This window comes from Aegilops tauschii, chromosome 3 (assembly GCF_002575655.3).
Source record: "Aegilops tauschii subsp. strangulata cultivar AL8/78 chromosome 3, Aet v6.0, whole genome shotgun sequence".
Lineage (NCBI taxonomy): Eukaryota > Viridiplantae > Streptophyta > Magnoliopsida > Poales > Poaceae > Aegilops > Aegilops tauschii.
The window spans coordinates 317,142,174-317,214,262 of record NC_053037.3 but is presented as its reverse complement, the minus strand read 5'-3'; the positions used below and the strand labels follow the sequence as shown (position 1 = coordinate 317,214,262).

General features: G+C 43.0%; 1 protein-coding gene across 2 annotated transcripts; it reads right to left on the bottom strand.

The window, feature by feature from the left end:
- Positions 1-37,490: 37,490 nt before the first annotated feature.
- Positions 37,491-45,853, bottom strand: LOC109745566 (SCY1-like protein 2 A). 2 transcript variants are annotated; one of them, XR_002228584.4, is made up of 15 exons: positions 45,141-45,834; positions 44,205-44,309; positions 43,503-43,613; positions 42,818-43,000; positions 42,570-42,696; positions 42,361-42,422; positions 42,085-42,171; positions 41,440-41,526; positions 40,884-40,997; positions 40,563-40,691; positions 40,271-40,333; positions 39,429-39,590; positions 39,204-39,322; positions 37,861-39,119; positions 37,491-37,765 (listed from the first exon to the last, which is right to left on the bottom strand). XR_002228584.4 is itself a non-coding variant. In XM_020304690.4 (14 exons), exons 1-14 carry the CDS (start codon positions 45,630-45,632, stop codon positions 38,057-38,059), a joined length of 2,904 nt encoding a protein of 967 aa, XP_020160279.1. In that variant the 5' UTR covers positions 45,633-45,853; the 3' UTR covers positions 37,491-38,056. The 2 variants fall into 2 exon arrangements, 1 of the variants encoding a protein (XP_020160279.1); XM_020304690.4 differs by having other exon boundaries at positions 37,491-39,119; positions 45,141-45,853.
- Between the last annotated feature and the right edge of the window lie 26,236 nt (positions 45,854-72,089).

The following is a 72,089-nucleotide window of genomic DNA, read 5'->3' as shown; positions in this document are numbered from 1 at the left end:
CTAGATTCTAATCTAAACTATATCTATAATTCTATATACATTCGTATGTAGTTCATATTGAAATCTCAAAAAAAAACTTGTACTTAGGAACATAGGTAGTTGTATTTTACATCATTTGTGCAATCTCAGTTTAGCTTCTAACATTTACTGGTTGCTTGTAGGTACATATATGAGCGGTACTGATCCACGCTTCGATCTCTTTTGCGTATGGGCAATGAGATATTCATGAACAAGCGTCAAGTGAGGAAACTAAGAAAGATTGTTAGGCGAAAGAAACGGGTGATTGGAATTAAGCTCTTTATTTACACTTCAAGACAACAGTGGACTTTAGGATGGTTAGTAATGTGTTGCCTTTTCCCCCTGCCCACAACAAGTTTCTCTATTAAACCTCAGTATCTGATATTTTTCTCTTTTCAGTGGTTTCCGAAGCTATTTACTGATGATTACCTTGCAAACTACATGACCGGAGTGGAGGCAACTAAGGCTAAAGTATATAATTAATGCTACCATGATAATGCTCTAAAAGTCTTCCTAAAGGCGGTGAAGGATGGGCGGGCGATCGTCACAAGGGGTTGGACAAAAGTGGTTCGTGCCTATGGCATGCAGGAAGGCATATTATGGGCATTCCGCTTCTTCAACACCGTCGGCAGTCAAAATAATTTACACTTGTCTCTTCACCTTTACCGCCTTTAAATATTGTGGTTCATCATAGTTAATTGCTGCCTAATCCTGTAATTACTGAACATATTGTACTGGCAATTTTATTTATGGATTCGTTGTTGAACCATTGTGCTGAGAATTTGAATTGCGCGTTTCATATTTCAAAATTTCCAATTCGAATAATAAATTACAGGCAAAAATAAAAATATACAGGAGCTAATAAAATAATGTGCACACGGTTAGAAAGAAAACAGCGTGTGATGTAAAAAGAGAACAGACAGTCATGGAACTTTGCAAACGGTTCTGGCAGTAAAAGCGCTTGTGATGGATAGCCCAATGCCACACAGTTTTCTACATCAAATCATGTGTGATGTAGTTCATAAAACCAAACAGTTAACCAAGGCAGAGCGTGTGTGATAGTTACACCTTTCACACATGAGCGTATACATAAAATTGTGTGGGATGTACATACCGAAAACGTTTTCCCTGGATTGACTGTGTGGGATGTACATAAGAACGGAAACATATTCCTTGGATTGATTGTGTGTGATATACATACGAACGGAAATGTTTTTCTCGGATTCACCGTGTGGGATGTACATACGAACGGAAATGATTGGGTTTCGATGCCTCGCCTGATCGCACACGGCCCCAGCCTGTGTCCCAGGAGGGCCTATCCCCGACGATTTCTGAGTCGTGTGGGAAGGACCCCCCTATCGCCCACACTCACTTGGCGACGGTTCCAAATGACGTCGCCGAAAGGGGTTAAAAACCGTCTGTATAGCACCGACGCGTATCAGTGCAAGGAGTTTGTAAGGGCAAGGAGATCGCCTATTTCGTGAAGATCTACCCGAGTGAGGCAAGTCCTTCGTGAGCGATGGCCATGGTGGGATAGACAAGGCTTCTTCTTCGTGGTGGATCCCTCCATGGACTCGCGCAACCATTACCCTTCGTGGGTTGAAGTCTCCATCAACATGGACGTACGATAGCACCACCTATCCGAACCACGCCAAAAATCTCCGTGTCTACATTGCGTTTGCCTTCTCCAAACCCTTCCCTTTACCTTCATATGCAATGTTTTACTTTCCGCTGCTATACTCTTAGAATTGCATGTGTAGGTTGATTTCTTGACTTGTGCTAAGTTGCTAAAATCTGCTAAGACTTAAAATTGGGAAATGGCTAGATTTTTATTTTGCCAAGTAGTCTAATCACCCCCCCTCTAGACCTACTTTCGATCCTACAAGTGGTATCAGAGCTTTGGTCTCCATTTGCCTTGATTTCCATAGCTTTGGTGATTATACCCTTGGTTTCACAACCTAGGAGAGTATGGCGTCTAGCGAGGGACGTAGAGGTCCTTACTTTGATGATACTAATTTTGCTAGTTGGAAGCATAAGATGAAAATGCATATTCTTGGACATAACCCCGCCGTTTGGGCTATTGTGTGTATTGGTTTGCAAAGTGAATTCTTCGAAGATGGAAGAGAACCAAATCATGAAGCAACCGCGGAAGAATTGAAGATGTTGCAATACAATGCTCAATCTTGCGATATCCTCTTCAACGGATTGTGCCCCGAAGAATTCAACAAAATCAGCCGTCTTTAGAATGCAAAGGAAATTTTGAATACTTTGATTGATATGCACGAAGGTACCGACTCCATCAAGGAATCCAAATTGGACATGCTTCAAAGTCAACTTGACAAGTTCAAAATGAAGGATGGTGAAGGAGTCGCTGAAATGTACTCTAGGCTTGTTGTCATCACAAATGAGATTGTCGGCTTAGGAAGTGAAGAGATGACCGACAGATTCATCACCAAGAAGATCCTAAGAGCCTTGGATGGAAAATATGATACCGTGTGCACTTTGATCCAAATGATGCCCAATTACAAAGATCTCAAGCCAACGAAAGTCATTGGTAGAATTGTTGCTCATGAGATGCCACTTAAGGATAAAGAAGAGCTTCACAACAAGTCTGGTGGTGCTTACAAAGCTTCATGTGATGCTCCTACAACATCAAGTGAGAAACAAGCCTTCAATGAAGAATTGAGTCTAATGGTGAAGAGCTTCAACAAGTTCTACAAGAGTAGAAGCAAAGAGAGAAGTTCCAAGTCAAGGTCCTACAATGACAAAAGATCTTCTAGTCGTGATCGCAATTGCTACAATTGTGGAATACCCGGACACTACTCTAGTGAGTGTACAGCTCCCTACAAAAGAAGAGAAGACTCACCTAAAAGGAGAAGGAAAATAGAGGAATCACCACCAAGAGAGAGAAGGAGTAGAGATGATCATTATGAACGAAGACCCTCTCGCAGAAGCAAGGATTTGGAAAGGAAGGACAAGTCATCAAAGAGCTACACAAGACGAAGACATCAAGCTCATGTTGGTGAATTGGTATTCGGTTCCTACTCCGACAACTACTCCGGGAGAACCTATCACTCCGACTCTGAATATACTCAAGATGAAGGTGTTGCCGGTATTGCACTTGTGTCATCCAACTCCTACGACATATTTGATTCACCAAATGAAGGGATTGGAAGATGCTTCATGGCTAAAGGCCCCAAGGTATCACACCCCGAGTATGTTGATTTCAATAGTGATGACGATGATTTGCTAGGTGATGATGATTTACTTGTTGACAACTCTAGTGATGAAAACTATGATGAAACTGCCATTAATCTTGCTAATCAAGATGGAACGAATGACAATGATAAGAAGGAGATTGAGCGTCTAACTAAAGAACTAAACACTCTGAAGTTAGCTCATGAAACTACCTTAGAGGATCATCGAGAGCTTTTAAAGACTCATGAGAAGCTACGCTTTGAAAAGCTCAATCTAGAGCAAGAGCATGGGTTCTTAAAAGCAATCAAAGATGATCTTCGTAAGAAAAGTTCTTCTTACATTGCCAAGCGTTTACTCTTGTCTACTTACATGCCACAAGTGAAATCTAGCAACAAGAGCAAGAAAGATTCTTCTTCTAGTAGTAACAATAATCATGTTAAATCCATGTATTGTTGCTTCTAGTAGTTCTCTTGATTCCACTAATGATTCTCTTAGCCAAGTTACACTTGAGCAAGAAAATAGCCTATTGAAGGAAATAAAAGAAGGGTGTTTACAAGAGCCTTGCTGGAAGTAAGCAATTTGAGGAAATTGTACGCAAGCAAGCAAGGCATCGGAAGAATCAAGGTGTTGGTTTTGAACGCTAGTTCAATGCCAATGGAGTTGAGTGTGAAGAAGATCAATACCCCAAGACGAAGTTTGTTCCTCAACAAGAGAAGTATGATCCCACTTCTTTCAAGGGAACAGAAGCTCGAGATGATCTTCCACCACAAGACCACAAGCTAAAAGGCAAGGACAAGCTTCAAGAAGAGATTGATGCATTTGAAGAAGCTCCAAAGGCCTTGGTCAAGTGGGTTCCCAAGACTACATCAAGTTCTACTTCATCAAGTACGACTACAACTCCAAGGATTCCCATCAAGATGATGTGGATCCCAAAGAAGAAGAACTAGAGAGTTCTTGAGGGTGACTTCGCCAACATACTTCACTCATATTCATTTTGGCAAAGACAAGTGCAATCAACTTTCACATCTTGCACTAGTTCAAGGGACAAGGTAACCTAATGCTTTCATGGACAACATCATATGTGTATTTCACTCTATGTCTATGGATATCCTTGTGTGTTCCTTGTGGGACTAACCCATGTAGGAATTGAAAGTGCAACTCACTCCAATGGATTTCTCCAAATGATCTACAACAACATTGAGCATCTACATCTTCAACGCCTACATGAAGTCAACATCGACAAAACCCAAGGTTAGTTCATCCCTCTTAGGGGGATATCACATCTGGGGGGAGCTTTGCTCTAAGAATTGAGCTAAAGCAACTCTAATGGTGTGAACACAACAATGCTTTATGTAAAAGTGGTAACCCCACTTGTGCTTAAACGATGAGTATGACCTACGATCAAATGTTCTCATTTGACTCCTCAGTCAATATACTCATATATAGATGACCTAGTCATCACCAATTGCTTGATATATGCTAGAGTGTTTGTGCATGCTTTGCCACATATTTCATGTGCTATCTTATTGTGTGAGCATGTTGGTTGCATATTTTTCCCCATTCGAGGACATCCATTTGTTGTTTTGATTGTTTGGCTTTTCTTTTTGCCAAATGGATAGACAAAAATGCCTAAGAACTCCCTCTAGATATCTACGCTTTTCTCGTCTCAAACTCTATTCATGCTACATCACAAAGTTTGATCAAGTCAAATTCGGACCCTCCGAGTGAGGAGCACTCGGAGCCACCGATCCGTCAAGGGCTTAAACTTCCAAAACCTCTTAATGACATTTCACTCTGACTGATTCACTCCCTTCGGTCCCACCGAACTCATTAAGTTGATCTAGGTTTTCACCTCGGTGCAACCGATTAGAACTGTTCGGTCTCACCGAGTTGCAGTAACCGCTTGCGATTCTGCATCTCGGTGCCACCGAGTCGTTCCACTCGGTCACACCGACAGTGACTGGGTATATATATACGCGGGTTGAAATTTGGAAATTACTTCAAACCTCCAACCGCGCCTGCCCAGCTCTACCGCCCCTCCTGGTCTCTGAATCATCTCCGTCGTCGTCAGCGCCCTCCTGCCGCTGGTCTCCACCGTCGTTGTCGTTGTAGCGAGTTCGTTGCCAAGTTAGGGTACAGACTCGATCTCCTTGCGCAATCTTTAACTCCGATTCTTGCACTAAGGATAATGCCATGTTTCTAGCCACGATTGAGATCATCCTATCCAACCAAAACTTCCTCTAGATTAGTTTTGATGCAAAAACTTAGGGTTAGGTTTCCGCCGAACTCATCTCGGACCGACCGATTTGAAGTACTCGGTCTCACCGATTTGGCCCAGGCCATTGCACATGCACTACTCGGTCTGACCGAAGTGTGCCAATTGGTGTGACCGAGTTCACTTTCTATGTGAAACCCTAGCATCTCGGAGTCACCGAACTGTGTCTCGGTCTGACCGAAATCACATGTTTAGACTCCAAAGCTGCTTTGGTGTCACCGAGTTTATCATATCGGTAGCTCCGAAATGCTTTCTGTAGAAAACTAAAATCAAGTTTTTGAGTCAATAGTTTGCCAAAATAGTTGTGCTTTGTGATGCTCATCTACTCTACCTATACCTATCTATTCACAGGTTCAAATTCAGCCATGTCAGACAATAGTGACAGCCAAGAACGGGTCAGAGGAGCAAGCAAATCTTAGTGAGGGCACTAGTCCCTCAATTAGCAGCTATGATGAGGGTAGCAGAAGCACCCCAAGCAATCAGCCTAAGGCTGCAACTAGGCAAAGGAGGAAGAGAAACTCTGAATCTGAAGATGAAGACTTTGTTGTTGATGAGGAGGTCACCTCAAAGAAGAAAGTGATCAAGAAGGAGCATGTTGTTGCTGCTGCCATCAAGCCTAGCATGCACAAGAAGGCTCCTGCTCAGAGGAAGCCCATGTCAAAAGCCAGAGCCTCCACTCTTGAATCCATGGAATCAATTGAGGAAGAGGCTGCTGGAGGCAAGAAAAGAAAGGAAAGAGTCAAGAAGACTATGGCCAGAGTGACTGGAAGACCTTCAATGATGAAAGGATCTAATGAGGATGACGAGGAAGAGGAAGAGCCAGCACCAAAATCTCAGAAACTGATGGGAGATGCTATCAACTCTGGGGCTGCTCCATATAAGCCCAAGACAGCTCCCAAGCCATCTGCTCAAGCTCAAGCTTCAAAGCCAACTGCACCCAAGAGATCCACAAGAAACATCTCAGTTGTAGAGAAGAACAAGGGCCCAGTGCCTGAAGTTCAAGAGGATGAGGAGCAGCAAGTGCTCAGGAAGCTTAAACCAAAAATTCCAGATCATGATGACAATCATCCAATTGTAGAAAACATGAAACTGAGAAAGGATCCAGGTCTCGGACTGTGGAGACAGACAGACCCATATGCTGTGAGGAGAAGGACTGCTATGGATTACAGATTTCACACCAAGGAGCCGCAAGATTTCTATGAGATAGTTCTCTTAGATAAGAAGCCCATAGCTAGTGACATGAGATGGGTTGACTGGAAATTCATTGATGACAATGAAGACTACTTCCCTGGAGTTCATGAGAGCTTCAGAATGAACGGAGTTGACACCTTTGTTGGTCAGAAGCTGACTAAATGGAATGATGAGATGGTGATGCAATTTTATTCCACTACACATTTCTACCTAGATGGCAAGATAGTCTGGATGACAGAAGGCACAAGATACCAATCATCCATTGCTGAATGGGCCAAGTTGATAAATGCCCCTGAAGAAGGTGAAGATGACACAGATGTTTATGCCAAGCCCAGGAAAGATCATAACTCCATGGCTCATATGTACAAGGAAATTCCTCATGCTGCCTTGGAGACTCACAAGTTTGGCTCCATCTACTATCTGCTGTCAGGGCTACCCACAATAAACACTATAATGAGGCACACTCTGTTGCCCAAATCAAGAGATGACAGGATGATCATAGGTCACTCAATCAACTTGCTACATATGTTTGATGTGCCAGAGAAGTTCAAGGTGATGACCTTGATTGTTGAGACTACCAAGAGAACTGCTGCTGACCAGAAGAGGTCATGTGGATATGCCCCCCACATTCAGATGCTCATCAACTCCAAGATGGGAACAGGCACATATCTACTGGACAGAGAGCACCTTCCCCTGAGGCCAGACTTTGAGGACAATGTTGTTGTCATGGATGCATCACATCCTACATCTGTAAAGGCTCAGGAGAAGAGAGAGAAAGCAAAGGCAGCAAAGACTTCCAAGATGCAAGATGTCTTAGCTGTCAATCTCAAGATCAAGCAAGATCAACTCAGCTATCTACTTGATGTAACAGTGAGAATAGAGAAAGGACTAGCCACCCTGACTCGAAATCAAGAGAGCCTTGAGAGGATCTTTGATACAAAGCTTCATGATTTAGATGTGAAGGTCACTAAGATTCAGACCTCAGTTGAGAAGATACAGGAAGACCTGAGTGACAACCCAACTACAGATGCATTTCAGAGAGTGCCAAGAGCACATAGGTCTACAGCTGTGCCAGTTGACAGAGACTCCAGAGCTACTGCTTCAGCACCTGCTGCAACTGCCACTGTTGTACCTCCAGTTGCAACTCCTCCAGCTCCTTAGACTTCAGCAGAAGCTTTTGCAGACAGACTCCTCTCCACGCCATCTACGCACACCGAAGCCACCTGTCACGCCCAATATGCGATCCTATCCGAGAGGAACTCGAAGGTCCCACCAAGGATAGAGCCACATATTGAAGACGCTTTTGCAAGGTGGATATCATTACATCGTACCATTACATAATAGATGGTGCTACATACAAAGGCATACAAATGCCACATGAATACATCAAACATCATATAGAAGAGGGGCATCCGACTACGGATGAAACACAAACAGAAACTCAAACGACATCCACCCTGCTAGCCCAGGCTGCCGACTAGGAACCTATCCCCTGATCGAAGAAGAAGAAGAAGAAGAAGAAGTAGAAGAACTCCAAAGCAAGCAAACATCGCTCTCACATCAGATCATCGCATTACCTGCACCTGCAACTGTTGTTGTAGTAATCTGTGAGCCACGAGGACTCAGCAATCCCATTACCATCGGTATCAAGACTAGCAAAGCTTAATGGGTATGGAAAGGATAAGTGGTGAGGCTGCAGCAAGCGACTAAGCTTTGTATGGTGGCTAACTTATGAGTACAAGAGTAAGATGAGAAACTACGCAAACGGTCGCAAACTAGTAATGATCAAGAAGTGATCCTGAACTACTTATGTTCAAACATAACCCCACTGTGTTCTCTTCTCGACCTTACTCGAAAAGAGATGATCACGGTTACGCACGCGGTTGGTGTATTTTAATTTGGATCTGGTGTCAAGTTCTCTACAACCGGATTTTAAAAATTCCCATCTGCCACATAACCGTGGGCACGGCTTTCGAAAGATCAAACCCTGCAGTGGTGTCCCAACTTAGCCCACGACAAGCTATCACGATCAACTGAGGAAAAACCTCCTCCCGGAACAACCCGATCAAGCTCGGAATCCCAAACAAGTCCAGCAAGACCTCCCGACGTGCCGACACCCTGATAGTAGCCGCGCGTATCTCGTCTCAGGCCACGACGGATGAGCGACGCGTACATGTGCCAAAATACCCCAAGTTGCCAAGGGGCGGCCCCACACAATGCTCTAGTTTGGGACCAACACCATTAGCACTGGCCCCCTGTATTATGTTAAATTACTCCTCGGGTAGCGCTAACTCCCTATGCATCAAGTTTGTTATCATGTTTAGTTATTAAGTTGGGCAAATGGTAAAACCAATGTTGAGTCTTGAACATAACACCGGTATGACGGAAACTAGGGCGGAAAGAGTGGAACAGAACACCAGGCAAAAGGTCGAGCCTTCCATGCTTTACCAAGTATATAGATGCATTAATTAAAATAAGAGATATTGTGATAACCCAAGATATCCATAATATCCTCCAAACATGGAACAACGTGCAACTACACCTGCAACTAGGGTTGAGCAAAGCGGTAACATAGCCAAACAACGGTTTGCTGGGAAGGTGGAAAAGGTTAGAGGTTATTTCATTGCATATTGGGAGGCTTGATAAACAAGTGGTGGGTAGAGTGACATAGCGATATCATCGAGACAACTAGCAAAGCAAAGATAGTAGTGGTATCCAGGGTAACGGTCATCTTGCCTAGAATCCCGCTAGGAAGAAGACTGAATCCATGAAGAAGACAAACGGGCGTAGTCGAACGAATCCTCGCAATCGAAACGTTACCGGAACTATCAAGAAGAAGCAACACCAGAAAGAAGCAAGCAACATGGTAAACCAATAGGCATAATCATGGCATGAAGCACAATCAAGTATGATGCATGTCCGGTTTAATGAGTCATGGCATGGCAAAATGCAACAAACAATACTACAAATTAAGTGGAGCTCAATATGCAATGGGTTGCATATTGACGGAACTTCACAACAATTATTTAGTTCTCTCTCATTTATGAACAAGACAAGATTAAATGTTGGTTAACATGGCAAGAGATGAATCATATGTAAACTACCTATCTAGGCAAGTTAAATGAGGCCAGAAACAACAAACAACAATTTCGGAAAATCCCCATATGCATATTTCGAATTTGGTACTGTTCTGCCTAAAGCCATATTTTATTGTTGTTAAATGGGAAAATAAAGGGCACCAAGTTAATATATGCATTTTTCTACCCCATTTACATATAAAGTTTATTTAATTCGGAGCTACGGTTAATTAGTTACGAAATAAACCATTTTAGCATGGAATTTATGCAAATTAATGCAAACAACAATTTTAAACGGTTTGAACATGGTTGAAAGTTGGATATTGTGGAAGTACGTGAAAAATCTGAGCAAGATGGATTTATGACATGTTTCATTTGGATGCATGGATATTTAGTTATTAACAATTCAAAATGATGGCATTTTTGTAATTATGCAATGCATTGGAAATTAACCAAATCTATAGGCGGAAAATCATGCACGGGGCCGAAGCATCACGCTAGAGCGGCCCAGATGAGGAATAGGCCCAAGTGGCTGTGTGCAAAAGAAAAGAGAAAAAGGGGCAAAAACTGGGTGCCTGGGACTCGAACCCAGCACCTCCTGGTGTTGCTTCGCTAGGATGACCAAAGAATGCAGTTGTGGGGATTTGATCCCTGGTCGCCTGCGTAACAAAGGGGACGGCTATCCAGTTGGCTGCTACATGTGTTGTGGGCGCAAGGAGGTGTCTTACTTGATACCCAAACAGCAGAGGTGGTGAGCTTCAGCCATGGCTACGCCAAGAAAGCTAACGGCAACTGCGAGCAAACGCGGCGGCGATCTCTGCTGCTAAGCGGGCCCGGGGTGGGTGTCCAACGTGGATTACCACATGAGGGGGATCGAAGGAGGTCGGGCGCTGGCTACGGGCTGGCCAGGTAAGTGGGCTTCGGCTGGGCTGCTGCGACTGCTACTGTTCTCCCTCTTTGTTTCTTTTCTTTAAACCATCTCCCAACAGAGAATAGGAAGAAAATTCCATGAAGATGGGAGAGGGGTATGAGAGATATAAGAATATCCACAAGAAGCTGGAATTATGCACTATTTGAAATAATTGGTTTGGGCAGCTTTAGAGGTAGAAAAAACAGTCCAAATGGGATGAAATTTGACAGAGAGGATGTAGACATGGTGCGAGATTTGTGGGGAAAGAATGAACATTAATGGGGACAGGGAAGAACTCACTTGCAAAAAAACATGAAAGAAGAAGGAAGGGAGATGTGATGATGCATGGCCATGGTTTGGGAGAGAGATGGCAAGGGGTGATGCACACACATCAACTAGAGGAACACACAACATATATAAGGGACAATGCACAAGATGATCATGGCAACAACATAGGATGGAAAATGCAATATAATGGCAAGAGGCACATTGCAAACACATGGCACAACAAGTGAAATGAGCATGGTGCAAGAAGCAAAGATATGACAAGGCACTCAACATGATCATGGCATAAACATATAGGAATGAAATATGCAAAACAATTATGATAATGCAACAAACATAATAAACACACGACAACAACCAAAATAAATGGAAGGCAACTAGAGCATCGGTCTCGGGGCGTCACACCACTAGCCACAAGACCACTTCCGGAGCTCCCGAAGATCGTGCTTAGAATGCCGCATAGCACTATGCATGTTCAAGCTTTTTGGCATTTGTTGCCAAATGGGGAGAAAGTTTATAGATCACAGGCTTCGAGAGAGTGTGTGTGTTTTGCTTTTGTTTGTCTCTCTTGCTACATGCTTTTGTTCGTTTGGTTGCTACAATATTTTTGCTTGTGTGTGAGATACTCTTATGATCATGTGGTTGATCATTATGCTTTAATGTGTGCTTGAATGATGATATCTTAATACTTGTGTATGATCAATCATGTTTGCCTTGGTGATGAGTGCATATTCTTTATATTCTATCATTTTGAGCGCTCCACCAAGATGTATGTGACATGGAAGAGTAACCCATGATCCTAATCGATTGTGCATTTGCATTCAAAAGAAAATTTTAAATAATGCACAAATTTAGGGGGAGCTCTTGCTTATCACATACTTCTCAAAGCGACGATGTATTTTCATTTATATTATCATTTGTCGAAGCTTTGATCTATATGTTTTCATCAATTACCAAAAAGGGGGAGATTGAAAGTGCAACTAATCCCCGGGTGGTTTTGGTAATTCATAATAACATATAGCTCATTGAACTAATATCCATTCAAGTTGAATATTTCAGAAAGTTCAGTGATTGGCATGGCATGGACTAGAGATGTGGACCCCTCAAAATGCTAAGGACAAATATTGGCAAAAGCTCAAGACTCTTCATTTCTATTTTAGTGATCCAAGATCACATTGAGTCCATAGGAAAAGCCAATACTATTAAAAGGGGATGAGGTGTTGCCTAATGGTCTACTTGCTCAAAATGCTTAGTGATATGCTCCAAAACCCTCAACCACTTTCTCGTATCCAAATATGTCCTAAACCTAAAGTCAAACTCGGCCCCACTAATTTGATCTATCCGGTGCCACCGAGTTCCTTTGGCATAGCCATAACCAGAAACCCTAATCTGTTCGGTCTCACCGATATGGATTTCGGTCTCACCGAGATGGGATTGCAAACTCTCTGTTTCCCTTCGTAACATTTCGGTCTCACCAAAATGAGCAATCGGTCCCACCGAGTTCGCAATGCAAACTCTCTATTTCCCTTTCGTAACATTTCGGTCTTACCAAAGGAGCGATCGGTCCCACCGAGTTTGCCTGACCAACTCTCTGTTTGCTCATTGCTGAAATCGGTCACACCGAGAAGAGGTTTTGCCCTAACCCTAGCGCATTGGTCCCACCCAGTTGGTCATGTCGGTCCCACCGAGTATCCTAACGTTCACATTTTGAACTGAATCGGTCTCACCCAGTTCACATGTTCGGTCTAACTGAGTTGGGTCAAATGTGTGTAACGGTTAGATTTTGTGTGGAGGCTATATATACCCCTCCACCCCCTTCTCTATTCAAGAGAGAGCCATCAGAACGTGCCTACACTTCCACTACTCATTTTCTGAGAGAGAACCACCTACTCATGTGTTGGGACCAAGACATTCCAATCCAACCACAAGAATCTTGATCTCTAGCCTTCCCCAAGTTGCTTTCCACTCAAATCATCTTTCCACCATAGCCAAATCTGCGAGAGAGAGTTGAGTGTTCGGGAGACTATCATTTGAAGCACAAGAGCAAGGAGTTCATCATCAACACACCATCTATTACCTTTTGGAGAGTGGTGTCTCCTAGATTGGTTAGGTGTCACTTGGGAGCCTCCGACAAGATTGTGGAGTTGAACCAAGGAGTTTGTAAGGGCAAGGAGATCGCCTACTTCATGAAGATGTACCCGAGTGAGGTAAGTCCTTCGTGGGCGATGGCCATGATGGGATAGACAAGGTTGCTTCTTCGTGGGTGGAGCCCTTCGTGGACTCACGCAACCGTTACCCTTCGTGGGTTGAAGTCTCCATCAACGTGGACGTATGATAGCACCACCTACCGGAACCACGCCAAAAATCTCCGTGTCTACATTGTGTTTGCCTTCTCCAAACCCTTCCCTTTACCTTCATATGCAATGTTTTACTTTTCGCTGCTATACTCTTAGACTTGCATGTGTAGGTTGATTGCTTGACTTGTGCTAAGTTGCTAAAATCTGCCAAGACTTAAAATTGGGAAAAGGCTAGATTTTTATTTGGTCAAGTAGTCTAATCATCCCCCCTCTAGACCTACTTTCGATCATACACAAATTCATAGAGGCATTGGCTAGGGTGCATATTGTGAGGATTATCATTATCATTGAATTTCATTAGAGAATTTACCTCTACCACCTTAGGTGGTGGTGGTGTATCAAGCCCATGTGGTTCTTCAATAGGAGGTAAATTTTTGACATCCTCAGCTTTAATACCTTTTTCTCATAGATTTCTTTGCCTCTTGCATATCTTCAGGAGTGAGATATAAGATACCCCTCTTCTTCAGAGTGGGTTTAGGCGGTGGTTCAGGAAGAGTCCAATCATAATAATTTTTCAATATGTTATTCAATAATTCTTCAGCTTGCCCACTAGTTCGTTCCCTGAAAACACAACTAGCACAACTATCTAGAAAATCCCTAGAAGCATCGATTAGTCCATTATAGAAGATATCGAGTATTTCATTTTTCTTAAGAGGATGATCCGGCAAGGCATTAAGCAATTGGAGAAGCCTCCCCCAAGCTTGTGGGAGACTCTCTTCTTCAATTTGCACAAAGTTAAATATTTCCTATAAGGCAACTTGTTTCTTATGAGCAGGGAAATATTTTTCAGAGAAGTAATAAATCATGTCCTGAGGACTACGCACACAACCAGGCTTTAGCATCACCCTTTAATGAGAACGAAAATAATTTGAGAATATAATAATAGCAAATTTTCTCATCATGAGCAAAAAGGGTAGCTATATCATTCAACTTAGTAAGATGTGCCACAACAGTTTCAGTTTCATAACCATGGAAAGGATCAGATTCAACCAAAGTAATCAACTCTGGGTCGACATAAAATTCAAAATCCTTATCGTCAACAAAGATAGGTGAAGTAGCAAACTGAGGATCACATTTGATTTTAGCATTCAAAGTCTTTTCTTTATACTTGCATAATAATTTTTCTAGATCATCTCTATCCTTATAAGCAAGAATATGCCTAGTTTCCTCCTCATCCATAACATAACCTTCCGGTACCTTTGGCAATTCATATCTAGGAGGGCTACTTCTAATAGGTGTTTCAAGATTTTCAGTTCCAAGCTCTTCATCAATTTCAACATTCTCAAAATCTTTAGTTCTAGCAAGTTGTTCATCAAGAAATTCACCTAGTGGCACATTATCATCAAGCAAGGTACTAGCATCATCATAAATATCATTCATAGCAGAAGTGGCATCATCAATAACTTGCGACATATCAAGATTAATAGCATGTGGTGGTATTGCAAGTTTACTTATAACAGAGGGTGAATCAAGTGCAGAGCTAGATGGCAGTTCCTTACCTCCCCTCGTCTTAGAGGGAAAAATCTTAGTCTTAGCATCCTTCAGATTCTTCATAGTGACAATTTGATAATAATCCCAAGTGACTCAACAAATATAGCTATGCTCTCCGGCAACGGCGCCAGAAAAAGGTCTTGATAACCCACAAGAATAGGGGATCGCAACAGTTGTCGAGGGTAGAGTATTCAACCCAAATTTATAGATTCGACACAAGGGGAGCCAAAGAATATTTGCAAGTATTAGCAACTGAGTTGTCAATTCAATCACACCTGGAGATTAATTATCTGCAGCAAAGTGATCAATAGCACAGTAATATGATAGCCTTGATAATAGTGGTAGCAGCAACAGTAACGGTAATAGTGATAGCAATAGTTTTGTAGCAGTGATAATAGTAACAGCAACAGTAGTAACTTAGCAAGATCAATACGTAGGAAAATCATAGGCATTGGATCGGCGATTTGTTGGATGATATTCATCATGTAATAGTTACAACCTAGGGAGATATGGCACTAGCTCCAGTTCATAAATATAATTTAGGCATGTATTCCGTAAATAGTCATATGTGCTTATGGAAAAAACTTGCATGATATCTTTTGTCCTACCCTCCCGTGGCAGCGGGGTCCATAAGGAAACTAAGGGATATTAAGGCCTCCTTTTAATAGAGAACCGGAACAAAGCATTAACACATGGTGAATACATGAACTCCTCAAACTACGGTCATCACCGGGAAGTGTCCCGACTATTGTCACTCCGGGGTTACCGGAGCATAACACGTAGTAGGTGACTATAACTTGCAAGATCGGATCTAGATCATAGATATAATGGTGATAGCATAAACTGTTCAGATCTGAAATCATGGCACCCGTGCCCAAAGTGACAAGCATTAAGCATGGCAAACTCATAGCAACATCAATCTTAGAACATAGTGGATACTAGGGATCAAGCCCTAACAAAACTAACTCGATTACATGATGAATCTCATCCAACTCCTCACCGACCAGCAAGCTTACGAAGGAATTACTCACTCCCGGTGGGGAGCATCATGGAATTGGCAATGGAGAAGGGTTGGTGATGACGAAGATCGAAGATCCCCCTCTCCGGAGCCCAAAACAGACTCCAGATCTGGCCTCCCGATGAAGAACAGGAGGTGGCGGCGGCTCCATCTCGTGAAACGGGATAATTCTTCCTCCCTGATTTTTTTCTGGAAACATGTGATTTTATAGCGTCGGTTTTATGGTCTGCGAGGCCTCCAGGTGGGGACAACCCACCTGGGCGCGCCTGGAGGGTGGGCATGCCCTGGTGGGTTTTGCCCACCTAGGTGCCCCCTCCGGTGGTTCTTGGCTCCAGAAATTCTCTTTTAAAAGTTTTGTTTCAATCCGAAAACTTTTATTTCTGCACAAAAACAACACCATGGTAGTTCTGCTGAAAACGGTGTCAGTCCGGGTTAGTTTCATTCAAATCATGCAAATTAGAGTCCAAAAAGAGAAAAAGCATTAGGAAAAGTAGATACGACGGAGACGTATCATGGCCCTTTTCGATACACAAGTTTTGGAGCCTCCTCTAGTTCCTCTAGTTCCTGTTCTAATTGATCCTAGTTGATCAATTAGAGTTTGACCTAGATCCTCTAATCCACATAATTAGAAATCCAGTATGGTTCTAATCTCCATCCTCTAATTCTCCGGCAACAATTAGCTCTGTACGGCAAAGCGCTGCCAGATCGTGAAGACCGTACGCTTGCAACCAATTAGAGAGGCCATGCTTTCAGTCTTCTGTTCGAGGGTGGTACGCGGGATCTTCATCAACGATTTGAGGGACTCCAAGTTCGATCTACACTGACTCGTCTACTTCCGTTGCACTCCGGAGTCGGTAATGATCATTGATCCAAACCCTATATGCATCTTCATAATGTTCTTGGGTGTTCGTAGGGAGAATCTTTTTTGTTTTCTACTATGTTTCCCAACAGGTTCCGCTGTGGGTCATTGGACGAAAGGGGTTTTGTTCATGTCTATGTTTTACTGGACCTACAGTGGGTCACAAGCTTAAGGGAATCACGATCTCTTGAGTGTTAGTGGAGCAAGAGTTATGAGAAAATATTTATGAAATAGCTTCATTAATATTCTAAATAGTTTCGAGAGGAACCGGAAGCGTTTTGAAGTTATCGAAAGGGTTTCGAGGTTTACCGGGTAATACCGAGAATTGATATATAGGTGGAAATTGTTTCTGAGGACTTAAATATAAATTATAGAGGGCTCTAATGTGATTAGGAGCCCCTGGAATTTATTCAGAGTCAACAGGGTAAATAAAATAAGAAAAGGCCTATTTGGGGAGAGTTAATGGGCCCTAAGGCCCATTAGTGGAGGCGCCCAAGGGGGAGGCCGAATTGGGGATGGAGTTGGACTCCACCAGCCTCTAGGCTAGCGCAAGGGGAGGGAAACTCCTCCCCAAGTCGGCCACCCCTCCCTCTTCCTTCAACCCATATATGCTAGAGGATTTTGGCCTTTGGAGACACAAGTTTTGGAGCCTCCTTTAGTTTTCTAGTTCTAGTTCTAGTTGATCCAATTAGAGCTAGATCTAATCCTCTCTAGTCCTTATAATTAGAAGCTCGGTGTGGTTCTAATCTTCTCCATCTAATTCTCCGGTGGTGATTAGCTCTGGACGGTGAAGCGCTGCTGGATCATGAAGACCATACGCTTGCAAACTGTGGAGATGTCTTACTTTTGGTCGTCCGTTCGAGGGATCGCTCATGAACGGTTTGAGGGACACTAAAGTACTATCTACACCAACTTGTCTTCTTCCACTGCAACTCGGTATTGGTAACGATCCAGTCTAAACCGTTATTGCATCTTCATAGTGTTCCTGGTTGATCATAGGACGAAATTTATGTTTTCTACTACATTTCCCAACATACTTTTCCCCTCTCGGTGAAGAATATCCCTACAAGGCTCCCTGCAGTCCTATTAGCAGGCTGCTGAACATAAAAAAGACATGCCGTGGGAGTGAAGATCCGACGCGGCTGGCCGTAGCCTAGTTTTACCGTAGCCCGGTAAAGTTTAGTGAAAAAATGCCCGAAATATAAACGTTTTCGTCCGATTTGAATGAAAATCATCTTGTTTGCATGTAATTCGTCTATTTTATTGAAAGCCGATTTGAAATGTTTGCGGGTAGCATTGGATGACTGGCTCCCGCATCCATGTCCGAGGACGGATGCGGTGTCCGGTTTGTGGGTCATCGTTGGAGATGCCCTCACGCCGCGTATTAGTTGTTAGTTAAGTCCCACTTTCTCGGGCTTTTAGGGCATCTCTGACGCTGACCTTCGTATTGGACATGGTATCATCCACAGGATCGGTGGGGACCAGTCCTCGGACAGTGATGCGGGAGTTGTCCCTCCAACCATGCCCGCATACATTTAGAACTGGATTTCAACAAACCGGATGAAAATACGACGGAATTCAGCAAAGTTCGGATATAATTTACATTAAAAGGAATTCAAATTCAATGAGGTAGCCGAATGTTCAACAAGTTCTTTGATTTCATTAATTCCGAATCAACCATACTAGAATAATCAGAGCCGAAGCATGTCATCCCACAAAGGTTGCCCCTTGAGCTTCATCCAACAATGTATGTGCATGAATGGCCTGCCCTCGGTTCTGTAGTACAGCACAGCAGAGCGTGCAAGCTATACAATGTGCAGAGCAATATTAAGCAAATGAATGAATTAACCAACACATAGAGCAACATGAAGTAAAACTTATCATCTCCATGGTTTACGAGTCCGATGGCGACATTGTCTCCACTCGTGCAACCGCACCGCAAAACATCATGGAAGAGTTGCAAACGGTGTATCATCGATGCGACATCAACTTCACATTGCATTCATGGATGACGTCCATGTCGTCAGGCGCAAAGTTCTTTCGCGCATGAAATGAAGCAAGCACACGCTGCCGAAATATCGAGCCCCTTGAGTTACTGCCTACAAAGTCCTCAGATACGACCAACCACGCATCACATAATAACTCATTCTCGATCACTGAGTCTCCGTCATCGTGCTTACTCTAGAAAATAACAAGAAGTTCAACAGAAAGGCTCAATGGCATTTGACCGAACACCTGTCGGGTGTGTTGCCCACCATGGATGTCGTCGGCATGGGGTGGAGGTACCGAGCTGCAGAGGGATCCTAGGTTTATGGCGGCGTAATTTATGGAGGGCAGGTGCGTTAGTGGTGGCTGCGGACGTCCTACGATGCATGGGCAGTGGCCGGAGAGGTACAACTGCGGCAGCGGGCGAGGAGGGTGCGGATGCAAAGTAAGGGGGAGCAGGGACATAGTGGAAGAAAAGTAACCCGGAGGGGATTTGAGGGTGTCGAAGTCCTACGTGGCGGCGGTCAGACTCCCGCACAGAGCACCCCCATCCCCTCCCCCACCGTCGTCGTTTGTCTCTGGTTTGCAGGAAAATAAATGTCCAGACTGGTCCATGGACCGATGGGAACTGCATAGGATGGCAAAATGCGTCCGGACAATGCAGGCGGTTTGAGGGTCAGCGTTGGAGATGCCCTAATATGTATAAAAAACATTGGTCCGGGCAGGCATATGCATCAATCATTGCTAGGAGGCGTCTCGTCCGTTCGATACAAGTTACTCCTGGAGAAAGCAACAATCAATAGGACTTTTCTAATCCTCCCATTCTTTTAGGAAAAACGTGAAATTGTTTCTCCTTAAATGGTAGCAGGGCAGGTATGAAAAAAGATCTTAGACTTTCTAGGGTTGGGCTAGGAGGGTCTAATGCCTTTCTTTTTTTGCCCATCGGGGTTATTTCCCAAGGGTTGTCATGGTAAGAGGGAGAAGGGGGATAAGCGTATGCACATTTCACACTATAGATATGGATATGGATATGATCGTGATCGTGTGGCATGCAGGCGTCTCCATTTTAATGTTCTCCAACTACGGTGGACATGGTTCCACATGCATCCATCGAAAATGCTACGATGGACATAGTTTCAGATGTATTCAAATGAACAGTAAAATCTAAAAAATAGCAAAAGTAATAAGTAACTTGTTTTATTATAGTAACAGAAAAGATATTTGCCTAACGTCAGATTTTAAGCCTCTCCCAGCAAACGCGCTCTCTTCCCTCAGATTCGTTCCACGAATCTTGGCGCAGGGGCATGAGGCACGTGAAATTATTAACTCGTTCGCTATGAATACAAAGGCCAGCAAACGCTATACTAATAAAAACATTACTGCATACTGCATTGGCTAGGGACGCAAGCCTTTACTTGGGAGACCTAAGACTAAGTTCAAACCTCAGTCCCTCCTTTTTTACTAGATGGCAAATTATGGTTTTTTTCCTTAGGTATATGGCAGTTTTTCAAAAAGAATTAACATGGCAATTAGCCAATTATATAGTTTTGAACTTTGCACATGGAAAATTTAAAGATTTATTTCTACCGTTCACAAGTCAAATTTGTTTTTGTACATGGCAGTTTATTATTAATAACATGACATTTTTTATTTTAAAGATTTTTTTAAATTTTCACAAGTCAAATATATTTTTATACACGGCGCCTTATAGGAGCTCCCTGAAGCCCGATCTCTGTGCTTCAGGGAGCCTTATATTTGACTTGTGAAAATTTTAAAAAATCTTTAAAATAAAAAATGTCATGTTATAGGAGCTCCCTGAAGCGAGACATAGGGGTTTGATCTTAGTCTTAGGTCCATTTTTAAAAACCCCTATGTCTCGATTTAGGGAGCTCCTATAGGGCGCCTTATGCGCCGGTTAGCAGAACTGGCGCCCACTACAGCTCGCCAGTAGGCCGGCCCATGAACATCATGGGCAGTGCAAGAAAAATTGTATTTATTCACGAAAAACACAGCGCAAATGATGCTCCCGTGTCGATTCAGACAAGCACCATTAAGCTCCAGTGCATGATTGGCTAACCACTAAACCTACTAAGCTGTTACAGAAAGAGTTCAACGCGAAATTTCTAAGAACTATACTTTTTCCGCGCTATTTAGTAAAACAAGATTTTTTTTTTTAAAGAAACGTGAACAAATTTTGAATGTCCACGGATAAAAAAAACCTCACGAATTAAAAAAAATCATGTATTCAAAAAAAATTCACGAATTCAAAAACTTCATAAAATTGAAAAAAGTTCATCGATTTTCAAAGAAGTTCGCAAATTATTAAAAAGTTCACCTATTTTGAAAAAAAGTTCATAGACTTTCAAAAAAGTTCACAAATTTTGGAAAAATGTTCACGGATTTTGAAAAAAAGTTCATCGAATTTGGAAAAAGTTCATCGAAATTGAAAAAAATTCATCAAATTTGAGAAAAAATCATTGATTTTGAAAAAAAAATTCATCAAATTTTAGAAAAAGTTCATAAAAAAAAAAAAGGTTCATTGGTTTTGCAAAAAGGTTCACGAAAAACTTGAAAAGTTCATTGAACCAAGAGGAAGGAAAAAAAAAGATAATGTAAAGTTGATGGATAAAAAAGGTGAGAAAGATGAACGTAGGCACATGAGGTTGGTTGGCGGGGTGGTCGGTGCGTTGAACCTCAAAGGAGGAGGTCGCAGGTTCGACTCAATGTGTGTGTAAAAAACTTGATAATGTATTTAAAAATGTTAATTAAGCATTTAAAAATGTTAAACAAGTATTCGAAAAATTTAAATGTGTATCGACAAAATTTGACAATGTATTCAAACAAATATTAAACAAGGATTTGAAAATTCTAATTAAGCATTTGAAAAATGTTAATTCTGTACAGAAAAAATATTGACCAATGTTCGAAAATATTAATCTTGTATTTAAAAAAATAAAGCAATTGAAAAATGTCAAATGTATATATTAAAAATGTTGACCATGTGATCAAAAAATGTTATTCATGTATTTCATAAATACTAATCGAGCATTTGAAAAGGTTGTTAAATGTGAATATAAAAAATGTTGACCACGTATTAAAAAAATTAAAGTTGTATTTCAAAAATGTTAAACATATATTAGGTTTATACCAAAAATGTACAATGTGTATGAAAAAAGATAGACATATAAAATATTTTATTTTTCAAAAAATGTTAATAATGTATTTCAAAATGTTAAACGTGTATATAAAAAATATTTCTGATGTATACAAAGATGTTGAATGCGTACATAGTCAACATGTGTTGACAAAAAATAAACCTATGAAAATTGACAAAGAAAAACAAAGCAAAATGAAGAAACCTAATACAATTAAAAAAACATGTAAAACGACAAAGAAAAAACAAAAACGAAGAATAATGAAGAAAGAGAAAGAAAATTAGTCATATATTTGAAAAGGTAGTCATATACGGAATATGTATAATGTGTATAAAAATTAGTCGTTAAACACAAATATTTGTAAAACAAATGTTAATCATCTATTTCAAAAATGTTAAACCTGTACAAAACAAATCCTGATATATACGAAAAATGTAGAACGTGTCTTAAAAACATTGAACATAAAACATAAATTCTAGAAAAAGTTGATGGCGTATAAAAATAGCTTAATCATATAATTCAAAAATGATAAACATGTACTAAAAAATGTTCCTGATATATACCGAAAATGTGCAATGTGTATGAAAAATGTAGTCATAAAACATAAATGTAAAAAAATGTTAATCATGTATCTAAATAATGTTAAACATGTATAAAAATATTAAATATGTATAAAAATGTTTCTAATGTATATGTAAAATGTATAAATGTGTATGAAAAATTTATACGCATGCTGAAGAAAAAAGAAGAAAAGCAGTGGAAACTGAAGAAACAACAGAAAGAAACAAAAGAAATTCATCGAGTAAGAAGGAAAACGGAAATCTGAAGAAAACCTAGAAAATTCATGAGGAGCGAAGAAAAATTGAAAATAATAATAAGAAAACCATATAAAACTAGTGCAATAAAGGAAAGGGAAGCAAAGAAACAAGAAAAAACAAGAAAGAAACAAAAAAACTGAAGAAAAGAAGATAGGAACAAAAACCAGTGAAAACCAAGAAATGAACAAAGACACCCGATGAAAAAACAAAAAACCGAAGGAAAATCATGATGAACAAGAAAATCAGTAGGAACCATGAAAAATGAAGAAAACAATGAAAAAACAAAGAAAATGGAAAACCGAAGAAAACCATAAAGGAAAGCAAAAGATAACGAAAAAGGGAAGAAAACCGGAATGAACCAATGTATCGAGCTAACAAAAGGGAGAGATCGATCGACCTGAGCGAGCGACGAAGGAGAAGAAATAGGTTGACCCAATACCTACGCAAGAGAGAAAACCTTTTAGAGAAGCTATTGTCTCGCTATAAGCTATTGTCTCGCTATAAGCGAGGCATAGCTCTCGTGCAGAAATCGTTCTCTGGATGGATACGCCTGAACCAATTCATTCGTTGCACCCTTCCCCTAGCTGACATTTCCTAGCTATTTGATAGTAGACATAGTAATTACCCTACTCAAATGCGAATTTCGTAATAAATTGACATCCATGGTTTTGGAGGTGAAAATGCAAAATAGGACCTCTAGAATGCTTGAGAAATAGTCTTTCTCGAGCATTGATTTTTGCCTTTTTTCGTCCAGAATACCATGTTTCTCATTTCTTCATAAAAATTAGCATGTACATAGAACATTCGGTTATGTTGTTTTTGCTATCGACTTTACTATTTAAGCACAAATGCCCGTGCTTTGCAATGGAAGACATTGTTATCTGTCTCACACGTCCACTTATTTTCACTTTTTCGTTTGTCCCCGTCCTGTTGTCCTTCTTCTCTCCTTCGGAGAGCTCCTCTAGTACGCTGGACAGGGAGTTTCTTCGCATTCATAAATGCAGTCTTTCGTCCACCTCTATTTAATTACGCATCACTTACTAAGTCCCAATAGCGTGCAACCTCCTTTAATTATGCAGCAAGCCATTAAATTGTGCATCACTTAATTAGCCCACATAGGACATCATATTCCTTCCTTCCTTTAGCGAGACTCATTCTCTTCTTCTCACATCTTCATCCTCATCCTCCGCTTATCGATTCCCAAGCCGACTTATTGAGTTGATCAATAACAGGTAACTTCAAGACATATATAAATTGGTCGTTGTGGTTTTAAGGGCGCAGGTGGTACTATTTAATGATAGTAGGAAGAGACGACTTATTGAGTTGGTAGTTTTTTTAGGCCCAGCGGAGGCCCAATGCATGTTGTGTTATGTAATTGCAATCGGCCTACTCATAGTGTAGGTTGCAAAAGAAAAGGCTAATTTTTTCCCCTCTGCATCCCAATCGAAGAAAAAAAAGATGTGGAGCAGGCCCCTTGGCCCATGTAGGGGACTACTCCCTGTGGCCTAATCGAAGGAAAAAAATTGCAGAGCAGGCCCCTCAATGCATGGTTTGGAGGCCCAACCCGAAAATTTATTTATGCGTGGACGGACAATTTTTTTTAGTACCACCTGGCATAGGTACGAAAAAAAATCATATATGGTGAACAAACAAAAAATTCAGAGAAACGCACGTCCCTTCATTTGTAGGCATACTAGATCGGCATCGCGCCTTGGCGCGAGGGTGCCGGTCCCAACGATGTGGCGAAGCAAGTAATGGTCAAAGTTAGTAGAAAGCCAGGGTTTATCAGGATATAACAGAATAAAGGAAAGAAGAAATATTCACATGTAATAGGAGCAAGACATCATAGATGGATACCAAAACTGTAGTACAACACATCTCCATAGCCAACAGAATGACAACACAACACATTTGAGGATGCAATGTTCATATACATGGTAAATTAAAGGATACAATTGTTCATACACGGTAGATATCAAGTACAAAAGGATGGATAGATGTGACAAAAGGGACGCATTCACAAAAGAAGAGGGAGATCACATGGTAGTTTACACGGTGCATCACAGGAGCTAGTGGCATCGAATGAAAGTCTAGTCCCATGGTTCATGAATCCAAACAAACATAGGGACTTGTATAATCTAAGAGTTCCTGGAATCACAGTAATTGGTTGTCAACAAACAAAAGTAACCACCAGTTTCCGAAACACCACTATGTATTAGTAAACATATGGTTGTCGCATAAACGTGTCTTCATCCAAGGAAATCAAAAACAATATTTATGGTTGCTTGTTACGACCACGTCACTAATACAACACATACATCAAGTACTCCAACCCTAATGGGGAAATGACACACTATCTTCCCATGAAAGGTTATGTGTAGGTCAAAAAGAAAACAAAAGAATTCATGGTTTCTTCAGTGACAAATTCATTTGAAGCAAGTGGAAAACTGGTAAAGCTTTGGAGCCTTGCACAAGGTTGAAACTTTAAAGCCTCACATTCCCAAACAATCTTAAGGAGGGCCAACATAATTGAAACCAAGAAGAACTAAACAATATATCAGCTAGAGAGCAATACCTGCACTGGCCAATGATGACATAGTGGCATGTTTGGGAATAATTATGAAAGGTTCATATTCATCTTCACACGGTGCGTGTTTCAACAATAATTATGCCCCTGATAGAAACAATTTTAGCGAGTGAGCACTTCCTGTCAATGTATCTCCCTGAAATGAAATAAGTTAATAATCAGATTTCATCCTCCCTAGAATGGAGCAAATTAATAATTTGATTACATTCTTATAAGCAACATATTGCCTAAATACTCCATAGAGGTTACTGACAAGTAAACAACATAAGACACATGCATCAACAGATAAATATCACATGTCTTTCAAGAAAAAATATCACATGCCAGCAAAATAAAGGTTTTGGTAAGTATTTTCCTTCATGTACTCACTCTACAGGACAAACAAATTGGTACCAGGAATCAAAAGGACCAACTTTTTTTACTGAATAGTAAGGATTAGCTAAATTGATGAACCAATTATCACAGTAACTTCAACTCCATCATGGATACTATCTATTTTCAAAAAACAACAAGGATCGACTAAATAGATAAAGCAATTATCTTATACACAAACAGAAAGACTACATCTACATATCTAAACAGAAAGACTTCATAATTGGCTTCTATCTTACCAATGTAATCGACACCTATAATTGACTCACAAATATTAAAGCCTAACCTGAACCAAAATGGAGGTCATAATCTATTACCTTGACATAAGAAGTACCAACATAAAAAAATATAGGCAAAACCATTTGGAACCTCGATAACAAGAGTGGTGGTTACATAAGAAGTGGTTTCACCATTTGAGAGAGTGTGGCCATGAGTTTACTGCTTAGGTTTCACCAAAGCATTCAAAACTAACATGTTGATTAGACAACGTGAAGAGCTACAAATATTTACTGGTGCAAGTTTGAAGAAAATGATTCAATAAATAGGCGCTTGTAGTGAAACAACTGGGAAAAATGTTTCAATAAATAGGCGCTTGTAGTGACTCATGATATAACCACTAAATCTTCTCTAGCCTTCAATTGAATGTACTATTTTAGAATTAAAAAATTGCACACAAGAGCATGTAAGAGGCTCAAGTACCTCTATCAAGACCAAAAGCAACACATAAAAGGCGTATCAACAAAGAGTTCACATGTTTCCCAGTTCATGGATACATTCCTGCAACATATAGCAACATAAATGATCCAGCAATAGGTACCTCTGTCAAGCAAATGCTTCACATTATACCTAATCGTATTTAAGTGCCAGGAGGTTAGCAGGGAATTTCTAAATAACTGGATATGAAAGAGAAGTAAAACAAAGCAACACATATGGCCTTTTGAAGGGGGCAAGTAGATCAATGCTACCTCTGCATATAAAATTAGGCATGTTTATGGGAGACGCAGCGTGCCGGCTGGATCCCCTCTGCTATGGCAAAAGCGGCAACCTGCACGACGGGAGATGGAAGGAGCATCTGTGTGTGTGTGTGTGTGTGTGTGTGTGAGAGAGAGAGAGAGAGAGAGGCTAAGACGAATCGGCACCACGAAGGGGAGCCGCACTGGCTGAAGGAGGCTCACCTCATCACGATGCCCTCATCAGCCCCTATATGGCGGCGGCCTCCGGTGCGGTCTGCCGGCAGATAAGGAAAATCCAGCAACCAACAAAGCACCGACGACCTGCTTGAATATATGCAATCCTCAATTGACATGAGCTATATATAAGTGAGCAATTCAAAAATCCATTATAGCAAGTTTTAGCCTCCTGGCTTGTTTAAGTAGTGAACCACTAATTAATTTTATTATCCTGGTTTGTGTAATTAGCTCCATTGTAGAAAGATTCATCCTGGGTTGTTTAATTAGGGAGCCACAAATTCATTCTAGCATCCAGGTTTGTTCAATTAGTGAGCCACTAATTATTCAATCAACCGAGCAGTAGATACACACAATCAGTGATATATATGCAACACTAATGCAACCATTACTTGTGTTGCTCTCATCATGACACACATCATCTGCTTGTCATGGCAACACACTTACACTGATGTACATGGCATCAGGTTTCAGCATCCATGATGCAAAAATAGCAAGTAAAGCTACATGTATGCTACCTTACTTGATTTAAACCCAAATGATACAAGCTAGGACGGCGCATTAAGGATGCGATATATGATTAATAAGAGGAAGGGTTGGTTATATATATTTTAAAGCGGAGAGAGAGGGGGAGATCCTTTATTGCAATTGTTCTTCTAATTATTGGACTGTCTGAGTAAACATAGCTGATAAAATATTAGAATAAAATTAGCATTTATACTCAGATTCTATCATGTTATTCCTCAGACATCTTGTAACACCCCGGATGTAGCTTTCCATATTTGTAACTCCAACTCTTGCCATTTTCGGCTATGTGTTATGATATTCCCTCCGTGGTCGGGTTTTGTCTTTCGTTTTGCATTTTGTTCATGTCATGCATATCATATCATGTCATCATGTGCATCTCATTTTGCATACGTGTTCGAGCATTTTTCCCGTTGTCTGTTTTGCAATCCGGCGCTTCCACCTCCTCCGGCGCACCCCTCTTGTTTTCTTTCGTGAGCGGGTGTCAAACGTTCTCGGAATGGACCGAGGCTTGTCAAGTGGCCTTGGTATACCACCGGGAGACCACCGGTCAAGTTTCGTTCCATTTGGAGGTCGTTTGGTACTCCAACGGTTAACCGGGCATCCGCAAAGTCCTTTTGTGTGTTGCAGCAAAACCCCTCTCTAATAAGCCCAAAACCCACCAAACTCTCTTCCATGCTCTAGGTCGTTCGATCATGATCGTGTGGGCGAAAACCGCACTCCGTTTGGAGTCTCCTAGCTCCCTCTACCTATATATTTGCACCCCTCCCGAAATAATCCGCAGTCCAAACCCTAACCCTATCCCTCCGCGCCGTCGGACACGTCCGTACCCCGTCGGACGAAGCCGCAGCCGCCCCGAGCCAACGGGCGCGCGGCACCTGACCCCGCCGCCGCTCCCACGCCGCCGGCCCGCGCGGCCCGCGCCTGGCCCGCGGGGCCCGACCGCCCGTCGCCCGCTGCCCCGCCGCCTCGCGCAGCGCGCCGCCGCTGCCGCCTCGCCTCCTCCCGCGCCGGTCGCCGCCCTCGCCGCCCCCTCGTCGTCTCCGGCGAGCGTCGGCGCCGCCCGCGGCTGCCCGAGCGCGCCCGGCGCCCGACGCCGCCGCCCGACCTCCTCGCCGTCTCCTTCTTCCTCCCCTCCGACCGGCTCCTTCCTCGCCGTCCTCTCCCTCGCCGTCGCCTCCCTGCAGCTCCGGCGAGCTTCGCTCGAGCTCGCGCCCCGGCCAGATCTGGATCGGCCGAACCCTAGGTTGACTTCTCTCCCTCCCCCGAAATCCGCCAAGTCTTTTATTCTTACATTACGTGCACCTGTTCATCGCATCATAACTCTCTGCATATAGCTCCGTTCCGTGCGTGTAATATATCGAAATGTTCGCCTCGTGATGCTCTACATTTTGTTCCATTGCACCATGTTCATTTGGGGTCATCTTGATGCCCCAATCTCTGATGCAAGAGTGCTAATTGCTGTTATCTGCTGTTACTTAGCAGAACTTGGAGATTTGTTATTTTTGTATCATATAATCTGTGCATCTTATGGGCATGAGCTCTACATGTGTTTTGTTTTATGCCATGCCATCTTTACAGAGGTGTTTGCCATGTATTTTTGTGATCTCTGTGGTGACTAGCACAAGCATGCAAACTAGGCCCCGTAATGTTTCTGATTTCAGGGACTTAGTATTTTCTCCAAGTCTTTGTCTGCTGTTATTTTGTTGCCATGTAAACTTGATGCTATAGAGAGATCCATGCATATTTTGGAGATGTTTAGTAAGGATGTTTTGTAGATATTATTGTAATTGATCCATTCCTTCCCTTGTTTGCAATTATGGAGTGCCATAGCATGACTCAATCTTGCTCTACTTTTGCTATAAAATATTTCTGGCAGATTGTTTACGTGTTATTCAATTTTGCCAAGCTTGTTGTAGTTGATCCATACATGCTATGCTTTTTTTCTTGGCATGGATATTTTCATAAACATGCCATATTGCTGTAGGTATGCTTGTCTTGTCATGCATTGCTTTGTGGTGAGTGCATCAAGCTCACCAAGATGCCTTCATATTATTGTTTCTGCCATGCTCTGTTTTCTGCTAAGTCTGAAACCTGTTAACGAAACTTGCTACGTTTACATGGTTGCCATCATATCTTATGGTCCTTTTTGGCTCATGGTCAGTAAGGGACTTTTGTCATATGCATTTATTAGAATATATGCATGCCTTGTTTTTCCATGTTAAGTTCCTGTAGCATGTTGATTTCGTGCTCTGAACATTGCTACCTGATGCTGTTTCAGTCATGTCCAGTAATTTCACCAAGTCTGTGAACCTGATTTCTTTTGCACTTTTGCCATGCTTGTTTGAGCTTGCTATGTTGTGATTTAGCCATAGCTCAGTGTTCATCTTTTGTCAAGCATCTCCTGTAGATTACTTTCATATGCTTTGTTGCTATGTTGGAGTGCTGTAGCATTGTTACTTGTTGCATTCTAAGTGCTATCATGCTGTTAATCGCAGATTCGTGTCATTCTTGTTTTGCTTGCCATTTGCAAACCGTGCATCCGTTTCCGGTGATTTTTATATCGATTTCGACCGAAATCATCTCATCTTTCCAGTGGCATGCTTGGTTTTCCAAGTTACTGCCTTGTTCATCATTTTTCTTCCGGAGCACGCATATGCATCGCATATCATATCTTGTATATCATTCATGTATTGCATCATGTTGTTTGTGCATTTTCCCATGATTGATTGTGGTTCCGTTGCTTGTGTTCTTGTCTTGGGTAGAGCCGGGAGACGAGTTCGTGAACGAGAAACCTGTTGAGTACGCTTACGAGGATCAAGCTTTCGACAACTCTGAGAACCTTGCAGGCAAGATGACCATACCCTCGAAATCACTTCTATCTTTGCTTTGCTAGTTGTTCGCTCTATTGCCATGCTGCGCTACCTACCACTTGCTATATCATGCCTCCCATATCGCCATGTCAGCCTCTAACCATCCTTTCCTAGCAAACCGTTGTTTGGCTAAGTTACCGCTTTTGCTCAGCCCTTCTTATAGCGTTGCTAGTTGCAGGTGAAGTTGAAGTTGGTTCCATGTTGGAACATGGATATGTTGGGATATCACAATATCTCTTATTTAATTAATGCATCTATATATTTTGGTAAAGGGTGGAAGGCTCGGCCTTATGCCTGGTGTTTTGTTCCACTCTTGCCGCCCTAGTTTCTGTCATACCGGTATTATGTTCCTTGAGTTTGCGTTCCTTACGCGGTTGGGTGATTTATGGGAACCCCTTGACAGTTCGCCTTGAATAAAACTCCTCCAGCAAGGCCCAACCTTGGTTTTACCATTTGCGACCTAAGCCTTTTCCCCCGGGTTTTCGCGAGCCCGAGGGTCATCTTTATTTTAACCCACCCCCCCACCCCCGGGCCAGTGCTCCTTCGAGTGTTGGTCTGAATCGAGCAGCCTGCGGGGCCACCTCGGGGAAACTCGAGGTCTGGTTTTACTCGTAGCATGACTTATCCGATGTGCCCTGAGAACGAGATATGTGCAGCTACTATCGGGATTTGTCGGCACATTCGGGCGGCTTTGCTGGTCTTGTTTTACCATTGTCGAAATGTCTTGTAAACCGGGATTCCGAGACTGATCGGGTCTTTCCGGAAGAAGGTTTATCCTTCGTTGACCGTGAGAGCTTATAATGGGCTAAGTTGGGACACCCCTGCAGGGTAATATCTTTCGAAAGCCGTGCCCGCGGTTATGAGGCAGATGGGAATTTGTTAATGTTCGGTTGTAAAGAACTTGTCACTTGATCCAAGTAAAACACATCAACCGTGTGTGTAACCGTGATGGTCTCTTCTCGGCGGAGTCCGGGAAGTGAACACGGTTTGAGTTATGAATGACGTAAGTAGGAGTTCAGGATCACTTCTTGGTCATTACTAGATGACGACCGTTCCGTTGCTTCTCTTCTCGCTCTCATTTGCGTATGTTAGCAACTATATATGCCTAGTGCCTGCTGCAGCTCCACCTCATAACCCCATCCTTTCCTATAAGCTTAAATAGTCTTGATCTCGCGGGTGTGAGATTGCTGAGTCCTCGTGACTCACAGATTCTACCAAAATAGTTGTAGGTGCCGACGATGCCATTGCAGATGATGGGATCGACCTCAAGTGGGAGTTTGATGAGGAACGTGGTCGTTACTATGTGTCTTTTCCTGATGATCAGTAGTGGAGCCCAGTTGGGACGATCGGGGATCTAGCATTTGGGGTTATCTTATTTTCATTTGGATTTGACCGTAGTCGGTCTATGTGTGTATTTTGGATGATGTATGAATTATATTTATGTATTGTGTGAAGTGGCGATTGTAAGCCAACTCTCGTTATCCCATTCTTGTTCATTACATGGGATTGTGTGAAGATGACCCTTCTTACGACAAAACCACAATGCGGTTATGCCTCTAAGTCGTGCCTCGACACGTGGGAGATATAGCCGCATCGTGGGCGTTACACATCTTGTGGGTTGTTAAAAGGATCACATATATGAAGTAACAGAGGCCTTTGTTATTTGGTAATCTCTCATGTGGCCATTAATCAATCATATACATATTAGTCGCGACAAAAGAGCTATGCACATTATCTACCCTACTTCTCTACCTAGACCAGTTGGTGTTATGTGTGGCTGTAGATAATAAAGTACATCATCACACCTTTGATCCATAGGTTAAGGTAGCCTTCCACCTCAATCATCACATCAAATCTCTTTCTATGAGCTGAGAGGAGAAAACCATCAAACATGGGATAATAAAAATGGATTCACCATGAAAGAGTAAGGAGAGACTTGGTACCTCTGGTTCATTGCAGATCAAGATGAGGCAAGGATGCATTGGGGATGGAGATGGAACTGTTGCTGTTCAGCAACCATCCACAAGAAGAGGTGATTCCGCAGTAAGGATCGGGTACCCATATCGCGTCCGCTGGTTCCTCATGATGGATCCCCTCACAGAAGACAGGACGATGGCGCGTCAGCCTCGTCGCCCGCAGCACCCATCTTCTTCTGTCTAGATGGGCGGCGTGAGGTCGAGGATGACCACTGCTTCTAACCCTGGCTGCAATTCACCGCAGTTAATCTACACAATAAGATCTTGTTCACCAGATCTGAAAACGAATGACAAAAAGGTTCAGTATCAAGACCTGAGCATACACCCATTGAAAAAGAAGGCATGGAAATTGTTTGTCAACATCCAACCAGTATATATATAGAACCAGAAACACAAAATAGCTGCAAGACCAAATAAAAAGGGCATCAACAACACACTTATGTAAAATAGTGCAAAGTAAAAAATCAATCATATATTGTACACTGTAGTAGGAGAGATGTTTATTATCGAGTCCATGACTGTATTTGCAAGCTACTGTGAGAACAAAGGAATCTGACCAGGATTTTTTTTTCATCTTCTCCAATAACAACAGAAAAAAGAGATACAACCAGCTCTCCTAGATGTATATATCTAGCAATTAAAATCACTGTAAGAAGGAACCTGGTAAAAGCAGCCATACAAATCTATGGTGTTTAGGTGTTCGGTAAAATTGAACAGACGATGCTTGAAACTATTTAAAATGGAGATTTGGAAAGAGGCAAGTAATTGCAGAGTAGGCTTGTACTGGATACCAATCATGGTACTCTCAAAAAGTAAACAAAAAATCAAATCATGTAAATAGACCTGACAATTGCCGTATCCATTGACCTTGAGCTCAACCAAGCCGTACAACATGAACCTAAGTAAGAGATCATATTGGGATAAAATGACATACATTTAGAAAAACCTACCAAATAGCACAGAAAATTATGTGCAGGTTTATAGGGTAAATGATATTCATTGATGCTTAAACCAACTAATATATATTCACTCACATGATTAGCACTTCAGTACAACATCATAATAGTTAGCATGATGCTCACTAAGTAGCATAAAAGATATTGGTCACAGGTTCATAATAAAAATGCCGGAACACATGCAAGTGAATAAAAATTCATCAAAGAATGAGTTTCTTGATCATCGATGGAGAGTTAGAGATGCAGATTCTGAACTTCTTTTAACCAAGCATGATTCAATCAAACTGCCCTTTTACCCACATCATGGGAGCTGTTCACATGAACACCTTGACATATTGGCGTGACAACAGAAAAGCAAAGGAAAAAACAGGAAGTAAAATCATAGTAGGTCATCTATTTCATATCGACGCATGCATAATCAATATCTGTCAATAGTGTAGGTGGAGAAACCTCACCGGCTATCATCGCCAAGAGGAAACTCCCATGGCTATGACCATTTCTTCATCATGAAAGAAGCAAATAATCCAGCCATACTCACACCAAAAGGGCCAGTACTCCAGTAGCGATGCATTGGCTGTACCGATCACTGCTCGCAACACATACACATTGCAAAAAAAAGTTTTCATAAAAATCAAGCACTGCAAATAATTGGGATGGTCAGGTAGATCTAAGAATCATACAATTTGTCCTAACCTCCTGCAGTATCGGGATGGTCAGGTGGAGCAACATTCTTATACGCCCTGCCAACCGTCAGGAAGAACGCGTAAATCCACAAGACAGCAACGGACATTATGACGGCGAACCCCTCAAAGGCAGTGCCCAGCAAAGGCACCGGATGAGGTATGTACTGCAGAAAAAAAAATGATCATAAGCTTCAGAAATTGTAAGTAAAGGTCACACAGCAGCTACGTAGGACTGATGATGCATGTACCTGGGAAAGAGCTACCAGCAGTATGATCTCTGGAAGACCGATTTTGATACATTTCATGACCTACATAGCATATCCATACTGTTATGCTATTGTTATGCCCACTGCTGTCAACTACAGCCAGATTGAATTCAGAAGTGCAGATTTGTGTATGCACAACATAAAAAGTCTTACACTTGGGAATCGAAGCTTGTAGAGCCCGAATCCAACGAGCGCGATGAGCATCCCGGTGACTGCAACACGGCTAATGCAATCCGTCACACGGTCACACACGCGTTGAACTCGAGGGAGAGGGAAACATGACCTCGAGGCGGACAGCGGTGAGCTCACGCACCTAGGTCAGGGCCGAAGAGGGTGCCGCTGTAGACGACGCTGGGCGCCTTTTCGCCATGGTCGGAGACGATGCGGTCCGTGGCGAAGCCGTCAGTGGTGGCGCGGAGTCCGCATCAGCCCGACCGCCGCCGCTACTGATGGTGTCGGCACGGAGCAGGCAGTGGACGGAGGAAGCATCCCTCCGTTGAGGGAACCACGCCGGGGGGCCCCTGGTCGCCAGGATGCGTGGCGGTTGCCGCGGCCCCCTCCTGTCGGCGGCAGAGGCGGCGCGCGACCCAGAGCAGCGGGAGAAGACCTTGGCCGGGCGACGCACAGTGATGCCGGTCGCCTCCTCATCGTGCTCGTGGCCGGCGCTCCTCCTCCTCTGCCTGGCCCCGATGGGGAGGAGGAAGGACGGCGGCATCAGGGGTGAGGGATGGACGGAGGCTCCGCTAGATGGACGCCGTGTTCTCCATCCCCACCCTCGTCCCGGCTGATGCTGCTCTTCCTTCCTGCGTGCGGCGGCCCGGTTGGGTGCCCAGGAATCGAATGCCCCCGTCGATGCATCCAAAAATTTCAGATTTACTTTATATTATGCTAACTTTGAGTCCAATTGAGTCAAAGAGCATTGAGTCTCATGCCACATTTTTGCACGTTCGTACGTGGAGGGCCAACAGCGAGCCTGCATGCTGGGGTCATTCATTTTCCTTTTTTAGCTGATGCTAGTGTTGTTGGGGACGTTGTATTGTTCGCAGATCGTGCCTAATGTGTTGTCCATGAAGCAATTTCGTTAATTTATATAGATGAGAGAAAGAGAATTAGTGGTCATGCATGCATCTTATTTTACATGCATCATGTGCATGTCCAATGAGAGAAAGGGCAATGCAATAATTGCTTTAGGAGTTGAACAAGTGAGGAATATTTTATTGGATAGTTTTGTATCCACAAAACTCGTGTCATCCACTCACAATCTACATTGGTTGATGACCTTTCTAAATCAGAAGAAAGGGAGTAGATATCCTATATATGCATGCGTTGATCCACACTATCCTATTTATCTCAACATGCATATCTGCCACATCACCACACATGCCGCCTCATCAATTATTTTTTCAATCTTTCTTAATTGCATGCTCCACCCTACTAGCAATGCAAGCATGCTTGCATGGAAAAATGTCTACCTCAATGCACAATCATGTATGGAAAAATGTTTTACAATGTAGAATAATCACATGATATTATTAATCTAAATATTTATGCTCTATACAATAAAATCTCATTAGAATATATTGCAACCAGTTTCCGCCGCTAAGAGTGAGGTATCATCTAGTATAGATATAAATATAGATTTGGGTGCCCAGGAATCGAATGCCCCCGTCGATGCATCCATCCCCTTTGTAGCCTCCCGTTTTTGTGCGTCGCGTGCGTAATGTGCAGAGTCTTCCTTGCCTCACAGGTCGCGGCCCATGAATGCATCGTACGTGCATGCAGCTGACCACCGCAACAACATGGAGAACTTGAGCTCCCGTCCCGTGACGGGAGCGGATGGTGCTTGCTTCTCAACAGACAATCGTCTGAACTTGCATGGTGCTCTTCCAAGTGGCAGAAATGGAACCGAAATATTCCTGCCATGCCAACCAAGACAGCCAATATTTTACAGTGCTGCAAAAGGGTGCACATAATACAAATACAAGGCGCTCTCCTTAAGGGCAACAACAGCTAGTTAGGGTTGCAAGAGCATCTACAACCCGAGGTCCTATGTCCTCCCGAAGTCCGGGCGGCCTCTCGGACACTAAAGTAAATTGTCACTCAACCGGACCTGGCAAATTTAACCCAAACGTTCAGGCTGATCGATATCCCTCATGCCCAGGTCATATGTGGGGCAGATATAAGGATGACCGGGCGCGTCCGACACGTTAGATCCGGCCCATGCTGACCCGCCCCGACCCCACCAATATGCATCCCTATCTGCATCCTAGACCAAACCCTAAACACTTCACTTTCACAATCCGCTCCCAAGCTCCTCTCTGACATGGTGCGCAGTGGATCCGAGTCAAAGATCTCCGGATCCATCGACTGGGACCTCATTCCATGCGGGGATGAGGAGTTGGCCGTCCGGCTAGCTCTCTGCTGGTCCTAGGAGTAAATCCCAGCTCCGCGGTTGGAGTCGCTCCGGCAGGTTTGCTATGCAAATGACACTTGGATCCAGCGGTATCCATGGCTCGAGGCACGTTACTGCGGCAGAGCCGGACCTGCTGACCATTGGCTGGAGGTACCGTGGCGCTAGACCGACATCCCCATGTTGGCAGTGTAACCTATGTGATGGCGCCTCACCCCCACGGCGGAGGACTCCGAGTCCGAGGTCAACACCAGCACGCGGCACGGCCCAACACATGTGGAGCACCAGCGTGCCCAGCGTGCGAGGACGAGGGCGTGGCAAGCCGCGAAGGCCGAGTCGCATGCTACCTCGGGCAGGCACGGGGAAGCCCTTTGTGCCCGCATCGCCGCAAGACAGCAAGCCCGGATTGCGCGTGCCCTTGCAAAGGAGCAAAATCGGGTGGTCTGTTCCCTCTTCGAACTGCCCCAAAAGAGGAGGCCGGTGATGGATCGGACAGCTCCAGCAAGAGCAGATCCGACTTGATACGTATTGTGTCTTTGACAGCTACTTCTGCAACGAAGACGGCAAGAGCAAAGGCAAGGGCGGCCATGGGTGAAGTTCATCCATTGTCATATCATTCGTAACTAGTAGAACATGTTAATTTTTTTAGTCCGATGACATGTATGAACTTCCTATGATATATGTGCGTTGAACTACGTGCTTGAGTGTTAACATTGCATGACATTAGTACGGATTTGAGGATTTGCTTTGAGGGACATTGTTGTGGAAGGGGACTTTTGAGGTATGACCCAAATTTTTCCTGAAAATCGAATTTCATTTTTTCATTCAATGGGGCTAGATGACTAGTTCAGTCACGGTTTGTGGACACGTTTGCAAATGTATAGGGACCAGATTTGCCCGGTCCAGCTGTAGATACTCTAACATTTTTGGTTGGGCATGCAGGGATACATTTCTAAACAAAGCAGAATTAGTAGGGAACTGAAGTGCAAAATAAGCATTTTCACTTTGATGGCAATGTGCGAAAATAAGCATATTTACTTCGACAGTAATAATCACAATACAAGAAACTAGTGGAGCATTTAACAAGTGTCTCCACACACATTTTCCAGGCAGAGGTACAGATGGGCCCAAATTTGGCAATTACACGACATGGGCCCTACCCGGCATAAATGAATACATTCGTGTAGGGTTTCCACTTTCACGAGGCCCATCAGATTCTGGTGGTACATTCTCAACATTCAAAATTTCACATCACCACAACCATTTGTGAACTCTAGACATTACAGCAGAGCCTGGACAAAGATATACACAAATAAAATTAATGCTGCCTCACCACCCCAAAGATGCTGAAATCGAGAAAACTCCAAGCAAGAATACATTCTCTAACCTCAGGAAGGCTCTTTCCTGAAGCAGCTTCCTTGGGGCTAACAACAAAGGCAACCCAGTTTCCACTGACAAGAAAATGCACTATCGCCTGCAACCATGTTTCAGGAAAGTGTAATGCTCATCATATACAAGGCTTGAACGATGTGAGCTATCCAGTGCCGTCTGCAGAACGAAGAACATGGACTCCCCTGTATTTGCTACAGTAAATCAAGAAAAGGTGGCTGCTCTGATGAAACATTGGAATTGGGAGTCCGTGATGCTCGGGAGAGGGCTGACTGCCCTTGATTTCTACCACGCCCTCTTCCAACAGCAGCAGATGGAGGAGGGGCAAGCCTGGGTGGGCCCTGTGTGCCACTGGATAACTGTGATAGTGAACCAAAATCAGATTTTGGTTGCCTGATGCTCTGGCCTGCAATGGAACTAGCTGCATTGGAGAGACCTGAGCTTGGTCCTCCAATTGGATTTCCATATCCCAGAGATGAGTTGCCTTGGTTCAAATAGCTGGCAGTTGAATTCATGCCCATTATATTTGTATTGTTTGGTTTCGCTGACCAGCTCACCTGGTTTGTTTTCATTTGTCCAAGCGAAGTACTGCCACCACCAAACCCCATGTTCCCTGTATTCAACCCAGAAATACTTTGATTTGTGCTTGGCAGGCGCTCCACTGCTGAAATGCTGGCTGCACTGCTTGGTTTGGGGGGCCAGTCGGCAAAAGGATCAACATCATCAACCCCATCGTTAGACAGCCCTCCAGATTTACTATCCTTGTTAGCTGAGAATGGTGCATTAAAGTCAGATGATGTGCTCATTCTAGGAGGCCACTCAATGTCAACAGGAACACATGAACCGGAAGTTTGATGTCCTGAACTAGGTGCAAGAGATTGCAGAGATGGAAGTGGTTGTGCAGACGGGATTGTAGACGCTGCAACCTGAGTGACTGTCAATGGCTGCTTCGTTTGAGTACTAAGATCGAAGGGAAGTGTTGAGGGTTGGTTTGTTTGGGTACTGAAATCAAAAGGGTCTTTTGAGGGTTGCTTTGTTTGAGCACTAGAATCAAAAGAGAGTGGCGGGGCACTGGTTTTCTTAGTAGGGCCCCAGTCTTCATCCCAAGAAGTGCTCTTTGCAGCTGGCATTTGTCCAGTTTGTCCCAGGCCTCCTGAAGTTGGCTTAGAATGAATCCCATTTGAGATTGAAGGCGATACTTTTACCTCTGTATGCCCATTATCCGTAACTGTCACACCACGCTTCTCTTCAATCTTGCTGTAGAAGCACACAGTAGTTTAGTTGATAAATTAATTGCTCCATGGAGAGTACAACTGACTGATTGAATATAGTAACTGGTACCTTGTGATATCCTTGACAAATAGGATATACTTGGCAAATTGCTGTACATTCAGTTGTTGTGCCGTGAGCAATGGGAAGACTAGAGGAACCACATGCTCCGCAGCAAACTCAACACCACACTGGATTAATGAGAATTTAGTTACATAAGGGTACTGCTAGAAGGTAAATAAATTGGCAAGGAGTGCTGGAAGTTCAGCGATAGTGAACAAACATATCAAGGGTAACCTGTTTATAAATCGCATTAGCAACTCCAAGGGTGCACATAAGGGTTGGGGCAGAATGGTCAACAGCTGTGCAACGCCGAAGAGTCTGCAAGATCTCTACTATACCTGTTTTATCCAACGATGGAACAAGATCTCCTAAACAGCGCAAAGCATTTACTCGCACCTACATTTGCAGGGCACTTACGATCATAAGAAAGCACATACACTTATGAAACGATGTAGGGTACAAAATGCTGCCTTCTAGAAAATGAGGTTCAAAGGCAGTAGCAACCAGCAGATATTTGGAAAAATTGAATAAGTCTTAATTCAGCAATGCCCAACAGTACCGTGATAGAACAATCATGTGAAGTAAACTAAGGCCCAACAGATGCGGTACCCCGCAATCCTACACCACTAAATATAAACTCTGCATCACTATATATTGCTAATGCAGCAATCAATAATGTCCAGAGCAACTTAGAAAGGACTATTCACAGCATTGTTACGAATTTGGGCAGAAAACCAGCATTGTTAATATTGTAATAAATGACGGTAAAATGTCTAAAAACAGAGCAGATACGAAGCAGAAGACAGATAATGAGCTGCATGACAAAGGGCATAAGTACACTGTACACAAGAAAAATCATATGTTTCATTATGTCATGGCCCTTATCTTTATATTTTCCTTTTCGTGTGCAAATGTGTCTGCTAAAACAGGAATGAAGACGGCAATTTAGTCTCAAATATTTTATATAACCTAGCCATTCATCAAGAGCGTTATTATTATGGTCGTTTGTTGCATAAGCATATTGACCCGATTATCAATAAATAAATTACTGGGATCAAATCATATACTGTGCATACCGCAGCAACTGTAGTTTTCAAAGCTAATCCATGCACGCGTGGCAGCACAGACTGTTTCAGTAGCTGCAAGAAGAAATAAATACATGAATACATAATGTAGATGCAAAAAATAATGAATAAACACATAATGTGGATTATTATTCATATAATAACTTGGTAAGCTCATCCATCATCTGAGACATAATCCAAGCAATCGGTTAGAAAAAATAATTCCTTGATGGTGAACAAAAGAAAGAGCAATTAAAACTCAATGGCTGTTCTTCTATTTAGCAAGTAAAAAAACAAGGTTAACCTTCATGTCAAGTTGTCGAGACAGTGTTACTGTTCGTCGCAAAACTTCTTCCTGCAGACGGGGATCAGTATCATCATAAGCCCGTACCAGCATAGGAAGGATATGTGATATCAAATGTTCGTTTGTGGCCTGCAAGGGGGGATACAACAACTATAAGTTAATAACGGCAGGAGTCCCAAACACAAATGGCAGATTCCACTAAACTTTAGTTTGTAAAGATCCTTCAGGGATCAAGATCAACATTGCATTCAATCATAGCGAAACCTGACAGGGCTAAAACAAGAATCGGAATTAGTTTACTTCATAAATATACATAATTACCTTGCTAATAATGAGATCGGCACGCTTCACAAGCAAAAGAAGAGTTTCACCTGATGCTGAAGTAAATACTGGAACAAGAGCAGGCAATGTTGACAGCTCAAAGTCATCTTTATCCTGCAGAACAGAAAGAGGGCAGAAAAAAATGATCTTCAGAAGTTGGTATTACTAAAAAAATGCAGCATGGCATAGCTTCAAATTACATTGCTTTCAATAACTACTCCCTCCGTATCATAATATAAGAGCATTTTTTACACTACACCAGTGTCAAAAACGTTCTTATATTATGGGACGGAGGGAGTAAGAGCTATTTTAAATTGAGGTGTCATACGGGATAATCCAATTCTGGTAGGTTAGCATGTGTTGAATCAAGAATGAGCTAAACCACAGAAAGAGAGGTTACAACACATGTACATAGATATAAGAAACTAGCCAGATAAGCAGATACAAGGTTGAGCTACGTGCCAGTTGTTAGAATTAATTAACCATAACATCTTGCTGTTAGCCAATAATCCATAAATAAAAGATGGTACTATGTACAGTTTTTTAGGAGAAGTACCTGTGATTCTGCTATTGTCAGAACCATGGGCAAAATCATTTGCTGCATGACCATGTTGCGTAGCTCGGCACAAAGAGGTGGAAGAACCTGGTCGGAAAATGAGAGTCAGCTATCAAAAAGAAAATCTGTCAACTGAGCATTACAATGCATGTATATTTAATTGAATAAGTGAGGTTCAGATGAACACCATGTGCAAATTAAAGTTAATCACACATCATTAACAAATTTATTGAAATAGGGAACCAGAAAATTAGAATTCAGATGGATCAATGAATGAACCGATTCAGTTCTGTAATATAGAAATGAGCCAGGAATTTGAGGTGTGGACATTTTTTTCTTTGTTTATCATATTACAACCTTTAGTTGTTGGCAGCCTCAACATTTTCCAGAAAACAAGTACGCCCTCAAAATTAGCTCTTTCGTTTTGAACGGAGCTTCAGGCCACAAGGAAAGTTGAGCGCTGGATACTTGATTGAGATGGAAACTTTAGAGTTTGAGCAGTTTATGGCCGTTTAAGCAATAAAGTTTTATCATGCATCTGAGAAAGGCACGAAAGAGCAAGTAAAGATTTTTATTGGACATACGTAATTACAGCTCCTCTGAACAATTCTGACAAACAAAGTAGAGAGAATGGATTGCACATACTTTATATCGAAGAACTCGGGAATCAAAGTCTTTCCACATATCCGATAATGCTTTCAGAAATTCTGTCTTCTGCATATTATCTCTCTCCTGAAAAGGACATTTTATTAACATCAGAACCATCTGCAGCTAACAGTCTAGCAAGTAACTGAAGGCTGAAGCTTAAATTGGTCAGTTGTGATTCTCAAGTTGCAAAGAAGAAAGCTTGATACACATAGCAGTGAAACTCAAAAGGTTTAAACTTATCTAGGAGAAATGAAAGGAGTCATAAATACATACAAGCAAATGGTCAAGGAAACGAAGAGCTCGCAACCTTGTATCATGCCGGAAGAAAGAAGAGCCTGTAAGAAGGAAAAGGGCAATGTATCAAAAGCATTTCAACCTACTGTTAGTGCTGTCAGCAGTTAACACCATTAGTGACAACATCCAGAAACTCCAGTCTACAAGCACTTATGCACCAAATAAGGAAAACACAATCGATACTTTACCTGTGAAAGCCATCGCACTAGGGCGTGATGCTGCATCAACTGATAGCATATTTCGCAAATCAGCCACCAGATCAGTAGGAATACTAGAAAAGGCTTCACTTGTTAAATATGTCAATGAATTCATATACTGCAATAACAGGGGACATGTCAGTATATTTTCTGCACATGCAACCGTAGCATAAGTCAAAGGTAGAGCCAAATTAAATACATTCTATTTTGACAAAGCATGTGCCAGATTAAAGACATACCATTTTCACATTGTTATGGCAATCCAGAAGTGGTCTATGAGCAACTAAGTGGTAAGCCAGGCATCCAAAACTGAATATGTCACAGGTAGAGCCTACTTTAGAATCACCACTGCGAACCAATTCTGGTGCAGTATAGTTCAGAGATGGTTGAAGAGGTAAAGCTGTGTCTTCGACATCGTAGTCCTAAAGAGCAATCAAGCAATAAAAGGTTATGATTCTTATTTACTTTGCTAATCACAGCGACAGTATCATCAAAAAATAGCAAGTGTGCAAAGAATATGCTTAGTTGCAAAGGATGTTTAGCTGTTCACAAAACCATTCAGAACAAATTAAATGACAATTTCTGTCGACCGCAGCATATACGCGGTTATAGAGCTAAGCAAATCCATGTTATCTGCAAATACCTTAAGCAACACTGCAGAAGTTGTAGCACATATTTGGTGGGAAATATATATTCATGACTAGGAAAAATTCTATGGCAGATAAATAGAGAGATTTTCTGTCCAATTTAGTGCTGTGCTCCAGTGCAATCTACATAGCCAGGACTTAAGAATACTAATAAACAATTCTATAGAAATACTCTGTTATGGCTCAAAGAAAGAAGATACCAACTAGTTAATATATCAAAAATGGTAAAACAAATCAGCTACATTACTTACGAAGTACAATGTCAATAAGTACTAACCGAATAATGGAATTGCTGCGATGATGCCAAACCACCTGTGGCTTGGTCAACAGAAAGAGCAAAACCAAAACCTCCAAGCTTCCAAGATCCACTTGAAGTTATAAAGACCGTCTGCAAAAGAGACCAAGTTATTGTAGCATAGAAGTGAAGACATGCGCACGCTTATAAGCAGCAACATCAAAATCATGCAAGGGCAGTAGAATAGACTAAAAACTGCTCCCATTGTTTCTTATAACTGTCCTCACTTAGCCTATTCTAAAGCATTAATGAGGTTTAGAAGTGAAGTACTGCATTAAGATACTATTTTTATTTCCTCAATAGACGTTTATTTTGAAAGGAGACACCTGATGCCAGGGACAGTTGTAGTGAAACGGAAAAAAAAATTAAGCCTTCTACGGGATGGACGATTCGCAGGTACTATTAAACTCTGTGCTACCAACCGTGATGTCAGAACGGAAAATTTACCAAATAATCAGTATAAAGACAATAATATGTATTAACCATTAGAGAAGGTTTGAATTGATTTTGTTGAGTAACTAAGTGCAAGTATAAAGCAGAAGGGTATAATGGCCAGCCAGCCTAGACAGTATGGTACAGATGAACAATAAAGCTAGTTTAATGACGGGGGATACTAATGAGTGCACAACAAAATATATAAAATTACAGGAAATAAAACCACGCAGAAATCTGCTATGTTGCAACCTCAGGTGATATAGCTCGATGTGCAAGATGGGCATTGTTATGGAGAAAATCCAACGTCTCTGCAACTTGTAGCAATCCATGTTTAATCTCCAGTATCCCCATTTCCTGGAACACAGGCGAAAAATAAGCAAACCATAGTAGAGTCAAAAACCAACCAATTGCCATGCGCTACTGACCCCCACAGAGTTCCGTGCAAAAAAAAAATCTACAAGGACCCAACCACAGATGATATTTACGAGTGCATTGGTTGACAAGCCTACTCAATAGCAATCTAACTCCCTGAAATATCACTTGAAAAACTAACAATTTTATAATGGAAGAAATCAACACAATCTGACCCAAAACCTATTGTTAGTGAAGTCAATCATGTTAATCTCGTATGTTCCTACCACATGTCAATGGCGGAGCCACCCTGGGGTAAAATGATGCCGCGAGATTTTTACAAATAGTGCAGAAGTAACAAGACTGGAGAAATGCCACAGGACTTCACACGATTTCAGTAGAATGAACCCACTAAAGGAAGTTAATGTGAAGAAAGGCTTGTTGTGAAGTTCTAAAAATATAGGTGATTCCACTTGGTGAAATTTGCAGATACATCACTCTGAAATGACACATTCGATATCATGGATTACACTGGGCATTCACCATGGTGCTAAATAATGGACAAATTGGGCAAAACTATCAGTTTCTCACTCTCATCTACATGAAAACAGACACTGATCACCTCAACTTGCTTGCTGGCGGTGACTGATCACTAGTTACTACCAGTGAGTAATGTAACCACACCCACCCACACTGATACTACCAGTATACTTGAACTAAATCGTCAATTTCACAAACTCTAGCCTCCATAGCATCCACTTAATTGCGAAGGTCCAAAGCTAGATATCCAGGAATGATCGAGATCAAACAAAGGCGTGAGTGCTATGTCTGTACCATGCCCTTGAGCTCCTTGGGCACCTTGCCCACGTTGTCGAGGCACCCGAGCGCGTTGGAGACGGAGGCGAAGAGCGGCTCAGTGACCATGGCCATGGCGGCCTTGGTCTCGTCCAGCGCCTGCACGACGTGGAGCACACCCGGATGACGCAGCCGCACGAGGCGCGCGGCGTCAGCGCGTGCGAGGTCGAGGAACGCGTCCTCCGCCGCCCTGGAGAGCCCGGCCCGCGCCCGCGCCTCGGAGAGCGCGCGCTTGTCGAGCACCCAAACGGAGACGACGGGGTACGGCGTGGATGCCGCCGCGTCCCGCGGCCGCGCCGTGTAGATCCGCCACGCGAGCCCCGGGCCGCCCGAGCCCGCCTGGTCGAGCAGCTCGTAGTCCTGCAGCGGCCGCGGGCCCGTGACCTCCTGCACCGTGGTGGTCACCGTCTTCTCGATCACCGCCGACGCCTTGGCCAGCGCCTGCTGCAGCGTCTTCATGTTGAGCGACATCTCGTCCGCCGGTGCCCGCGCCGGCGAGATCTGGAGCCCCTCCGCTGCTGTGGTCGACGGGGAATTTTGGTGGAACTTCTGGGGGTCGGTGGCTCGATCGGTCGGTGGCAGCGCGTGTTTGGTAATTTACGGGTATTCTTAATTGATTTTCTAATTTCAATCATTTTTTGGGGGCACGAGACTCATGTGACTGTGAGAAACCGCGAGGAGGATGCTTCGTCGGCAAGGAGAAGAGAGGAAGGGGGAAAGTTTGTCTGATCTGGGCCGTTGTTTGCCTTTGGCTGAAAGGATGAAAGGTTGGGATCCGGTGGAGGCCGGATTTTCATTTAACACAGTCAGGTCGAGGTGTCTGGTCAATGCAGTTAACTAATTTACGAACGTGGAAGTATCAACAATTTTCCTTTTTTACGCTTAGAAGTGTGAACAATTAGGAACGCCGTTATTTTGCAAGTTAGGCTGGTTGTAACAGCGAGTATCATATAATCTATACTCTTATGAAAAACAGAGTTGGTGAGGATAGTGTTCTTGCCATCCTGCAATATAGGTCATCCGATTTATATCTGACGGATAGGAAGGAAACTATGGCAATTTTGCAAAAAGATACCCACACCCCTCTCCATATTTGCAAATAAGGCATTCCCTCGTTCATCCTTTTCTCCCACAAGATAAACTACTCATACAAATGCATCTTGATGTTCCGTGCAACGCATGGGCATCTTGCTAGTAGTATAATACTAGTATCTATAGTGCACAATATCATAGATGACTTCATTTTTTGCTATGCATGACACGTACGGTATCATGATATGATACTCAATCATCTCTTTCTTTATTTAATTCTATGCCATCTCATTAAGTTTGTCTAGTTGGAATGTGTGATACTACCTATGATACTCTCATTACGACCAGCCTTAGAGGTACACGTAAAAATGTTCAATTAACTAATAATTATGAAGTTCTCGCAAAAAACTGATAATTATGAAGTTGTAGAAAATATGACTACCATGAACACTCATCATTCGGAAAAACTGACTGATATGGTTTGAAAAAGGTGAAAAGTACTACTCCTTGCGTCTGAATTATAAGATGCTTTGGATTTCAATATGAACTATATACAGATTGAAGTAAGTGAACAAACACACTAAAATACGCATATATACATCGGATTCAGAACAAAAGTTTGAGCGTCTTATAACAGTGAACGGAAGGAACACTATCCTCTTCTTAAAGTATCTCTTATTGATGTCTTTGCGATAAATTGGTATCTAAAATGAAGCACAATGGCAACAACAAATTGGTAGATCCCACCCGTCATGATATTCATGTTAGTCTGTCACGCCTCTCCATTGGAGCAACTGATAATCACATCATCGCGCTCTGCATAGGGTCACACGAGGGAAATTGTGCCATGTCGCCGCCCTCATGTGCAAGATGAGACATGTTGTCCCGCCTCTCTCATCACGGCCTTTGTCCTTATCTATCGTGGTCGTCGTGTCTCCTCCACCTTTCCTTCCTTTGTCATCTAGAAAGCACACACCTAGAGTGCTCGCTTTTGAGAAGTCCGGGAAGGGTGTCTTTTCTCATCACCATGCTCGACCTTTCAAAGCAGAAAGAAGTATGAGATACATTTTCTGAATCCTTTCATAGATTTGAGTGCAGTGGGGATTTTGAAGTTCAAGATTATATTGACGAAGATTTTATGCATGTACTTTCTAACGGTCTACAACTGTTTTGAAAGTCTAAATTTATGGAATGTTGTTCTCAAATTTGTCGAAATTTTATGCAAAAAAATCTTAAGTTGTCCATGGTTAAAAAAGGTATATGTGGGAGATGAAGATAATGTTGGGGAGTGGAGCAAGCGGTCATCCACCCGTGATAAGAATTGGTGTGTGAGTACTCTTTTGTGGTTACACTAAACTAAAGCATCCATGAATGTTTAGACAATCCTGACTTTTCTATTCCTCCATGGCATTGATACAGTTACTAAGCTCCCAGGAAATCACCGCATGTGATGGCTCGAGGCTTTGAGGGTCGTTTGTGGGCCTAGCTGTCAGCATGTGCTTCGTTGCTTTACATCGTGGGAAAAAACACGCGAGCGCTTCGCACGCGCCTCTCCCTTCTCTCCCGTGCACTCTGCCGCCTCCAATACCAGCTTCCCCACTAGCGCCGCCGTCACTGACCCGTCCACGCCTCTCTTACCTCATCCGATTGCTCGCCGCCGCGTAGCAATTGGTCTGAACCCTAGCCCGGGGCGACCTCCTCGGTGAGCCCTAGGCCTAAGCTACGGCGTCGCCTCCACTTCTCCGCAACAAACCCTTTTATTTTTCTTCGCCATTGGAGGCGCCGCGGCTGAGGAAGATGCATGGTGGACGGTGGGCGAAGCGGGCCGGCAGAAGTGCAGTGTAAGGTGGGGTGGTGGTGTTATGGCTTGGCGGCAAACACACGTGCTAGGGCTGCGCAAACATGTGTGTGGTCTATGTTGAGTGATGAGAGATTTGGAGTGAGATGATTGTGAGATTCGGGAAGAAATGGTTGATATATTCAAAGTCGAATTAGGTAGATAGAGAGTCTATTTGTGCTTTCAGCTGCTCTTTGTGTTCTCTGATTGAGGTTGAGCTGTTGTTATTTGTAATGATTGAGAGAGGGCTTCAAATGATGTTGCTACCTGTGCTTGCTCTTGTATGATTATCCTGCTGTCATTCGTACTGATTGTTGTTTTCTTGCTATCCTATGTAGAGTCTTCAAACAGAGTGGAGTACAACATGTCGATCTTGAAGAATAGCTTGAACAACCTACCCCCACCCCTTCTGTAAAAGCAAGCTTGAAGATGTAGGGGAGATGTTTTAGGGGAACTGCTAGAGTTAGGCAGCTTTAAGAAAGGAGGGTTCCCGGAGGTCAGTTGGGAACGGACGACATGGTCGTCAAACGGTGATAGGGAAGAGAGGTGGACACTACAAGTGGTGGAGGTCACAGAGAGGAGGCATGTTGCTTCTCGCCAGCACCCTTACGGGTGGGATAGCATGGCCCATGTTGCTGCACTCGCCGAGTTCACCGCTGCTTGATGTTGTCAAGGTTGTCACCAGTGCAGCCCTCCGTCGCCACCCCCTGCAATGAGATTTATCCGTCTCCATCTCTGGTATGTTGCTAGCTGTGAATTCCATATAAGGACTACTTTTGCTCATTAGGGCACCCACCAAGTCAATTATGTTTCAAGTTTTGGAGGAGCCACCTGCTCTATTTAAATTTGTTCTTTAGATAGACCCCTCTTCATCGGATACAACTGATGACAATGCTCATTGATTTATGGGTGCGGGTTACAAAGACTTGGAGTTTGGTGGTTTGGAAAAGTTGTACGGATGCTCTCAGAATTCTAGGGGATAAAGCAACACATGAGGAATTGAGAATTTTGGGTGCTTTCCAATATGTCTACAAGTAAATAACTTTTATAGGTTATGTGTTTTTTACTTCCTGGCATGCCGTGTGGATTTTATATCTAGGTGTTTCAGGTTATTGAAGAGTACGATGGGGGTAAACACGAATAAAGTTTGGTGTGGATTTGCACACTTCTCTAATTAATTTGAATATACATCGAGGTATACTTTTCTTCAACTTTGTTCATGTTCTTATTCTTTTCATTCAGTTCTACAAGAGCTTTCTTAGAAGCAATCAACAACTTCCGATTTGATTACAACCCAAGAAAAAGTCCGGCGCTACGGCTCACCTGTCCACCTCGAAGGCCCCCACGCATGCTGCCACTGATGCCATGGGGGCTATGGGGACGCACGGGGACGTGGGCGCCGCGGGGGACGTGGCCGGCGCAGGCGGCGCCGCCATCATCGTTCCCCCTGCGGCCGAAGCGGGTGCAGAAGGCGCCGGGGGAGGACAGCGTCAACAGCATCCTAGCGGCCATGCTCCACAAGATGCGGGTGGGGAGAACATTCCATATCCGCCCCTCCACCTCATTGAAGGACGCAACCGCAGGGATGGCGCTCGCTCTGGTGCGAATCGCAACCCTCTAGCTGCCCCTGCTACGGGTGCGACCACGGGGCTCGCGCCATCCCCAGGGCAAGTTAACCAAGACAATGCGCCGAATGGGTCAGCAATCCCCAAGCGCATCTACCTTGTCGCCACGCCACCCTGGCGATCGGCTTGTGGCAACAAGAACACGACGCCGCCACTACCGGCACCATCAGAAGCCAGGCGACGTCAAGATCTGTGTCGTCATCTATGCAAAGCACCGCTTCGGAAGCCATAGCGCGGGCCCAACTCCTGTTGAGATTTCCGCCAGTGGCCGATCAAATGGATGAGTGGAGAGCCACCATTCAGAGCTTGATTGGTTTCGCTGAGGCGGGACGATCATAGCGAGCAAGCCCGCCATGGCCTTCACAGGCGCCGACAACGGCTCGAGCCACTGGTCGTACCGAAGGGGCCACTCCTACGGTGCAGTCCCCTCCGCGACAGCCAGCGCGGGGGCCGTGGCCAGAGGGCTTGGCGGGAACAACTCCCCTCCGCTCGGTGAGCAGCACCCTCCCGCCGAACTACCAGTCTTTGCGGTTGAGGCATGTGCTCCCGTGAACGAGGAGGTGCCGCTGATCCTTGTTGTCGAGCCCCAGGCTCCAACTTGGGCACGACACATAGTCCATTACCTCAAAACAGGAGAACTTCCCGAAGAGCAAGAAGAAGCTAAAAGAGCAGCCCAGAGGGCCAACATGTATCAGTTCGTTAACAACACGCTATACAGAAGGAGGCCCAACGACGTGAAATTGAAGTGCATTTGCCAGGAAGAAGGGAAGGACATGTTGGCAGAGATACACAAAGGCATGTGCGGCTCCCATATTGGATCAAGGACCCTGGTTGGAAAAGCTTTCCGGCAAGGTTTCTACTGGCCTATGGCCCTCCAACATGCAATTGAGCTAGTCACCAGATGTGAAGCCTGCCAGTTCCACTCCAAGAATATCCATCAGCGTGCTCAAGCTCTCTAGACGATCCCTTTGTCATGGCCATTTTCGGTTTGGGGGCTCGACATCTTGGGCCCCTTTCCCCGTGCTACCGGGGGCTTTGAATTCTTGTACATTGCCATCGACAAGTTTACAAAGTGGCCGAAAGTGGAGCCCATGAGGAAGGTGACCGCACAGTCAACTATCAAGTTCTTGAAAGGATTGGTGTGCCGTTTCAGAATACCCGCCAGAGTCATCACTGACAATGGCACCCAATTTACAAGTAGCGCCTTCATGCAATACGTTCATGCCCTCAGAAGCAAGGTCTCATTTGCCTCTGTTGCCCATCCCAGAAGCAACGCACAAGCTGAGAGGGCGAACACTGAAGTGCTGCAAGGACTCAAGACAAGAACATTTGATAGGCTATAGAAATGTGGCAGGCGATGGATCGGCGAGTTGCTGGTGGTTCTTTGGTCCCTCCGTACGACACCAAATCGAGCTACCAGCCAGACTCCCTTCTCCCTAGTCTATGGGGCAGAAGAAGTGATCCCACGAAACTCATATATGGGTCACCTCGAGTTAGCGCAAGAACAACACCGGCGTGACGACGCTGTGCTACTTGAGGAGAACCATCTCCGGGCTGCTGCGCGTGCTACACACTACCAGCAAGCCCTGCGTCGCTATCACGGCCGCAGGGTTCATGCCCGGAGCCTTGAGGAAGGCGACCTTGTCCTTAGGCGCATTCAGTCCGCCAAGGGTACAAACAAGTTGACGCCAAAGTGGAAAGGCCCCTTACCAGGTAGTACGAGTCACCAGACCTGGCCCAGTCCGTTTGGAGACCAGAGATGGCATTCAGTTGCAAAACTCATGGACCCGTAAGGCGCGGCTGTCGGGCCCTGCCCGACAGCCACCCTTTTGTACAAGCCTTGCCGATGTTGCATGTAACCCTTTGTACAAAGCCAGGCGCAGACCCTGAGTAACAAATAAATAAACGAAGCGCTAGGGGCCCCAAAAACTTGCATGCATGCATAAGCATAGCATGAGCATCACATGATCATGTAGATAAGGGCATATGTAGCATTGTTTTCCTCTGCACTTAACTGCAGGGCTCTTGCCGTGGACCCAGTCCCGAAGAGAAGAAATGAAGACAAGCCTACATATCGGTCCCCAACAAGCCAAACAGATAAGTTCCTTCTTATCCATACATGTTCTGTAAAGTAAAATTTTGAGCATATGAAAACCTCATCACCTTCGAAACATAAGTTCTCCCATCCTTTGTCCCGAATGTTGCTTCGGCAAGGTGGTTGTAGTGGCCTTTGACGGAGGAGGTTCGACGAGGAGCTGGTCCCTTTCCATAGTTTTATGCCCGACAAGCCAAGCCCCGCGGCAACAAACGAAAGTCACCGGCAGGATAGCTTGCCGGAGGAAACTTGTTTACTTAAACGTATAGAGGCATCTCCCCTCTGCATGGACATGGTACATGCATAAGAACCCGGCAAGGCTCATCTTTTTTCATTAATATGCGGATAAGCAAGTACAGATCTTACCGGACACAAACATGGATAAAGAAGATTACATATTTTAAACTAAAGTTTGGCAAGTACCTACACATTTTAGACTGAAAAAAGATAAGTGCCCCGTAATCCCTTTCTTGTCCCTCTCCTCCTAGGAACTACGGTGGGAGGTGAAGAGGGCAAAAGGAGTGCACGGGCAGAAGCCCAGGCTGACCCTGTCAGGGCTCGTGTGACGGAGCCTAACAAGGTTGGGAGGGCGCGGACGAAGGTGATGGTGAAGAGAGAGGCGGACACGGTACCCTGGCCACCGCCACCAGAGCTAGCAGGACGCGGTAGGGCGAATGAAGCCAGAGCCCATGAGGAAGCCTGCCGGGGCCCAGCTGGAAGGCTGCTGGAGGAACCGGAGACACCATCCACACCTCCGCATCCAACTCCCCGGCAAATTGCCTTTCTAGAGAGGAGATGTCGGTGCAGATGGTGGTGCCGCTGCCTGGCGGTGATGGTGCGGCTGGTGTTCAGCCAGAGTCGGAGCCGTCGTCCTCCCCATCAGCGCCATCATCATCGCCGTCACTGTCCTCCTCGTTGCTATCACTCAAGGAGGAGCTTTTGTCGTCAGTCGAGCTCTCCGCGTAGCACCCTAAGTGAGCCCCAAGCGTCCGAAGACTTTGACGGAGAGCAGGGTGGCATCCATTAACTTGAAATGGAGGACGTGCCTGGCTGCCAAGCTGTGGGCACGAGCAAAAGTCTTCCAACCGCGCCGGAGAAGCATGACATGAGGAGTGGGGAACTCCACATCCGCCCGCATGCTGCCATTACATCAGCCCCTCATGTGCAGCCTCAGCCCCGACGGCTGCTCAAGCTCCATCACCCTCGCAAATGGATTGGGGAGCCGAAGACGACTGCGCGGAGGCCCTCGCAGTTTGACAATGAACTCCAGCGGCTGGTTCCCGACGTGGCCTTCGTTCGGGTCCTGGACGGCCGGAGGAGGTATGATCAACGCACCGCCCCGTCCTCCTCGGCCCCGAGCGTCGCGACAACCACGTCCCCGTCCTCTCCCGCCTCCCCTCATGGCGGGCTCCACTTCCGCATCCCTAATAGGAGGAGGGAGGCACTGTCGAGCAGAAGCCCTCGTCGCTGCTAGTGGGGTGTTGCTGCGTCCTCTTCCCTTCACCATGATGGAAAACAATATGAGAAGAAAGGAGGAAGAGATAGATGTGAGCCAACACCTCGCCCACGTCCCCTTTTATAGGCAAACGGGGACGGGGGCTGGCTCCTCACTCAGGGAATGCAACCGCCCCGCTGTGCCAATCCGGCTCCCCGCGCCATCAACGGCTCGTGTAATAAGGCCGACCCCCTGCGCCAATCCATTGCGCTCATTCCCGCACCCTCCGCATCTGCCACAAACCCTGCGCAATGCATGCAATGCACGTGGCGGAAGCACCAGGGGCGGGGAAGCTAATGTAATGGCAGTTATCGCCCCGTGAACGTGGGACGTGAGTAGTGATACATCCATTTTGCATCATGCTTTTATATTGATATTTATTGCATTATGGGCTGTTATTACACATTATGGTACAATACTTATGCCTTTTCTCTCTTATTTTACAAGGTTTACATGAAGAGGGAGAATGCCCGCAGCTGGAATTCTGGACTGGAAAACGAGCAAATCTGAGAGACCTATTCTGCACAACTCCAAAAGTCCTGACAATTTACGAAGAATTATTTTGGAATATATAAAAAATATTGGGCGAAGAAAGTACCAGAGGGTACCCACCAGGTAGCCACAAGGGTGGGGGGCGCCCTACCCCCTGGGCACGCCCCCTGGCTTGTGGGCCCCCTGGCAGGCCTTCGATGCCCATCTTCTGCTATATGATGTGTTTTGACCTGGAAAAAATGAGGAGAGAGCTTTCGGGACGAAGTGCGGCCGTCTCGAGGCGGAACTTGGGTAGAACCAATCTAGGGCTCCGGAGGAGCTGTTCTGCCGAGGAAACTTCCCTCTCGGAGGTGGAAATCGAAGCCAGCGTCATCACCAACGATCTTGTCATCGAGAGGGGGTCAATCTCCATCAACATCTTCAGCAGCACCATCTCCTCTCAAAACCTAGTTCATCTCTTGTATCCGATCTTTGTCTCAAAACCTCAGATTGGTACCTGTGGATTGCTAGTAGCGTTGATTACTCCTTGTAGTTGATGCTAGTTGGTTTATTCGGTGGAAGATCATATGTTCAGATCCTAAATGATAATTATTACTCCTCTGATTATGAACATGTATATGCTTTGTGAGTAGTCATGTTTGTTCCTAAGGACATGGGAGATGTCTTGTTATAAGTAATCATGTGAATTTGGTATTCGTTCGATATTTTGATGAGATGTATGTTGTCTTTCCTCTAGTGGTGTTATGTGAATGTCGACTACATGACACTTCACCATTGTTTGGGCCTAGGGTCAGGCATTGGGAAGTAATAAGTAGATGATGGGTTGCTAGAGTGACAGAAGCTTAAACCCTAGTTTATGCGTTGCTTCGTAAGGGGCTGATTTGGATCCATATGTTTCATGCTATGGTTAGATTTATCTTAATTCTTCTTTTGTAGTTGCAGATGCTTGCGAGAGGGTTTAATCATAAGTGGGAGGCTTGTCCAAGTAAGGGCGCCACCCAAGCACCGGTCCACCCACATATCAAATTATCAAAGTAACGAACGTGAATCATATGAGAATGATAAAAACTAGCTTGACAATAATTCCCATGTGTCCTCGGGAGCACTTTTGCTTCATATAAGAGTTCGTCCAGGCTTGTCCTTTGCTACAAGAAGGATTGGGACACCTAGTTGCACCATTGTTACACTTGTTACTTGTTACCCGTTACGAATTATCCTATCACAAAACTATCTGTTACCGATGATACGTCTCCAACGTATCTATAATTTTTTTATTGTTCCATGCTATTATATTATATGTTTTGGATGTTTAATGGGATTTATTATGCACTTTTATATTATTTTTGGGACTAACCTATTAACCGAAGGCCCAGTGCAAATTGCTGGTTTTTTTCCTATTTCAGTGTTTCGCAGAAAAGGAATATCAAACGGAATCCAATCGGAATGAAACCTTCGCGAGGATCGTTTTTGGAACAAACGCAATCCAGGAGACTTGGAGTGGACGTCAAGGAAGCAACGAGGCAGCCACGAGGTAGGAGGGCGTGCCCAAGGGGGTAGGCGCGCCCCCACCCTCGTGGCTCCACCGACCTACTTCTTTCGCCTATATATACTCATATACTCTGAAAACATCCAGGAGTACCACCAAACCCTATTTCCACCGCCGCAACCTTCTATACCCATGAGATCCCATCTTGGGGCCTTTTCCGGCGCTCTGCCGGAGGGGGAATCGATCACGGAGGGCTTCTACATCAACACCATAGCCTCTCCACTGATGTGTGAGTAGTTTACCGCAGACCTTCGGGTCCATAGTTATTAGCTAGATGGCTTCTTCTCTCTCTTTGGATTTCAATACAAAGTTCTCCTCGATTCTCTTGGAGATCTATTCGATGTAATTCTTTTTGCGGTGTGTTTATCGAGATCTGATGAATTGTGAGTTTATGATCAAGATTATCTATGAACAATATTTGATTCTTCTCTGAATTCTTATATGCATGATTTAATATCTTTGCAAGTCTCTTCGAATTATCAGTTTGGTTTGGCCTACTAGATTGATCTTTCTTGCAATGGGAGAAGTGCTTAGCTTTGGGTTCAATCTTGCAGTGTCCTTTCTAGTGACAGCAGGGGCAACAAGGCACGTGTTGTATTGTTGCCATCGAGGATAACAAGATGGGGTTTATATCATATTGCTTGAGTTTATCCCTCTACATCATGTCATCTTGCCTAATGCGTTACTCCATTCTTATGAACTTAATACTCTAGATGCATGTTGGATAACGGTCGATGTGTGGAGTAATAGTAGTAGATGCAGAACCGTTTCGGTCTACTTGTCACGGACGTGATGCCTATGTTCATGATCATGCCTAGATATTCTCATAACTACGCGCTTTTCTATAAATTGCTCGACAGTAATTTCTTCACCCACCGTAGAATATGCTATCTTGAGAGAAGCCACTAGTGAAACCTATGGCCCCCGGGTCTATTTTCCATCATATTAATCTCCCGTCAACTAGCTATTTCTGTCGCCGTTTATTTTGCAATCTTTAGTTTCCAATCTATACAACAAAAATACCAAAAATATTTATCTTATTATCTTTATCAGATCTCACTTTTGCAAGTGGTCGTGAAGGGATTGACAACCCCTTTATCGCGTTGGTTGCAAGGTTCTTGATTGTTTGTGAAGGTACCAGGGACTTGCGTGTAGTCTCCTACTGGATTGCTACCTTGGTTCTCAAAAACTGAGGGAAATACTTATGCTACTTTGCTGCATCACCCTTTCCTCTTCAAGGGAAAACCAACACATGCTCAAGAGGTAGCAAGAAGGATTTCTGGTGCCGTTGCCGGGGAGATCTACGCACAAGTCAAGACATACCAAGTACCCATCACAAACTCTTCTCCCTTGCATTATATTATTTGCCATTTGCCTCTCGTTTTCCTCTCCCCCACTTCACCCTTGCCGTTTTATTCGCCCTTTTTCCGTTCGTCTCTTTTCGCTTGCTTCTTGTGTCTCCATGTGTTAGATCGTTTGTTTTGTCGTTATGGCCAGTCCTTTATCTGCTCCTTTGTCTCCGAAGTTTGAAGTTCTTCACTTCAAACAAAGACAAGGAGAAAACTTAAAAGATGCTTGGTATAGGATGATGGAATCTTATCGTAATTGCACCTTAGAGGTGAATTTTAGAATTTTCTCCGCGATTTTTATGTTGGACTAAATATGTCCCATGGACAACTCTTGGATTGCGTTGCCAAAGGACATTTTATCGAAATTGATCCAAGTATTGCGCATGAAATTATAGAGGGAACAGTGGGAACACTACCTCAACAAAAGGGGCCACATCATACCCAGGAAGAGACACAAGTTTTTGAGAATATTCGCGAAGTAATGAAATTTTTACAAAAGTCTCTTGAACCTCTTAAGAGTGTTAGCAGAAATCTTCACCGCATGAATATGTTGATCACCCTTTGCAATAAGCGGTTGGATTCTTTAGATCTAAAAATTTCCGAATATGAAGGGAAGTGCAAAGAATCTCTCGGATTCGAGCATGACTTCGCTAAAAAATAGAAACCAAAGATGATAATACCTAGATATATCCTTGTTTTCATGCCTAGCTAGGGGCGTTAAACGATAGCGCTTGTTGGGAGGCAACCCAGTTTTATTTTTGTTTCCTGCTTTTTGTTCCTGTTTAGTAATAAATAATTCATCTAGACTCGGTTTGGATGTGTTTTTATGTTTTAATTAGTGTTTGTGCCAAGTAGAACCAATAGGATCTTCTTGGGTGATAATTGTTTGATCTTGCTGAAAAAGACAGAAACTTTGCGCTCACGAAAATAATTGTTAAAATTCACCAGAACGTGATAAAATACCAATTCTTTTTGAAGTAGATCAATATAAAAATTATCCAGGTTTTCCTAGTTTTTCAGAATTTTTGGAGTTCCAGAAGTATTCGAACAAATCAGATTCCTACAGACTGTTCTGTTTTCGACAGATTCTGTTTTTCGTGTGTTGTTTGCTTATTTTAATGAATCTATGGCTAGTATCGGGGGGGGGGTATGAACCATAGAGAATTTGGGATACAGTAGGTTTAACACCAATATAAATAAATAATGAGTTTATTACAGTACCTTAAGGGTGTGGTTTGTTTTCTTATACTAACGGAGCTCATGAGATTTTCTGTTGAGTTTTGTGTTGTGAAGTTTTCAAGATTTTGGGTAAAGATTTGATGGATTTTGGAATAAGGAGTGGCAAGAGCCTAAGCTTGGGGATTCCCAAGGCACCCCAAGGTAAAATTCAAGGACAACCAAAAGCCTAAGCTTGGGGATGCCCCAGAAGGCATCCCCTCTTTCGTCTTCGTCCATCGTTAACTTTACTTGAGGCTATATTTTTATTCACCACATGATATGTGTTTTGCTTGGAGCGTCTTGTATGATTTGAGTCTTTGCTTGTTAGTTTACCACAATCATCCTTTCTGTACACTCCTTTTGGAGAGACACACATGAATTGTAATTTATTAGAATACTCTATGTGCTTCACTTATATCTTTTGAGCTAGATAATTTTGCTCTGGTGCTTCACTTATATCTTTTAGAGCACGGTGGTGGTTTTATTTTATAGAAATTATTGATCCCTCATGCTCCACTTATATTATTTTGAGAGTCCTTTAGAACAGCATGGTAATTTGCTTTGGCTATAAAATTAGTCCTAATATGATAGGCATCCAAAATGGGAATAATAAAAACTTTCATATAGAGTGCATTGAATACTATGAGAAGTTTGATACTTGATGATTGTTTTGAGATATGAAGATGGTAATATTAAAGTTGTGCTAGTTGAGTAATTGTGAATTTTAGAAATACTCGTGTTGAAGTTTGCAAGTCCTATAGCATGCACGTATGGTAGCCGTTGTGTGACAAATTTGAAACATGAGGTGTTCTTTGATTGTCATCCTTATGAGTGGCGGTCGGGGACGAGCGATGGTCTTTTCCTACCAATCTATCCCCCTAGGAGCATGCGCGTAATGCTTGGTTTTTGATGACTTGTAGATTTTTGCAATAAGTATGTGAGTTCTTTATGACTGATGTTGAGTCCATGGATTATACGCACTCTCACCTTTCCATCATTGCTAGCCTCTTCGGTACCGTGCATTGCCCTTTCTCACCTTGAGAGTTGGTGCAAACTTCGCCGGTGCATCCAAACCCCGTGATATGATATGCTCTATCACACATAAACCTCCTTATATCTTCCTCAAAACAGCCACCATACCTACCTATTATGGCATTTCCATAGCCATTCCGAGATATATTTCCATGCAACTTTCTACCGTTTCATTTATTATGACACGCTTCATCATTGTCATATTGCCTTGCATGATCATGTAGTTGACATCGTATTTGTGGCAAAGACACCATGCATAATTTATCATACATGTCACTCTTGATTCATTGCTCATCCCGGTACACCGCCGGAGGCACTCATATAGAGTCATATTTTGTTCTAGTATCGAGTTGTAATCTTCGAGTTGTAAATAAATAGAAGTGTGATGATCATCATTAATAGAGCATTGTCCCGAAAAAAAGGAAAAAAAAGAAGAAAGGCCAAAAAAAGAAAGGCCAAATAAAAAAAGAAATAAAAGGGACAATACTACTATCCTTTTTTCCACACTTGTGCTTCAAAGTAGCACCATGGTCTTTATGATAGAGAGTCTCTTATTTTGTCACTTTCATATACTAGTGGGAATTTTTCATTATAGAAGTTGGCTTGTATATTCGAACAATGGGCTTCCTCAAATGACCTAGGTCTTCGTGAGCAAGCAAGTTGGATGCACACCCACTTAGTTTCTTTTGTTGAGCTTTCATACATCTATAGATCTAGTGCATCCGTTGCATGGCAATCCCTACTCCTTGCATTGACATCAATTGATGGGCATCTCCCTAGCCCGTTGATTAGCCGCGTCAATGTGAGACTTTCTCCTTTTTTGCCTTCTCCTGACAACCCCCATCATTATATTCTATTCCACCCAAAGTGCTATGTCCATGGCTCACGCTCATGTATTGCGTGAAAGTTGAAAAAAGTTTGAGATTACTAAAAGTATGAAACAATTGCTTGGCTTGTCATCAGGGTTGTGCATGATGAGAGAATCTTTGTGTGACGAAAATGAAGCATAGCCAAACTATATGATTTTGTAGGGATAAGCTTTCTTTGGCCATGTTATTTTGAGAAGACATAATTTCTTAGTTAGTATGCTTGAAGTATTATTATTTTTATGTCAATATTAAACTTTTGTCTTGAATCTCGGTTCTGAACATTCATGCCACAATAAAGAGAATTACATAGAAAATTATGTTAGGTAGCATTCCACATCAAAAATTCTGTTTTTATCATTTACCTACTCGAGGATGAGCAGGAATTAAGCTTGGGGATGCTTGATACGTCTCCAACGTATCTATAATTTGTTATTGTTCCATGCTATTATATTATCTGTTTTGGATGTTTAGTGGGCTTTATTATGCACTTTTATATTATTTTTGGCACTAACCTATTAACCGAAGGCCCAGTGCAAATTGCTGTTTTTTTGCCTATTTCAGTGTTCTGCAGAAAAGGAATATAAAACGGAATCCGAATGGAATGAAACCTTCGCGAGGATCGTTTTTGGAACAAACGCAATCCAGGAGACTTGGAGTGGACGTCAAGGAAGCAACGAGGCGGCCACGATGTAGGAGGGCGCGCCCAGCGAGGGTAGGCGCGCCCCCACCCTCATGGGCCCCTCGTGGCTCCACCGACCTACTTCTTTCGCCTATATATACTCATATACCCTGGAAACATCCAGGATTACCACGAAACCCTATTTCCACCGCCGCAACCTTCTGTACCCGTGAGATCCCATCTTGGGGCCTTTTCCGGCGCTCTGCCGGAGGGGGAATCGATCACGGAGGGCTTCTACATCAACACCATAGCCTCTCCGATGATGTGTGAGTAGTTTACCGCAGACCTTCGGGTCCATAGTTATTAGGTAGATGGCTTCTTCTATCTCTTTGGATCTCAATACAAAGTTCTCCTCGATTCTCTTGGAGATCTATTCGATGTAATCCTTTTTGCGGTGTGTTTGTCGAGATCCGATGAATTGTGGGTTTATGATCAAGATTATCTATGAACAATATTTGATTCTTCTCTGAATTCTTATATGCATGATTTAATATCTTTGCAAGTCTCTTCGAATTATCAATTTGGTTTGGCCTACTAGATTGATATTTATTGCAATGGGAGAGGTGCTTAACTTTGGGTTCAATCTTGCGGTGTCCTTTCCGAGTGACAGCAGGGGCACCAAGGCACGTATTGTATTGTTGCCATCGAGGATAAAAAGATGGGGTTTATATCATATTGCTTGAGTTTATCCCTCTACATCATGTCATCTTGCCTAATGCGTTACTCTGTTCTTATGAACTTAATACTCTAGATGCATGCTGGATAGCGGTCGATGTGTGGAGTAATAGTAGTAGATGCAGAATCGTTTCGGTCTACTTGTCACGGACGTGATGCCTATGTTCATGATCATGCCTAGATATTCTCATAACTATGCGCTTTTCTATCAATTGCTTGACGGTAATTTGTTCACCCACCGTAGAATATGCTATCTTGAGAGAAGCCACTAGTGAAACCTATGGCCCCGGGGTCTATTTTCCATCATATTAATCTCCCGTCAACTAGCTATTTCCGTCGCCGTTTATTTTGCAATCTTTACTTTCCAATCTATACAACAAAAATACCAAAAATAGTTATCTTATTATCTTTATCAGATCTCACTTTTGCAAGTGGCCGTGTAGGGATTGACAACCCCTTTATCGCATTGGTTGCAAGGTTCTTGATTCTTTGTGCAGGTACTAGGGACTTGCGTGTAGTCTCCTACTGGATTGATACCTTGGTTCTCAAAAACTGAGGGAAATACTTATGCTAGTTTGCTACATCACCCTTTCCTCTTTAAGGGAAAACCAACACATGCTCAAGAGGTAGCAACCGATAATTTCAGTGCTTGCAGAGAACACCTTTCTGAAAACCGCTTGCCATTTCCTTCTGCTCCTCGTTGCGTTCGACACTCTAACTTATCAAAAGGACTATGATATATCCCCTATACTTGTGGGTCATCAAGACTCTTTTTTGGCGCTGTTGCCGGGGAGTGAAGCGCCTTTGGTAAGTGGAATTTGGTAAGGAAACATTTACATAGTGTGCTGAAATTTACTGTCACTTGTTGCTATGGAAAATAATCCTTTGAGGGGTTTGTTCGGGGTATGTTCACCCCGACTGAAAGACCAAAGAGTTGCCCCTCAACCTACTGAAAATATTTATTATGAAATTCCTTCAGGTATGATAGAGAAACTGCTAGCTAGCCCTTATGCAGAAGATGGAACATTACATCCTGATATGCATCTAATCTATGTGGATGAAGTTTGTGGATTATTTAAGCTTGCAGGCTTGCCCGAGGATGAATTCAAGAAGAAGGTCTTCCCTTTATCTTTGAAGGAGAAGGCATTGACATGGTATAGGCTATGCGATGATATTGGGACTTCTAATTACAACCGATTGAAATTGGAATTTCATGAGAAGTTGTATCCTATGCATCTAGTTCATCGTGATCGGAATTATATTTATAATTTTTAGCCTCGTGAAGGAGAAAGTATCGCATAAGCTTGGGGAGGCTTAAGTCAATGTTATATTCATGCCCCAATCATGAGCTCTCAAGAGAAATTATTATTCAGATTTTTTATGCTCGGCTTTCTCGTAATGATCAATCCATGCTCGATACTTCTTGTACTGGTTCTTTCATGAAGAAGACTATTGAATTCAAATGGGATTTATTGGAAAGAATTAAACGCAACTCTGAAGATTGGGAACTCCACGAGGGTAAGGAGTCCTGTATAAACCTTAAGTTTGATTGTGTTAAATCTTTTATGGATACCGATACTTTTCGTGAATTTAGCACTAAATATGGACTTGACTCTGAGATAGTAGCTTCTTTGTGTGAATCATTTGCTACTCATGTTGACCTCCCTAAGGAGAAGTGGTTTAAATATCATCCTCCCATTGAAGTGAAAGTAGTAGAACCTATTAAAGTTGAAGAAGAAAATATTACTTATAATGTTGATCCTATTGTTCCTACTGCTTATGTTGAGAAACCACCTTTCCCTATCAGAATAAAGGAACATGCTAAAGCTTCAGTTGTGGTTCGAAAGAGTTATACTAGAACACCTACACCCCCTGAACAAATTATAGTTGAATCTAGTATTGCTATGGTTAAAGATCTCTTGGTTGATAATATTGATGGGCATGTTATTTATTTCTGTGATGAAGCTGCTAGAATTGCTAGACCTGATACTAAAAATAAACATAGACCTGTTGTAGGCATGCCTGTTATTTCTGTTAAAATAGGAGATCATTGCTATCATGGCTTATGTGATATGGGTGCTAGTGCAAGTGCAATACCTCACTCCTTATACAAAGAAATTATGCACGATATTGCACCTGCTGAGTTAGAGGAAATTGATGTCACAATTAAGCTTGCCAATAGAGACACTATTTCACCGGTTGGGATTGTTAGAGATGTTGAAGTCTTGTGTGGGAAAGATAAATATCCTGTTGATTTTCTTGTTCTTGGTTCCCCACAAGATAACTTTTGTCCCATTATATTTGGTAGACCCTTCTTGAATACTGTTAATGCTAGGATAGACTACGAAAAGGATGTTGTTACTATTGGTTTGGGGGATATGTCTCATGAGTTTAATTTTGCTAAATTTCATAGACAACCCCGTGACGAGGAATTGCCTAGTAAATATGAAATTATTGGTCTTGCTTCTATTGCCATGCCTCCTAATGATCCTTTAGAACAATATTTGCTCGACCATGAAAATGATATGTTTATGAATGAAAGAAGGGAAATAGATGAAGTATTCTTTAAACAGGGACCTATTTTGAAACACAACTTGCCTGTTGAAATCCTAGGGGATCCTCCTCCACCCAAGGGTGATCCCGTGTTTGAGCTTAAACCATTACCTGATACTCTCAAATATGCTTATCTTGATGAGAAAAAGATATATCCTATTATTATTAGTGCTAACCTTTCAGAGCATGAAGAAAAGAAATGATTGAAAACTCTGAAGAAGAACCGTGCTACTATTGGATATACTCTTGATGATCTTAAGGTCATTAGTCCCACTCTATGTCGGCACAAAATAAAATTGGAAAAAGATGCTAAACCAGTTGTTGATCACCAAGACGGTTAAATCCTAAGATGAAAGAAGTGGTAAGAAAAGAAATACTAAAGCTTCTGGAGGCAGTATAATCTATCCCGTTGTTGATAGTCAGTGGGTAAGTCTTGTCCATTGTGTCCCTAAGAAGGGAGGTATTACTGTTGTTCCTAATGATAAAGATGAATTGATCCCACAAAGAATTATTACAGGTTATAGAATGGTAATTGATTTCCCTAAACTAAATAAAGCTACTAAGAAAGATCATTACCCTTCACCTTTTATTGATCAAATGCTAGAAAGATTATCCAAACAAACGCATTTTTGCTTTCTAGATGGTTATTCCGGTTTTCTCTCAAATACCTGTGTCAAAAGAGGATCAAGAAAAGACCACTTTTACTTGCCCTTTCGGTACCTTTGCTTATAGATGTATGCCTTTTGGTTTATGCAATGCACCTGCTACCTTTCAAAGATGCATGATGGCTATATTCTCTGACTTTTGTGAAAGGATTGCTGAGGTTTTCATGGATGATTTCTCCGTATATGGAACTTCTTTTGATGATTGCTTAAGCAACCTTGATCGAGTTTAGCAGAGATGTGAAGAAACTAACCTTGTCTTGAATTGGGAGAAGTGCCACTTTCTGGTTAATGAAGGTATTGTCTTGGGGCATAAAATTTCTGAAAGAGGTATTGAAGTTGATAAAGCTAAAGTTGATGCTATTGAAAAGATGCCATGTCCCAAGGACATTAAAGGTATAAGAAGTTTCCTTGGCCATGCCGGTTTTTATAGGAGGTTCATTAAGGACTTCTCAAAAATTTCTAGGCCTCTGACTAATCTCTTACAAAAAGATGTTCCTTTTGTCTTTGATGATGATTGTGTAGAAGCATTTGAAATACTTAAGAAAGCCTTGATTTCTGCACCTATTGTTCAGCCACCATTGGAATTTACCCTTTGAAATTATGTGTGATGCTAGTGATTATGCTATAGGTGCTGTTCTAGGACAAAGAGTTGATAAGAAATTAAATGTTATCCAATATGCTAGTAAAACTCTAGACAATGCCCAGAGAAATTATGCTACTACTGAAAAAGAATTTTTAGCGGTTGTATTTGCTTGTGATAAGTTCAGACCTTATATTGTTGATTCTAAAGTAACTGTTCACACCGATCATGCTACTATTAAATATCTTATGGAAAAGAAAGATGCTAAACCTAGACTTATTAAATGGGTTCTCTTGTTGCAAGAATTTGATTCGCACATTATTGATAGAAAGGTAGCTGAGAACCCCATAGCAGAGAACTTGTCTAGGTTAGAGAATATTCTTGATGACCCACTACCTATTGATGATAGCTTTCCTGATGAACAATTAGCTATCATAAATGCTTCTCGTAATGCTCCATGGTATGCTGATTATGCTAATTACATTGTTGCTAAATTTATATCACCTAGTTTCACATACCAGCAAAAGAAAAAGTTTTTATATGATTTAAGACATTACTTTTGGGATGACCCACACCTTTATAAAGAAGGAGTAGATGGTGTTATTAGACGTTGTGTACCTGAGCATGAACAGGAACAGATCCTACGCAAGTGTCACTCCGAGGATTATGGAGGACACCATGTTGGAGATAGAACTGCACACAAGGTATTATAATCCGGTTTTTATTGGCCTACTCTCTTCAAAGATGCTCGTAAGTATGTCTTGTCTTATGATGAATGCTAGAGAATTGGTAATATTAGTAGACTTCAGGAAATGCCTATGAATTATTCACTTGTTATTGAACCATTTGATGTTTGGGGCTTTGATTATATGGGACCTTTTCCTTCCTCTAATGGGTACACACATATTTTGGTTCCTGTTGATTACGTTACTAAGTGGGTAGAAGCTATTCCAACTAGTAGTGCTGATCATAACACTTCCATTAAAATGCTTAAAGAAGTTAATTTTCCTAGGTTTGGAGTACCTAGATATTTAATGACTGATGGTGGTTCACACTTTATTCATGGTGCTTTCCGTAAATTAATTGCTTGCTAAATATGATGTCAACCATAGAATTGCATCTCCATATCATCATCACTCTAGTGGTCAAGTAGAATTAAGCAATAGAGAAATAAAGGTGATCTTGCAAAAGACTGTTAATAAATCTAGAAAGAATTGGTCTAAGAACATTATGGGCTTATAGAACTGCTTACAAAAACCCTATGGGTACGTCTCCGTATAAAATGGTTTATGGAAAAGCATGTCACTTACCTCTTGAACTAGAACATAAAGCTTATTGGGCAATTAAAGAGCTCAATTATGATTTCAAACTTGCCGGTGAAAAGAGGTTATTTGACATTAGCTCACTAGATGAATGGAGAACCCAAGCCTATGAAAATGCCAAGTTTTTTAAAGAAAAAGTTAAAAGATGGCATGAAAAAAGGATACAAAAGCATGAACTTAATGTGGGTGACCTTTTCTTGCTATACAACTCCCGTTTAAGATTTTTTGCAGGAAAGCTTCTCTCTAAATGGGAAGGTCCTTATATTGTCGAGGAAGTTTATCGTTCTGGTGCCATCAAGATTAACAACGCCGAAGGTAATAACCCGAAGGTGGTAAATGGGCAGAGAATCAAACATTATATCTCAGGTACTCCCATAAATGTTGAAACCAATATAATTAATACCATAACACCAGAGGAGTACATACGAGAAACTTTCCAGAATGTTTCAGACTCCAAAAAGGAATATGTATGCGGTACGGTAAGTAAACCGACTCCAAAACTTTTCCAATGGCAAGTTTTATCCGTTTTGGAATATTTGAAAAATTAGAAAACTAAGAAGTAACCCCCGAAACTTTCCCGGTGGCCGAAACTTGACTTCCTATATATAATTCTTTACCTCCGGACCATTCCGGAACTCCTCATGACGTCCGGGATCTCATCCGGGACTCCGAACAACTTTCGGGTTTCCGCATACACATATCTCTACAACCCTAGCGTCACCGAACCTTAAGTGTGTAGACCCTACGGGTTCAGGAGACATGCAGACATGACCGAGATGCCTCTCCGGTCAATAACCAACAGTGGGATCTGGATACCCATGTTGGCTCCCACATGTTCCACGATGATCTCATCGGATGAACCACGATGTCGAGGATTCAATCAATCCCGTATACAATTCCCTTTGTCAATCGATATGTTACTTGCCCGAGATTCGATCGTCGGTATCCCAATACCTTGTTCAATCTCGTTACCGGCAAGTCTCTTTACTCGTACTGCAATGCATGATCCCGTGACTAACGCCTTAGTCACATTGAGCTCATTATGATGATGCATTACCGAGTGGGCCCAGAGATACCTCCCCGTCACACGGAGTGACAAATCCCAGTCTCGATCCGTGCCAACCCAACAGACACTTTCGGAGATACACATAGTGCACCTTTATAGTCACCCAGTTACGTTGTGACGTTTGGCACACCCAAAGCACTCCTACGGTATCCGGGAGTTGCACGATCTCATGGTCTAAGGAAAAGATACTTGACATTGGAAAAGCTCTAGCAAACGAAACTACACGATCTTTTATGCTATGCTTAGGATTGGGTCTTGTCCATCACATCATTCTCCTAATGATGTGATCCCGTTATCAATGACATCCAATGTCCATAGTCAGGAAACCATGACTATCATTTGGTCAACGAGCTAGTCAACTAGAGGCTTACTAGGGACACGTTGTGGTCTATGTATTCACACATGTATTACGATTTCCGGACAATACAATTATAGCATGAACAATAGACAATTACCATGAACAAAGAAATATAATAATAACCATTTATTATAGCCTCTAGGGCATATTTCCAACAGTCTCCCACTTGCACTAGAGTCAATAATCTAGTTACATTGTGATGAATCGAACACCCATTGCGTCCTGGTGTTGATCATGTTTTGCCCTAGGGAGAGGTTTAGTCAACGGATCTGCTACATTCAGGTCCGTATGTACTTTACAAATATCTATGTCTCCATTTTGAACACTTTCACGAATGGAGTTGAAGCGACGCTTGATATGCCTGGTCTTCCTGTGAAACCTGGGCTCCTTCGCAAGTGCAATAGCTCCAGTGTTGTCACAGAAGAGAGTCATCGGGCCCGACACATTGGGAATCACCCCTAGGTCGGTAATGAACTCCTTCATCCAGACTGCTTCCTGTGCTGCCTCCGAGGCTGCCATGTACTCCGCTTCACATGTAGATCCCGCCACGACGCTTTGCTTGCAACTGCACCAGCTTACTGCTCCTCCATTCAAAATATACACGTATCCGGTTTGTGACTTTGAGTCATCCAGATCTGTGTCGAAGCTAGCGTCGACGTAACCCTTTACGACGAGCTCTTCGTCACCTCCATAAACGAGAAACATATCCTTAGTCCTTTTCAGGTACTTTAGGATATTCTTGACCGCTGTCCAGTGTTCCATGCCGGGATTACTTTGGTATCTTCCTACCAAACTTACGGCAAGGTTTACATCAGGTCTGGTACACAGCATGGCATACATAATAGACCCTATGGCTGAGGCATAGGGGATGACACTCATCTTTTCTCTATCTTCTTCCGTGGTCGGGCATTGAGCCGTGCTCAATTGCACACCTTGCAATACAGGCAAGAACCCCTTCTTAGACTGATCCATATTGAACTTCTTCAATATCTTGTCAAGGTATGTACTCTGTGAAAGACCAATGAGGCGTCTTGATCTATCTCTATAGATCTTGATGCCTAATATATAAGCAGCTTCTCCAAGGTCCTTCATTGAAAAACACTTATTCAAATAGGCCTTTATACTTTCCAAGAATTCTATATCATTGCCCATCAATAGTATGTCATCCACATATAATATGAGAAATGCTACAGAGCTCCCACTCACTTTCTTGTAAACACAGGCTTCTCCATAAGTCTGTGTAAACCCAAACGCTTTGATCATCTCATCAAAGCGAATGTTCCAACTCCGAGATGCTTGCACCAGCCCATAGATTGAGCGCTGGAGCTTGCATACTTTGTTAGCATTCTTAGGATCGACAAAACCTTCCGGCTGCATCATATACAATTCTTCCTTAAGGAAGTCGTTAAGGAATGCCGTTTTGACGTCCATCTGCCATATCTCATAATCATAGTATGCGGCAATTGCTAACATGATTCGGACTGACTTCAGCTTCGCTACGGGTGAGAAAGTCTCATCGTAGTCAACCCCTTGAACTTGTCGATAACCCTTAGCGACAAGTAGAGCCTTATAGATGGTCACATTACCATCCGCGTCTGTCTTCTTCTTAAAGATCCACTTGTTTTCTATGGCTCGCCGATCATCGGGCAAGTCAGTCAAAGTCCATACTTCGTTTTCATACATGGATCCTATCTCGGATTTCATGGCTTCTAGCCATTTGTCGGAATCCGGGCCCGCCATCGCTTCTTCATAGTTCGAAGGTTCACCGTTGTCTAACAACATGATTTCCAGGACAGGGTTGCCGTACCACTCTGGTGCGGAACGTGTCCTTGTGGACCTACGAAGTTCAGTAGTAACTTGATCCGAAGCTTCATGATCATCATCATTAACTTCCTCCCCAGTCGGTGTAGGCACCACAGGAACATTTTCCCGCGCTGCGCTACTTTCTGGTTCGGAAGGGGTGACTATCACCTCATCAAGTTCCACTTTCCTCCCACTCAATTCTTTCGAGAGAAACTCCTTCTCCAGAAAGGACCCGTTCTTGGCAACGAAGATCTTGCCTTCAGATCTGAGGTAGAAGGTATACCCAATAGTTTCCTTAGGGTATCCTATGAAGACGCATTTTTCCGACTTGGGTTCGAGCTTTTCAGGTTGAAGTTTCTTGACATAAGCATCGCATCCCCAAACTTTTAGAAACGACAGCTTAGGTTTCTTCCCAAACCATAATTCATACGGTGTCGTCTCAACGGATTTCGACGGAGCCCTATTTAAAGTGAATGCGGCAGTCTCTAAAGCATAGCCCCAAAATGAGAGCGGTAAATCGGTAAGAGACATCATAGATCGCACCATATCCAATAGAGTGCGATTACGACGTTCGGACACACCGTTTCTCTGAGGTGTTCCAGGCGGCGTGAGTTGTGATCCACATTTCCTTAAGTGTGCACCAAACTCGTGACTTAAATATTCTCCACCATGATCTGATCGTAAGAATTTTATTTTTCTGTCACGTTGATTCTCAACCTCACTCTGAAATTCCTTGAACTTTTCAAAGGTTTCAGACTTGTGTTTCATTAGGTAGACATACCCATATCTACTTAAGTCATCAGTGAGAGTGAGAACATAACGATATCCTCCGCGAGCCTCAACACTCATTGGACCGCACACATCGGTATGTATGATTTCCAATAAGTTGGTTGCTCGCTCCATTGTTTCGGAGAACGGAGTCTTGGTCATCTTACCCATGAGGCATGGTTCGCACGTGTCAAATGATTCGTAATCAAGAGACTCCAAAAGTCCATCTGCATGGAGCTTCTTCATGCGCTTGACACCAATGTGACCAAGGCGGCAGTGCCACAAGTATGTGGGACTATCGTTATCAACTTTACATCTTTTGGTATTCACACTATGAATATGTGTAACATCACGTTCGAGATTCATCAAAAATAAACCATTGACCAGCGGGGCATGACCATAAAACATATCTCTCAAATAAACAGAACAACCATTATTCTCGGATTTAAATGAGTAGCCATCTCGAATTAAACGAGATCCAGATACAATGTTCATGCTCAAAGCTGGCACTAAATAACAATTATTGAGGTTTAAAACTAATCCCGTGGGTAGATGCAGAGGTAGCGTGCCGACGGCGATCACATCGACCTTGCAACCATTCCCGACGCGCATCGTCACCTCGTCCTTCGCCAGTCTCCGTTTATTCCGTAATTCCTGTTTTGAGTTACAAATATGAGCAACCGCACCGGTATCAAATACCCAGGAGCTACTACGAGTACTGGTAAGGTACACATCAATTACATGTATATCACATATACCTTTGGCGTTGCCGGCCTTCTTGTCCGCTAAGTATTTGGGGCAGTTCCGCTTCCAGTGACCACTTCCCTTGCAATAAAAGCACTCAGTTTCAGGCTTGGGTCCATTCTTTGGCTTCTTCCCAGTAACTGGCTTACCGGGCGCGGCAACTCCCTTGCCGTCCTTCTTGAAGTTCTTCTTACCCTTGCCCTTCTTGAACTTAGTGGTTTTATTCACCATCAACACTTGATGTTCTTTTCTGATCTCCCCCTCCGTTGATTTCAGCATTGAATATACCTCAGGAATGGTCTTTTCCATCCCCTGCATATTGTAGTTCATCACAAAGCTCTTGTAGCTTGGTGGAAGCGACTGGAGGATTCTGTCAATGACCGCGTCATCCGGGAGATTAACTCCCAGCTGGGATAAACGGTTGTGTAACCCAGACATTCTGAGTATGTGCTCACTAACAGAACTATTCTCCTCCATTTTACAGCTAAAGAACTTGTCGGAGACTTCATATCTCTCGACCCGGGCATGAGCTTGAAAAACCAGTTTCAGCTCCTCGAACATCTCATATGCTCCATGTTTCTCAAAACGCTTTTGGAGACCCGGTTCTAAGCTGTAAAGCATGCCGCATTGAACGAGGGAGTAATCATCAGCACGTGATTGCCAAGCATTCATAACGTCTTAGTTTTCAGGGATTGGTGCTTCACCTAGCGGTGCTTCTAAGACATAATCTTTCTTGGCTACTATGAGGATGATCCTCAGGTTCCGGACCCAGTCCGTATAGTTGCTGCCATCATCTTTCAGCTTGGTTTTCTCTAGGAACGCGTTGAAATTGAGGACAACGTTGGCCATTTGATCTACAAGACATAGTGTAAAGATTTTAGACTAAGTTCATGATAATTAAGTTCATATAATCAAATTATTCAATGAACTCCCACTCAGATAGACATCCCTCTAGTCATCTAAGTGAAATATGATCCGAGTTAACTAGGCCGTGTCCGATCATCACGTGAGACGGACTAGTCAAGATCGGTGAACATCTCCATGTTGATCGTATCTTCTATACGACTCATGCTCGACCTTTCGGTCCTCCGTGTTCCGAGGCCATGTCTGTACATGCTAGGCTCG

Excerpts from the sequence above, each read along its gene's own strand:
- LOC109745566 (XM_020304690.4), bottom strand. The coding sequence starts at position 45,632 with ATGTCGCTCAACATGAAGACGCTGCAGCAGGCGCTGGCCAAGGCGTCG. Across the intron at positions 43,614-44,204 it reads ATCGAGCTATATCACCTGAG|ACGGTCTTTATAACTTCAAG; the intron begins GTTGCAACATAG and ends TCTCTTTTGCAG. Across the intron at positions 42,172-42,360 it reads GTTTCCTTGACCATTTGCTT|GAGAGAGATAATATGCAGAA; the intron begins GTATGTATTTAT and ends TGTCCTTTTCAG.